The sequence below is a fragment of the Phyllobates terribilis genome, unplaced genomic scaffold (genome assembly GCF_046119375.1).
Source record: "Phyllobates terribilis strain yellow unplaced genomic scaffold, ASM4611937v1 Scaffold_11__3_contigs__length_659146591, whole genome shotgun sequence".
Classification (NCBI taxonomy): Eukaryota; Metazoa; Chordata; class Amphibia; order Anura; family Dendrobatidae; genus Phyllobates; species Phyllobates terribilis.
In genome coordinates, this window is record NW_027362771.1 from 349,459,069 (window position 1) to 349,531,157 (window position 72,089).

A 72,089-nucleotide genomic window follows, 5' to 3' on the forward strand; every position below is an offset into this window, starting at 1 on the left:
ATTAATGTATATTCATTCATGTATATTCAGTCTTAAAAAGATTAGATGTGGACAAGTACACATAACTGCATAATTTTTCAAACTAAGTACTTTAACTTGGCTTAGATTTAAAAGCACTTTTGTGTAACCTCGGTTCAAATCATTTATGGAAAAAACATAAATAAATATGAGCTTAAATAACATTTAACATGAAATCTAATGTTTCACAAATTAGATATCTCAAATGGGCTATTTTAAGGCTGAAAAATCGCGGCACAGAAAAGGTATAAGCTTAAAATATTTCCATATACTACATTTATGGCATTTCCACATGATATGCTGTAAATATACACTCCTAAACATTAAAATTACAACACCATGAAAGGAAGGCCGTTGAATTATAGAAATGACTGGATCGATAGACATGTTAATGATATGCAAATAAAAAAAGTGGAAACAAACTTTTCAAAACATCTTGATGTATTCAGTATTGAATATGAGCGCCACATGCAGAAATACACACTCTTGCACACTTTTCATGCTATCAATGAGGTTATTAATGGTTGTCAGAGAAATATTCTACCATTGTCAATGCATTTGGGCATGTAAATCATCAAGATCTGCTTCTGGCAGCTCCCTTTGTAATTGCTGACCAATGACATCGTTAGGCTACGTTCACACACTGCGTATTTGCTGCTTTTTTTTACGCGCGGGTATTTTCCTGCAGTTTTTACCTGCGTTTTTTTTCGCAGGTAAAAAAACCACCTCCATTCACACACTGCGTTTTTTGCTGCGTTTTTTTACGCATGCGTTTTTTTCTGCAGTGTACACTACAAAGACAGACAAAGTTTGTTGGAAAAAAAAAGAGAAAAAAAAAGTGGCATTGATGTCATTTCCTGTCTTCTCTACTGAGAAGAGATTATACACTGGAGTATACAGCATGGCTAATCTGGCAGCTGCAATGGCCTTGAGTCAAAGACGCCTCAGCAAGCGGAACAGACACCCAAAATAGTGGGATTTCCGGTTCCTGTTTTCCCTAGGGCTGCCCCCGTGTGACGTCACATCCTTCATTTCTCCTGCACCTCCGTAAAAAACGCTGGAATTACGCAGTGTGTGAACACCGCTGCTTAATTCCATCACTTATAATGGGCACAATATGTGAGAAAGCGCAGGCCGCGGTGCATAAAGAATTGACATGTCAATTCTTTACGCAGCTGCGCTTTCGCGCTGCGTAAAATTACACAGTGTCTGAATGGCAAAGGGAATTTCCCATTCACTTTGCCGGCAGACACAAGGCACATTGCGTATTTTGAAAAAGCGCGCGCAAAAAAGAGCGCAAAAATACGCTGTGTGTGCACGTAGCCTTACGGATCCGTGTGGTGGAACCTCTGTGCTGTGGTGCAAGGAAGGACCAGAGGGGCGTAACTAGGTATCAACTCGGACCGACCAAGGTCGTACGGCGGCTCAATCGACTCTGTGACCAGGGAGGGACGGAGCTGAGGGACCAGGTGCTACTCTGGGCACCGACCTTGTATGAGAGCAGGTGACTCCCACGGGTCAGAAGGCAGGGACTGACCGGTACAGCAGATGAGCATGGCAGGCAGGCTCTAGTGTCCTCCCAAATAGTGGAAAATTCACTGACTAGAGACTCCGCGGCCGGGTTGTCCACAGAAGCGGAAACGGGAAACGGAATCCAGGAATGTTGACCGTAGACCACAAATAACAGGGACTTGGAAGAAGATTCGCTCTCATGGTTGTTGTAGGAGAACTCGGCCCAAGGTAGGAGCTCCACCCAATCGGTATGGTGAGCGCTGACGAAGTGCTGGAGGTAGCTGGTAAGGATCTGGTTGATACGCCCCACTTGGCCATTGGACTGCGGATGGTAAGCGGAGGAGAAATCCAGGGTGACATCCAGCAGCTTACACGTAGCTCTCCAGAAGCGCGAAGTGAACTGGACCCCTCGATCAGACACAATGTGGATGGGCAGGCCGTGGAGACGAAAGATATGATGGATGAAGTCCTTAGCCAGCACAGATGCAGACGGGAGACCAGGCAGAGGAATGAAGTGGGCCATTTTAGAGAAGCGGTCAGCGACCACCCAAATGATCGTACAACTGGCAGAAACAGGGAGATCCGTAATAAAGTCCATAGCAATGTGTTGCCATGGGGCAGCAGGTACGGGAAGAGGCAGGAGACGGCCGGCAGGAAGATGTCTGGGAACCTTGTTGCGGGCACAGGACGAACAGGCCGTGACAAAGTCTACCACATCCTGGCGCAGGGTAGGCCACCAGTAATGCCGGGTAATGAGCAGGAAGGTCTTCTTCTGGCCAGCATGGCCAGCTAGTTTAGATGAATGACCCCAGTGAAGAACCTTCTTACAATCCGGAACCGCTACAAACGTCTTACCGGGTGGGAGACGAGACAGATCCAAGGGGGCCACATTCATCACTTTAGAGGAATCGATGATATGCATAGGCTCCTCCTCTTGATCGGAAGACAGGAAGGATCGGGACAAGGCGTTAGCTTTAACGTTTTTGTCCGCCGGGCGGTAATGTAGGGTAAAGTTAAAGCGGGCGAAGAACAAAGACCAACGGGCCTGAAGCGGATTGAGTCTTTGGGCTTTCTGAAGATAAGTCAAGTTTTTGTGGTCAGTATAGATGACCACCGGGTGCAGAGTCCCCTCGAGCAGGTAACGCCACTCCAGCGCCAATTTGATGGCTAGCAGTTCTCGGTCTCTTATGGAGTAGTTGCGCTTGGACGAGGAGACGAGCTTGGAGAAGAAGCCACAGGTTACCATTCTACCAGATGGAGATTTCTGGGTGAGCACCACTCCGGTTCCGGAAGAAGAAGCATCAACCTCCAGAATGAACTGTTTGTTGTTATCCGGACGGTGCAGCACAGGGGCAGAAGATAAGGCTTGTTTTAAAGAGAGGAAGGCCTTCTCCGCTTCGGACGGCCATTCCTTAGGATTTGCTCCCTTTCGGGTGAGCGCAGAGATGGGAGCAGTCCGGGAAGAGAAATGTGGGATGAAGAGATGGTAATAGTTGGCGAGAGCCCAGGAATCGCTGAATCGCCTTCAACCCCTCCGGACGGGGCCACTTTAAGACGGCAGAGACCTTCTCGGGGTCCATCCGTAGACCTGTCTTAGAGATAATATAGCCCAGGAACGGAAGGGAGGACTGCTCGAAGAGGCATTTCTCAAATTTAGCATATAGGTGATTCTGCCTGAGCCTTAGCAGGACCTGACGAACATCCCTCCGATGTGAGGGAAGATCCGGAGAGAAGACCAAGATGTCGTCCAGGTACACCACCACGCAAGAATATAAGAGGTCATGGAAGATGTCATTAACTAATTCTTGGAAGACGGCGGGAGCATTACAGAGACCGAAGGGCATCACACGGTATTCATAGTGACCGTCCTGGGTATTAAATGCCGTCTTCCACTCGTCTCCTTGGCGGATCCAGACCAGGTTATACGCCCCACGAAGATCGAACTTGGTGAAGATCTTCACGCCTTTAAGGCGGTCGAACAACTCAGAGATGAGCAGCAGGGGGTATTTGTTTTTGACAGTGATTTGGTTGAGTCCTCTATAATCGATACATGGACGTAGTGAACCGTCTTTCTTTTTAACAAACAAGAATCCGGCTCCAGCTGGGGAGGAAGATTTCCGGATGAATGCCCTAGCCAGATTTTCTTCTATGTACTCCGACATGGCCCGGGTTTCGGCCAACGACAACGGGTAGATACTCCTACGGGGTGGAATGGCACCGGGTATCAGGTCTATAGGGCAATCATATGGCCTATGGGGTGGCAGAGTCTCTGCCTCCTTCTTGAAGACATCAGCATAGGACTAGTAGGGTGCGGGTAGACAGGGTAAATTAGTCGGAGAAGATGGAGGTCAAGCCGGGCGAACCGGAACCAGGCAGGTCTCATGTCAATCCTGCCTCCAACGGAGCACCTCACCGGATTGCCAATTCAGAACGGAAATGTTTCTGTAGCCAGGGTAGACCTAGCGTCCGGAAAGCACATGGAAGGAAATCCTCTCAGAGTGCAGCATTCCCACTTGCAGGGTTACGGGCTCTGTGACGAGCAAGATGGTCACCGGAAGGAGTCTTCCATCCACGGAAGCGACTGCCAATGGATCGGCCAGAGGTTTGGTAGGAATCGGATACTTTTCTACAAGGGACTGGGATATGAGATTCCCAGCGGCTCCGGAATCCAGATGTGCGGTGTCAAAGAAGCGGTTCTCTCCACAGGAAATAGAGACGGATAAAGTCAAGAACAGAGAGGATTTACTTTAGCCTAGGACGACCTCTCTGAGTGGTCCTAGACACTGGAGTTTCCCGGCTTCACCGGGCAGGAACGAATCAGGTGATCCTTACTGCCACAGTAGAAACAGCTCCCCTCGGCTTGGCGTGACTCTTGGCGAGATTTGACCATCTTGGTCTGGTCGATCTGCATAGGTTCGGGCGAGTGTGCCCGGGGAGATGCAGGTTGGGAAGCGGGTCTCTGGAAAGCATGAGCAAGATGAGGAAATCTTCTCTCCCGGGTAGTCTCCTTAGCACGTTCTAGGAAACGGATGTCAATCCGGGTTGCAAGTGACACCAGGTCATCCTGGGTGGTAGGAACGTCCCGGCTGGCTAACTCGTCCTTTATCTGACCGGAAAGGCCCTCCCAGAAGGTGGACACCAGGGCCTCATTGTCCCAGGCAAGCTCAGAAGCGAGGGTACGGAACCGTATGGCATACTGGGCCACAGTGAGACTCCCTTGGCAGTAGAGGTCCTTTGTCCGGGTTCATTGAAGATCTTCCGGAAGGCAGTGAGGAATGCCGGAAGATTGGAGACCAGGGAATCCCCTCTTTCCCATAGAGGGTTAAGCCATGCCAATGCTTCCCCGGTGAGGTGAGACATGATGAACACCACCTTGGCCCGATCGGAGGGAAACTGATGTGGCAGAAGTTCAAAGTGCAGCGTGCACTGGTTCAGAAAGCCCCGACATAGGACGGGGTCACCTCCAAAATGAGGAGGCGCAGAAAGCCAGGGTCCTAGGCTGGATGCCGTGGTATGGGTAGATAGCGGCGCTGTCGGAGCGGGTGTCGCTCGACTTGGGGCGGACACAGGTTGTACAGACAGCGTGTCCAGGCGAGTGTTGACAGACCGCAGGTAGGTCAGGATGGTTTCCTGTTGGGATCTCTGACGATAAACCTACTGGTACAGGTCAGCAAGTGAAGGGGCCTGGGGGCCACCGGGTTCCATGGCCCGTGCAAACTATTACGGATCCCGGTGGTGGAACCTCTGTGCTGCGGTGCAAGGAGGGACCAGAGGGGTGTAACTAGGTATCAACTCGGACCGACCAAGGTCGTACGGCGGCTCAATCGACACCGTGACCAGGGAGGGACCGAGCAGAGGGACCAGGTGCTACTCTGGGGACCAACCTTGTATGAGAACAGGTGACTCCCACGGGTCAGAAGGCTGGGACTGACCGGTACAGCAGATGAGCACGGCAGGCAGGCTGATGGGTGATCCGGACAAACGGACTGGCAGGCACGGCAGGTAACAGGCAGGAGCCTCCAGGTAGGCTGGCTGGTAGGCACGGCAGGTAACAGGCAGGTGCTTCTAGGTAAGCGGGCTGGCAGGCACGGCAGGTAACAGGCAGGAGCCTCCATGTAGGCTGGCTGGCAGGCATGGCAGGTAACAGGCAGGAGCCTCCAGGTAGGCTGGCTGACAGGCACAGCAGGTAACGAGCAGGTGCTTCCAGGTAAGCAGGCGGGCAGAGCCCATAGACAGACTGGCGGACTGGCAGTAGGCAGACTGTCGGGCTGGAGAGTAGACAAGCAGACGGACTGGACTAGTAGTCCGGAAGGCGGACTGGATTTGTAGTCTGGCTGGCGGGCTGGACTTGTAGTCTGGCTGGCGGACTGGACTTGTAGTCTGACTAGCGGGCTGGACTTGTAGTCTGGCTGGCAGGCTGGACTGGTAGTCAGGCTAGCAGCGGAACCTGAGGGCTGAAGCAGAGTATCACACAAAAAGCTACAACCTTGCACGGGCACATCCATATTGGAGGAGGTGCCTTTTATAGGGAAAGTCCTCCGGCCATTGGCCGGGGACTTTTTAGGACAGCGCACGCAGCCCCTTTAAGAGGGCGGGAGGGCGCGCGCGCACCCTAAACACAGGGCCAGGGAAGCTGCATGCACCAGCAGCAGCTGCAGGGAGGCCAGAAGACGCCGGAGCAGGACCGCGGAGGTAAGGGGGGCGGCATCTCTGCCGGGCAGAAGACAGAGACGCCGATGCTACAGACATTCCAGATGTGCTTATTAAGAGACAAGTCTGGAGAAGCAGTAGGCAATGGCTGCATGAATAGGACCTGTAGGCTACTTATGACGCGCCCCCTGGGCCTTGGGGTACTCGGTGCGGGGCCAGTTTTTGCTAGGGGAGATGTCACAGTGGCGGTGACCCGGTCTGTGACCCAGGGAGGTCAACAAAAGGAGATATTTACAGGGGATTTATGTACAATGTTTGTGACGCCACCTGTGGTATGCGACTAAAGGGGGCCGCCGCTGCGGAGCGGGTCCTCTGGAGCTGATGTTAGTGCAGCAGAGTTGGTTTGGCTCTCCACAGGTAGAGCTTAGCTCCAGGGCAGTGTAGATATTGTAGAAGATATAGGTAATGCTGGGCATTGTAGTGCAGGGGTGATAGCGCAGATAATAATCACAGAGACAGTGGGGTGCAGTCTTCTGAGTTTACTCACAGTTGTTAAGCTCCTCAGGTTACAGGTTCCGGACTACAACCTCCCACGTCGTGCTGCGTTCACCAGGCAGGGGTTCAGCAATCCCTCAGGTAATTCAAGAGTGCCTGACAGGACCCCTTTCTATGTGCCTTCCTCAGTCGTCTTCCTGCGCTGGCTCTCGCTCTCCTGCCCTGCGCCTCGCAATCAGTGTCCCAATCCGGTAGCCTCGGGTCTTGTCGGGCGACCTGCAGTCCCCTGGACCCTCTGTAGCCACCTTTTCAGCGATATAATTGCGGATGTGGACACTGCATCTTACAAGTACAGCAGCCTCCGGTTCCTAGCTGAGCCTTGTAGTTCTCCACTAGTTTAGGGGCCGGTCCCCTCTGCGGCTCGATCCCTCCACCGCCTGGCAGATTCGGGTGTACGGGTGGCCTCCAGCACTTCCCGTATCCCTGGGATCCCTTCTGTTCCTGGAGCCCTTCTCCTGCTCCCTCTCCTCTCTTCTTTCCTTTTCCTGGGCCTCTCACTAGGCCCGCCTCCGGAGCAGAGCTCCTGCAGAGCCTCTGGTCCCCTCACTTTCCTCCTCCAACTGGCTTGTCTTTCTAAGATGGATCCCCTTTTTTATACAGCTTCCTTTCATGCTCCCCTAATCTACTTCCTCCACCCACACCCACTACATGGTTCCACCTACTTTGGTTCCCCTCCACTCCAGCCAGGGTCCAGGGACTGTGCTCTCCCTTAGGAGCAATCTCGCCCTGCCCTACTGAAGTGGATGTGTTGGATGCAGGTGTTAGGGTCCCAGGCAGCACTCTATCCTTACCTGAAAGTGCGATACCACACCTCTGGGTGAGATGCAGTACCTCTGTGGTGACTGAACCCTCAGGGGCGCCACACTTACAATAGCACAAATAACAGGCGTCAAACAGTGTCTACACAAACCCACAAATCAGTAGTTATTTGCATCACATTGGGCTACAAACCAAATGTCAAGCTACAGGTTTCCATTGATATTTATGCAATAGTGGGGAAGGACGTAGCCTTCCTTTGGCACTGAAGTAGTTAAAGAAGGTGTTCCCGTAGTTAGACTTCTCTGAACTGTTGGTAGGCCAAGCTAAGGGGTTAGCTTTAGTGGTCCAGTCAGTAGAGTAGAGGGGGAACTTAGTGCCCTGATCAAGCCTTGAGTGATACAGAGCTTGTTCCTGACATAATTCCTTGTGGGCTGCAGTACCTGTAAACAGCCACAAGATGCCACTGTCCTGGGTGCAAATGTCAGGTTGAGTCTGCTAGCAGTGTTACAGACAGTGATGGGTTAATGCTGTGTGATGACAGCTCACCGAGGGTGGGCACATTAAGAACATCTCTGTTTAGTTTCCAGGATCAGGAAGTGATTCTTCAGTAAGAGATAGGACAGTGAACCTTACAGGCGGCCTGAATATATATTGGCTGCTAGGGTAGACGGGAGCTCCATACCCTCAGACAGTGGGATCAACAGTGCAAAAGTCTCCCTGCGCAAGAGTCCTGTTAGCCGGTCGGAGAAACTCATCAGAGGTAGTGAGGACTAGAGATGAGCGTTGTTCTAGTCGAACTGTTCGCCAATCTCAAATTCGAGCTGTTTTGGGCGGTGTTCGAGCCGTTCGGCGAACACGAACAATTTGAGAAAAATTCGGCTGTTCGAGGTTATGTTCGATAACTGTTCGTGCACCAAAATCATAACTGGATTTTTTCTCAGTAATGATGAAAATTAATGTTAATACGCAGTTTGAGTGTACAGCGGGGTGGGGGGAGGGGCAGGGGATGGATCTCTGCAGGAACAATGAAGATCTCCATTTTTTTTTTCTCTTTCCCGCATTTACAGTGGGGAGGTGCAATCTGTCAGCCTATCAGCAGCGCACACACGGAGCGAAGTGCTTTTTTTCACACAAGCAAGGGCATGTGTCATTAGCAGTGTATGTCACATGTCCTTGCCCTATAAGACCAAGCCATTTTCCCCGTCGCCACCATTTTCTCACTGCTGCAGCTGCGTGTTAGACGCCAATTTTCGCACAAATCTACAGATAGCTTGGGAGTAGGGAATAGTTGTGATTGCAGTCCTTTTAAGGACTAGGTTACAGCATTTCCTACGACTTTTATCAGGCAGGTCTGTGCTCTTAAATAGATAGATTGTGGGAGTAAAGACTAATTGTAATTGGAGTCCTTTTCAGGACTAGGTTACATCAGTTCCTATCAGTTTTTGCCAGGCAGGTCTGTGCCAGTGCTGTGCAAGTTTTTTTCACAGCATTTGGCTGAATCTAGCAAAGCTAATCCTTTTTGGCCTATTGCAGAGTGTGTTAGTCAGTGGAGTAGCCTATCTGTGTTGCAAGATATACCACCTGTGTATAGAATACCAATTTTTTTACTGCACCTAGTGAAGTAAAATCTTTTGGGCATAGCATCATTCTGTTAGTCCATCTATACTGACCTCCATCAGGTTGCAAATTGAATATAATTTTTTTCTGCATCTAGCTCTGAAAAAATATTGGGCTTCTAGCTGTGTGTGGGACTTGTTCTATTAGTCCATCTATACTGACCTCCATCAGGTTGCAAACTGCATATATTTTTTTCTTCATTTACCTCTGAAAAAATATTGGGCTTCTAGCTGTGTGTGGGACTTGTTCTATTAATCCATCTATACAGACCTCCATCAGGTTGCAAACTGAATATATTTTTTTCTGCATCTACCTCTGAAAAAATATTGGGCTTCTAGCTGTGTGTGGGACTTGTTGTATTAGTCCATCTATACTGACCTCCATCAGGTTGCAAACTGAATATATTTTTTTCTGCATCTACCTCTGAAAAAATATTGGGCTTCTAGCTGTGTGTGGGACTTGTTGTATTAGTCCATCTATACTGACCTCCATCAGGTTGCAAACTGAATATATTTTTTTCTGCATCTACCTCTGAAAAAATATTGGGCTTCTAGCTGTGTGTGGGACTTGTTGTATCAGTCCATCTATACAGACCTCCATCAGGTTGCAAACTGAATATATTTTTTTCTGCATCTACCTCTGAAAAAATATTGGGCTTCTAGCTGTGTGTGGGACTTGTTGTATTAGTCCATCTATACTGACCTCCATCAGGTTGCAAACTGAATATATTCTTTTCTGCATCTACCTCTGAAAAAATATTGGGCTTCTAGCTGTGTGTGGGACTTGTTCTATTAATCCATCTATACAGACCTCCATCAGGTTGCAAACTGAATATATTTTTTTCTGCATCTACCTCTGAAAAAATATTGGGCTTCTAGCTGTGTGTGGGACTTGTTCTATTAATCCATCTATACAGACCTCCATCAGGTTGCAAACTGAATATATTTTTTTCTGCATCTACCTCTGAAAAAATATTGGGCTTCTAGCTGTGTGTGGGACTTGTTCTATTAATCCATCTATACAGACCTCCATCAGGTTGCAAACTGAAAATATTTTTTTCTGCATCTACCTCTGAAAAAATATTGGGCTTCTAGCTGTGTGTGGGACTTGTTCTATTAATCCATCTATACAGACCTCCATCAGGTTGCAAACTGAATATATTTTTTTCTGCATCTACCTCTGAAAAAATATTGGGCTTCTAGCTGTGTGTGGGACTTGTTGTATTAGTCCATCTATACTGACCTCCATCAGGTTGCAAACTGAATATATTTTTTTCTGCATCTACCTCTGAAAAAATATTGGGCTTCTAGCAGTGTGTGGGACTTGTTCTATTAATCCATCTATACAGACCTCCATCAGGTTGCAAACTGAATATATTTTTTTCTGCATCTACCTCTGAAAAAATATTTGGCCTTCTAGCAGTGTGTGGGACTTTCTCTATTAGTCCATCTATACTGACCTCCATCAGGTTGCAAATTAAAAATAATTTTTATCTGCATCTAGCTCTGAAAAAATATTTGTCCTTCTAGCAGTGTGTGGGACTTTCTCTATTAGTCCATCTATACTGACCTCCATCAGGTTGCAAATTGAATATAATTTTTTTCTGCATCTAACCCAGCCAATAGTTTTGGCCTAATACCATAGTTTGGCCACTCAGCTCTGCTCGGTTCCCATCCATTGTTTTTTTGTGCAAACAACTCCAGAGTTGTTAATTAGTTAACCACCAAAATGAGTGGAAAAAGGCCTGCTGCTGGTGGAAAGGGGAATAGGCGTGTTGGCAAGGGGAAAAAAGGTTGTGTCCGTGGGGTAGGTGTTAAAGCAACAGTAACATCTGCAGAAGAAAGACCATCTTCCAGCCAAACTAAAATGTCTACTTCTTTTAGCGGACAATGTGATAAGATCCCTTTCTTACGGCCACGCCAATCGCTACAAATTCCAGATGAGGCACAAAAACAGCAGGTGCTTCAACGGATATCAAGTGCTCCTTTAAGTGGGCTCTCCTCCACATCAACTTCAACATCACAAATACTCCAGTCCTCAAAGGTGTCACCCCAATCGCACTTGCTTCCTCACAGCTCCCAAATCTCCAGCTGCCCGTCTGAGTATGAGGTAGAACAGATGGTTGAGTCTGCAGAGCTGTTTACTCATACTATAGCCTGGGAATCAGAGGTCGACTCCAGCGCTTCTGTGAATCCAGACGAGGAAATGATCTGCACTGATGCCCAGAAACTTTATGAGTCGGATCCAGGACCAGACGCAGAAGGTTCTGACCATAATGTAGACCCTCATTCCCAAACTGTAACTCCTGTTGGTGGAGACAATGAGGAAGACGATGATAGGACTCAAATACCTGATTGGAGCGACAACTTTAGTTTTTTGTCAGGGCAGGAACAGGTTGGCTCTGAGGACGACGGGTGTGATAACGCACAGGGTGATGATGATGAGGTTGGAGATCCCACTTACTGTCAACCCACAGTCAGCCAAGAGATGAGGTCAGCAGAGGAGGTGGAGGAAGATGCTAGTGACGACGAGGTCAGGTTGCGCCTTCCTGGACAGAGACGTAGTACTGGAAGCACGTCAACAACTGCATCCTCAAACACAACTCTGCCTCTCACCACAAGTCGTGGTGGCTCTTCAGGTCGCATGGGTGCTAAGCCTTGCATAGCCTGGGCATTTTTTTCAGATCGATAAAGATGACCCAACTCGTGTTATCTGTAACATTTGTCAGCAAAAGCTAAGTAGAGGCCAAAAAATACATAGTTTGAGTACTTCATGCATGAACCGGCACATGGACATGAAGCATAAGTTGCAGTGGGAAGCTCAGTGTGCTACAATGCGGCCTAGCCGGCCGGGCCAACCACCGTCTGCCATATCTTGTGCATCCGCGGCCTCTTCATCCTCTGTGACTGGGGGGACAGCAGTCACACCTGTTTTGGGGCGCAGACCTGCCACCTCTTTACCCGCAACAGCCAGCGTGATTGGCAGGTCATCATTTTCTTTGGAGGTGGTAACACCAGCTGGTGTTGAGCGCTGTCCGACATCGATAGCACCACCTTTGGATCAAGGCAACCTAACATGTCCGCCTGCATCTTCCTCACAGACCGGCAGTTTGCCGGGGACACCCTTATCAACCCCGTCTAAGCACAATAGCCAGCCCTCGGTCCCTCAGATGTGGACAAGTAAAAGACCATTTCCTCCTAGCCATGAGAAAGCTAAGAGGTTGAATTTCACCATCTGCAAGCTCTTGGCTACAGAAATGCTGCCTTTCCGCCTGGTGGACACAGAGGATTTTCGAGACCTTATGTCCGTCGCAGTGCCCCAGTACCAGATGCCCAGTCGGCACTACTTCTCAAAGAAAGGTGTGCCTGCGCTCCACCAGCATGTCGCACACAACATCACCGCTTCTTTGAGAAACTCTGTGTGTGACAGGGTGCATTTCACCACAGACACTTGGACGAGTAGGCATGGACAGGGGCATTACATGTCGCTGACTGGGCACTGGGTAATTATGGTGACAGCAGGACAAGGGGCTGCTGTCCAAGTCTTGCCGTCCCCACGAGTTGTGCGTCAATCCTCTTTATGTCAAAGTTCCTCCACTGCTTCTGCCTCCTCAACCTCCTCTCGGTCTTCCACCTGCACCCAAAGCCTGTCTGGTCATGCCACAAGCTTTCTAACTGCGCAGAAGGGATCCTGCACACCTCCTTACTATGCTGGCAGTAGGGCTCAACGTCATCAGGCGGTTTTTACATTGAAATGTCTGGGAAATGTGAGTCACACAGCTGAGGAGTTGTGGTCAGCTCTGGAGAACCAATTTCATGAATGGTTGTCTCCACTGGACCTGAAACCAGGAAATGCCGTGTGCGACAATGCTGCAAACCTGGGTGCGGCCCTTCGCCGGGGCAATGTCACACACGTGCCTTGTATGGCTCACGTGTTGAACCTGGTTGTCCAGCAATTTTTAGCTCACTATCCCAGACTAGATGGCCTTCTGCAGAGGGCACGGTCGCTGTGTGCTCACTTCCGCCGTTCGCATCCCGCAGCTCAGCGACTTACATCTCTACAGAAGTCGTTGGGCCTGCCACTTCACCGGCTAAAATGCGATGTGCCTACCCGGTGGAATTCAACTCTGCACATGTTGCAGCGACTGTGGCAGCACCGACAAGCCCTGGTGCAATACGTTCTGACGTATAGCCTGGGCCAACGAGATCCAGAGGTGGGGCAAATCACGCTGGAGGAGTGGTCTCAGATCAGGGACCTATGCACCCTTCTGCACAGTTTTGAAATGGCGACGAAGATGTTTAGTGCTGACGATGCCATTATCAGCATGACTATTCCGGTGATTTACATGCTGGAGCACATGTTAAACAGAATTCGGAGTCAGGTGGTGGCACAAGAGGAGGTGGAGGAAGTAGAGGAGGAGGAGTTGTATGCGGAAGGGCTAACATCTGCAAGGTCCAGACGGTCGGCAGCACCAAGGCGGCAGGCATGTGAGGGTGGGGGAGATGGTTTTACCAGGGCGCATGGTAGCAGCCAAACTAGTGAGGAACGTGCAGGAGCCCAGGAAGAAGTGGAGGACGAACTGATGGAAGACTCATCAGATGAGGGAGACCTTGATCACATTTCTGTTGTGCGAGGTTGGGGGGAGAGGACAGAGGAAGGAAGCATGATTGTTACCTCGCCACCAACACAACAGGGACTTGGTGCTCCTGGATGCGCAACACACATGAGTGCCTTCTTGCTGCACTACCTGCAACATGACCCTCGAATTGTGAGAATTAGAAATAATCCTGACTACTGGGTTGCCACACTGTTAGATCCCCGGTACAAAAGTAAATTTGCAGAAATTATTCCTGCCATAGAAAGGGATGCACGCATGCAGGAGTATCAGCAGAGACTGTTGCAGAATCTTACATGTGCTTTTCCACAAAATACCAGTGGTGCACGTAGTGAATCTCACAGTTCCAACTTGCCAACCGTGGGACCGTCAAGTGTTCAGCACTCAAACCGTAACAGAACCACAGTATCTGCTGGTAACATCAATTTTGCGGAATCATTTCACCACTTTTTTAGCCCATCCTTTGCAAGGCCACAGGAGACAAGAAGTCTGACACATAGTCAACGCCTAGAGACGATGGTACAGGAGTATCTCCAAGTAAACATTGAAGCCACGACTGTGTCACTGGACCCTTGCTCTTTTTGGGCTTCCAATCTGGATAAATGGCCGGAGCTAGCCACTTACGCCTTGGAGATCTTGTCATGCCCCGCAGCCAGCGTTCTGTCTGAACGTGTGTTCAGCGCTGCTGGTGGTGTGCTGACAGATAAGCGCACGCGGCTCTCCACTGATAATGTAGACAGACTCACGTTCATAAAGATGAACAAATCATGGATCCGAAACGACTTTTCTACCCCTGTGTCATCCTGGGGAGAGTAAAAGCTTGATGATTGGTTAAAATCACCCTACCAACCGTTTTAAGCTTTCAAATTATTAATCATGTTTATCTGTATCTTGGCTGGAAAATAATTTGGGCTTTGTAGCAGTGTGCAGCACTGATTCTATTAGGCTATCTATAATAAGCTCCACCAGATTTAAAATTACTAATCATGTTTATCTGTATCTTGACTGGAAAATAATTTGCGCTTTGTAGCAGTGTGCAGCACTGATCCTATTAGGCCATCTATACTAAAGCTTCACCAGATTTAAAATTAATAATAATTTTTAGCTGCATCTAGCCCGGAAAATAATTTTGGGGCTCCGAGATGCGCAAGACACATAAGTGCCTTCTTGCTGCACTACCTGCAGCATGACCCTCATATTGTCAGAATTCGAAGTAATCATGACTACTGGGTTGCCACACTCTTAGATCCCCCAAACTTTTCGATCAACCTTTTTATTTTAATAAAGACCAAAAAAATGGTCATTTTTGAAATTATAAGCATTAGCAGGTTGTTAGAAACTGAAATCAAACAGTTTTCAACTCAAAACTTTATTCTAGGTGATGTTACATTTTCACATAGGACCCCTTGTTCGAAAGGAGCTTCTGAACTCTCTCGTCCATTGAATTTGTCAGGTTTTGGATGGTTTCTGCTTCAATTGTTTTGCATGAGGACAGAATACCCTCCCAGAGCTGTTGCTTAGATGTGAACTGCCTCCCGCCATCATAGACACTCCTTTTAATGATGCTCCAAAGGTTCTGAATGGGGTAGAGGTCAGGGGAGCATGGGGGTCACACCATAAGTTTGTCCCCTTTTATGCCCATATCAGCCAGAGATGCAGATGTTTTATGTGCAGCATGAGATGGTGCATTATCATGCAGAAAAATGATCTTGCTGTGAAATACACGGTTCTTCTTCTTGAACCATGGCAGGAAGTGCTGTTTGAGAAAATCCACATACATTATGGAGTTCATCTTTAGCGCCTTCAGGGATCCTAAAGGGGCCGACAATCTCTCTCCCCATGATTCCAGCCCAAAACATTACTCCACCTCCTCCTTGTTGGCGCTGTAGCCGTGTTTGCGTGGGGTGTCCATCAACCAGCCATCCTCCACTCCATCCATCTGGACCATCGAGCGCTGCACGGCACTCATCCGTGAACAAAACAGTTTTGAAATCAGTCTTCATGTAATGTTTGGCCCACTGGAGCCGTTTCTGCTTGTGTGAAGTGGATAGAGGAGGTCGACAGGATGGCGTATGCACAGCTGCAAACCTCTGAAGGACCCTGCATCTTGTTGTTCGGGGGACGTTGGAGGCACAAGCAGCTTCAAAAACTTGTCTGCTGCTATGACAAGGCTTTTTTGCCGCTGCTCTTTCAACCTGACGTAATTGCCTGTAGGAAAGAGTCCTCAATTTGCCCTTATCAGCACGCACACGTGTGTACTGTGAATCAGCTACATACTTCTTGATTGCCAAGGCACTTCATCCTGATCATCGCACAATGTTGATTGTAGTCATGCCTTGACCTAAACACTCCACAATTTGTTGCTTCTCAGCAGCCGACACATCCTTTTTCTTTCCCATTTTGGCAGAAAATGTAGGCTGCTTAATAATGTGAGACAGCCTTCTTAAGTAGTCTTGCCTTTCATTGGACACACCTGCCAAACTAATTAGCACAGGTGTCTGCAATTGCTTACAGTGATATAAAGAGCCCTGACACACATCACCATCAATGAGTTTAACTGACAAACAAACAAATTCTTCCCTTATCACTCCTAAACACTTTTTGCATAATAATTTGGAACACAGTGTACATGTGCTTTTCCACAAAACACCAGTGGTTCACGTAGTTAATCTTACAGTTCTAACTTGCCAACCGTGGTCTGTATGGAGTTGTTCAATAAAGGGCCCAAAATTAAGATAACATAGATGGGAGAGGTCTCTATGAATAGGAATTCCTAAGTATTTGATACCCTGTGAGGGCCAGGCAAAGGGAAAGTTGGACTGGATGGAATCCTATATGGATTTGGGGAGGGAGACATCGAGGGCCTCAGACTTCGCTGCATTGATTTTAAAATTTGACCATGTAGCAAAGTGATCTATTTCAGCCATAACAGCATGGATGGATATATGTGATTGAGTGATATATACTAGGACATCATCAGCAAATAGAGAGCACTTGTACTCGGTGCCTCCCACCTCAATCCACCTAATATTGGGGTTATGGCGAATTGATGAGAGCAGGTGCTCCGTCACTAGGATGTATAAGAGAGGGGACAGAGAACATCCCTGCCTTGTCCAATTGGTGATTGTGAAAGGTGATGAAAATGTTCTGACGCGCCCCCTGGGCCTTGGGACACCCGGAGCCGGACCCTTTTTGGTGGATGCTGGTGGTTGTAGTCTCCGTGGCGGCAACCCGGTTCCATGGCTCAGGGCGGTCAAACCAGTGGCGGAATTATTTATGTGGTTTTGATGTTTAAATGTCCGACTACGCCACCCGTGGATTGCGGTCAGAGTGAACCGCCGCTCCAGGGCAGACCGCTGAGGCTGGTGTTGTGGGTGCAGCAGAGCGTAGCATAACTCCCCACAGGAGGAGTATAGCCTCAGGGCAGTGTATGCGGAGGGTGGGGGAGATGGTGCAGGGCAGCAGCAGTAATGACACGGAGTCAGTGATGCAGTCCAGGGCCTTTACTCACAGTTCTTATTATCCAGACCACGTCTGCAGGTAACGGCTGCCCACGTCGTACTGTGCTCACCAGGTGAGGGGCTCAGACAACTCCCAGATAACTTTGGAGTGCTTCACAGGACCCCCTTTGTGTGTCCTTTGTCTGGCCTTTCTTACCAACCCTTCTGTCCGGCTGCCTCGGGCCTCCTCTTGGTAAACTTGGCGCCAGTTTCCCTGACCCTATGTGGTGCCTTCCTAGCGGGTGTAGCGAGGGGCTGCGCCACATAAAATGTCACAGCCTCCTGTTTCTAGCTGAGGGTCGTTTCCTGCCTCCACTAGTTTCGGGGACCGGTCTCCCCCTTTGGCCTGACCCCTCCACGCAGGTGGATTCGGGCGTGCGGTGGCGACTCGCCCGTCCGCACCCCTGAGATCCCTTCGTTCCTCGTTCCTGGAGCCTTCTCCGCTCCTCTTCCTTCCTTCTCCCTCTTCCAGGCCTGGGCCCTGTTACTAGGCCCGCCTCCGGAGCAGAGCTCATGCAGAGCCCCTGCTCCCTGCCACTTCTGCTCAGACTTCTCTGCACTGAACTAAGATGGTGCCCACCTTTTATACTCCCTTCTCAATGCACCCAGGAACTGCTTCCTCCCTGCTCCTGCACTTCAGGGTTCCCCTTCCTCAGTGTTCCCTCCCCCCACTCCAGCCAGGGAAAGGGACTGTCGTGCCCATCTCAGGGGCATATTGGTCGCCCTGCCCCACGGCAATGTGGTGTAATGCATGCAGGTGTCGGGTCCTGATCCACACTACATCCTTACCTGAGAGTGAGATATCACACCTCTGGGTGAGGTGCAATACCTCTGTAGCAACCGAGCCCTCAGGGTGCTACAGTTCCATTTATCTTCAGCCTAGGTGACGTATTGCGATACAGGGCCGTGATTTTGGCTATAAAAGGGTCCCCTAGACCCCTACCCCAAGCTTTTTAAGAGAATCATATATGGCGTGCCAGGAGACTCTATGGAATGCTTTCTCAGCATCCAACGAGAGTATCTAATTACAAATTTTTAACTGCATCTAGCCCAGGAAATACTTTGTGCCTAGTAGCAGGGTCTGCTAGTCAGCGGATTATCCCGGCTGTTAAGCAAGCTACACCACCTGTAGTTTGGACACTTCATTTTTTCAAAGGAAATGCTTCGGGACCACGGGATACTCAGTGAAGAGCATCAGGAGGCACCCCAAGGCTTAGGGGCTCGGACTGGCAGTAGGATGCCTTGCGGTGGACAGCCGAGCTCGATCCTTATAAAAGCTTTTTAACTGCAGCAGCTTTAGTGGACGCTACTGGAGCTGGAATTACGCGGCTGCTGGCATGAGACTTGCCCTCCAATAGATCCTTGTAAATGGATTTAAAGTGTATTTATTCAAATTAGAGAGACAATTTAAATTAAAAAGCTTAGAGCTGCCTCCACCACAGGGGGGCTCGCTCGACCCACCAGCGGACAGGCACCAGTATTGGGAGAGGGGGGCTGGCCGTCAGGGTTCACCGCGGCTCTGGCACAAACCCGGCGACACGGAGGTGGCACGGGCAGGAGCGCACTGAACGTGTCGGCTTCTCACTTTTTGGATTTTAGAAGGGCATGACATGCCTATATCTGTGTCTCCCGCTCCTTTTACTCCTCCACCTCTTTTCTTTTCGCATGACTATATGTACTTGTCACTTTTCCATGTGTTAGTTGTGTCTTCTGAGCAGTTTGTCAGCTTTTGGACACCTTTGAAGGTGTTTTCTATGTGTTTCTATGTGTTTTTGTTTGCCTGCCATTGGTTTTAACGGTGTTCGAAGGTGTTCGACGAACAGTTCGACGAACAGTTCGGCGAACACACGGGTGTTCGACGAACCGAACCGAACTCGAACACTACGGGGGTGGCTCAACACTAGTGAGGACCCGGGGCACTTCTAGTCTGCAGGAAGCAGAGAAAAATAAATAGGACTCCAAACTAAGACGTGGGGGAGAGATGGGATCCAAATCACTGTTGGTATTGCAGAAGAGTCTCTTGGGCTAGAGATTAGAGTCACAGAGATGCTTCACTCAAAGAGGGAACCAGGACTGAAGAAGTTGACAGTGACTGTGAGAGAGATAATAACCTGTCGGGCCTTATCCATTATATCTGCCTGTAAATATTGTACATATTCCTCTTCCCCAAGTAAAGTTCAAGTTCTGGTTAAGAACCTCGTGTCCTCTGAATTTATTGCTGCCCTGGTCCCAGAAGAGAAATGCCTGGAGACAACCGCGATCGGATGGTTTGAAGTAATTGGAGAGCACCACATACACAGCCACACATCAGAGGGAGGACATGTATTGTCTGTAGGGTGCCAGAGCGAGAGGGGGCTACAGCTCGCCCACGACTACCTCACTGGGGCACCTTACATTTGGCATAGTCGGCAGAATGCGAGCTCCTCGCATGAAGAAAACGGGGAAGAGCCGACGCAGAACACTGAAGAGAAAGTGTTGGAAGGCATGCGGCCCAAGATGGCGGCCCGAAGCATGGATTCCAAGATGGTGACAATGGCGATAAAGTCTGGGAGAAGAACCGCCTATCGTGGGAGTGGACGGCGCCGGAGAGCTCGAAAAGATGTCCAGCCCCTACGAGGATGGGCCCAGCAGTGAAAATGCGTCCCAGGATGGGACGTCCAGTGAGGAAGAGGGCGCGGCGTAAAGTGAAGTCCGGCCCCGTGAGTATCAGCGCGCACAGAGAAGGGGCGCGGCTGAAGGCGGAGCTGCCGAGAGTGACGAGTGATGTGGCGGTCATGTCAGAAAGCCGGCCCAGGAAGAGGAGGAGTTGGACGCGCAGGACGCGCGTCACTGGTAAGCGACCAGCGCCATTTTCTGTCCAGCGCACGAGAGGAAGGGGGTGCTGCGGTGTATGCTCTGAGAGAATGGCGACCGGAGGATCGGATGACCTGTCCAGAATGAACGCCGAGGAAGAGATCTTAGAGCTGAGTACCCAAGGGACTGCAACCGAGAGTCGCTCACCCGCGGGTGCTGCCCGTGAGTCCTTGCCCCCAGTGGCTGTCCAGTGGTCCACTAGGCCCGATCCGGAGCTGGGCCTGCTCGTCCATGAGTTCCGTATGTGGTGCTGGAGCCGGATGCCGGAAGGCACGTCCCCCTCGGTGGAGGGTAGAGAACATCCCGGTGGAGCCGGAGCAATAAGTGCAGCAGGGCTTGATGGAGGTGAGCAGCCTATACCCCAGTGGCCGGTTTCGCCTGCTGCAACAGCTTCCACTATGACAGGGGCCCCTAGGCCTGAAAGGGGTGGTGCGGAGGCGAGGCCTCCCGGGAAGAGGGCCCCGCAAGAGAACTTCTGGTAGGTGGCGCTAGAGGCCCTGAACAACCCGTCGGCAAAGCGCTACGCTGAGCTCGGGAGTCTGAAGTGGACTACCCGCACCCCCCCGATGGCGTCATGAGAGCGGCGGTGATGGACTGACACCTTCCTGAGAGGCTGGCTGGAAGGGTCCAATGCGGCGTGGAGAGAGTCGGTGGAGGCCTCCCAGACTTGGGGACGAGTCCTTGAGTTCCACATCCGTGAGGGGTACGGATTCCTGGAGGAAGAGTGGACCGGACACGAGGTGTTCGTTACTCGCGAGGTAATTAAGCGAGATTATCTGCCTGATCGTCTTCACAATCTGCGTGTGGGAGACATAGTGCACTTCGTTAAGTGCGAGTGTTCCAGAGGGTGGTACGCAGCTGCGCTCACCCGACCGTACGAATGGAAAGATGTCCTGGAAAAGGACGAAGAGGTCTTCAGGAGGAGGGCCAAGAAAGAGGCTATGCAGCGCTGGGCTAGAGAAGCCCCTAAAGGATTCTTGCCCCCTCCCAAGGCCGGCGCCCTGCAGGAGGATGAATCCAAGAAACAGCAGTGGGGAGACATTGTAAGTGAAGAGGAGGAAGACTTCACGAGCTGCAGTAGAGCCGACTCTCCCAGTGAGACGCCTGATGCTGATTCAGCAATTAAATACCCAGGAGGTGCTGAGGCAGTTGAACAGGGAGCTGCTGGAAGATTTAAGGCTGGCGCCAACAATATCGTCCACAATTTCACAGTTACCAGCTACGGGCCTACCCAGGTCCGCTGTGGCAGTGCCACATCCTCGGATGAGGACCCGGGGCCCAGCCGGTACCCTGGCCAGCCTTGGAGGTGGAAGAAGCCATCTTCGTCCACAGCATGGGCCGCCTTCATGAAGGAGCGGAGGGAAGCCCGGAAGAAGTGAGCTAGCTGGCTAAAAGGTCCATTGACCTTTCACCTTTTCTTCTACTAGAACCCACCAGCTGTGGTCCTGATTCTGGGACTGTTTCCCAATGGCGGCGGAGTGCCCCATGTTGAATTAAGTTGGAGAGAAAAAAAAAAATGGAGGACTGTTCCCCTACCTCCCAGGCCAGGAAGGCCTTAAGCAGCACTAAAGTTGTGTGCCCAGGAGAGCTGCTCTTTTTGTTTTTACTTTTTCTTTTTCTTTTTGTTGCGCTTGTTGCCCCTTTTTCTGCTGGAATTTAAAACGCTGAGGCACACCTTGAGGATGGATATCCTCCAAATCTAAGAGACTTGCAGCCTAGCGGGAAGAACCGGTGACCCCTGCTAGGGCCAAGAAGAAAGAGACTCACGGGGTGTTACCTGTGACTGTGTGCCTCAGAATGCAGCCCTTGAAGGAGATTGGGGGCTATTGAGGTGTGGTCTGTCTTAAAAATATGGACATGGACACTGTGTTTCCAGGGTCCTTACCAATAAGGACCGGTACCTCTGAGAAGTTTTGAAAAGTTGATAATGGACTGTCCTGAATTGCTGTTCAGGGGCCCTTAACCGAGAAGGGCGGGTCTCCCATCCAAGAAGATGACTTCAGGACCAGTCGTGTGCTAAAATGTTTTAGTAAATATAGTAATGTGATATGATGTCATAGCTGCTGATCTGTGTTGGTTGTTTAGTGTGGTCGGGGACGACCAACATAAAAGTGTCGGGGAATGTAATAGTGGGGAAGGATGTAGCCTTCCTTTGGCACTGAAGTAGTTAAAGAAAGTGTTCCCGTAGTTAGACTTCTCTAAACTGTTGGTAGACCAAGCTAAGGGGTTAGCTTTAGTGGTCCAGTCAGTAGAGTAGAGGGGGAACTTAGTGCCCTGATCAAGACTTGAGTGATACAGAGCTTGTTCCTGACATAATTCCTTGTGGGCTGCAGTACCTGTAAACAGCCACAAGATGCCACTGTCCTGGGTGCAGATGTCAGGTTGAGTCTGCTAGCAGTGTTACAGACAGTGATGGGTTAATGCTGTGTGATGACAGCTCACCGAGGGTGGGCACATTAAGAAAATCTCTGTTTAGTTCCCAGGATCAGGAAGTGATTCTTCAGTAAGAGATAGGACAGTGAACCTTACGGGCGGCCTGAATATATATTGGCTGCTAGGGTAGACGGGAGCTCCATACCCTCAGACAGTGGAATCAACAGTGCAAAAGTCTCCCTGCGCAAGAGTCCTGTTAGCCGGCCGGAGAAACTCATCAGAGGTAGTGAGGACCCGGGGCACTTCTAGTCTGCAGGAAGCAGAGGAAGATAAATAGGACTCCAGGCTAAGACATGGGGGAGAGATCGGATCCAAATCACTGTTGGTATTGCAGAAGAGTTTCTTGGGCTAGAGATTAGAGTCACAGAGATGCTTCACTCAAAGAGGGAACCAGGGCTGAAGAAGTTGACAGCGCCTGTGAGAGAGATAATAACCTGATCAAACCGCGATCGAATGGTTTGAAGTAAGTGGAGAGCACCACATACACAGCCACACATCAGAGGGAGGACACGTATTGTCTGTAGGGTGCCAGAGCGAGAGGGGGCTACAGCTCGCCCACGACTACCTCGCTGGGGCACCTTAAATTTACGTCATGCCACCACTCCCAAAGGCTATAATAGTGCAGAGCAAGTTGGCAATGGAGGCTGGGATGGAGCTCCATCTTCTTCAGCAATGAATCCCGCTTTTGTCTTGGGTGCACTGATAGCCACAGATTGGTGTAGAGACCAGGCAGGCACATTGTAAAGAGGCCTTCACAAGGGGACAGCACACTAGTCCTACTCCTAGTCTTCATTCAAGGTACACAAAAGGCCCGACATTTCATTGATTTGGTCATTTTACTAGGAGTACAGACATTTCTCCAAAGGGTCCCAGATGCTGTTTTTCAACACAACAATGCCAGGCTGCCTGTTGCTTCTGATACTGTGGCTAGCCTAAAGGGGGCATTTCATCTATATGGGCAGAGCTGCTGAGTTCACTGGCTGACATGATGTTAACAAAATATGAGGGTCGCAGTTAATACTGGACAACAGGAGCAGCACCAGAGAATCAGTGCTGGACTCAGGGAGTGAGAGTGGAGACTGGTTTATTTTATAACAAATTGCAGCTGGGGATGAAGATTTTGTGAAAGGGGACAACCCTTTTAAATGTGGAAATTGATAGGACCATGTTCTTTAGATGGTTGTGGTTATCAGCAGTAGAACCGTCATCTACCATACATCTATGCCGTAACCTGTGGCTAAATCATAAATCCAGATTAGGAGATGGGACAACCTCTTTAACATCATTGACCATCCAAAGAATCTTGCAAAATTACCAAAATGGGAGATCATAATATTTCACCTCTACCTTTATAAATGAGTGACTAAAAATGGGGTCTGAAAATAACAATCCTAGTTTTAAGTTTATTTAATATGTAGACTGACTATGCTGACAGGGAGGTTAGAAGATTGTCCATTACCAAATGTTTTCCTTCCCCATATGACATGGATTTTGCATTCTTATGGTTGGCAGAATGTCAGGAATTCAATCATTTTATATCCAAGACAAAAATCAAGTCATTTTGTGGCAATTCTAGATCTAGGCAAATTGGTGTATTTTGTTCAGATCTATAAAGATCAGAACTGCTCATCTACTAGTGGAGAGAACCTTTCATTTTCAGTATTTGAACATTTTTCATCCATTAATTTATTTGCCTGCTTTCTAAATGTGAAGAACCAGCAACAAAATAGTTAAAATAAATTATAAATTAATAAGATAGCTTTGGGACCATTTTGGAATCCTGTTGTTTTTTATTTTAAGCTTCATTCACAATATTGAATCAGTATTAATGATGAGCGAGCACGAAAATGCTTGGGTGCTCGTTGTTCGAGTCGAGCAAATTGGAATACTCGGGTGCTCGGATCGAGTAACAAGCCCAATGTAAGTCTATGGGAAACTCAAACATTTTTCTGGCGGCTCCCCCCGGCGGTCTGCAGAGGGCCTAAAAATTGCCCAAATCGATGGGAACAGTGCTCAGGTGACATGGGAACAGCATGAGGGAGACCCCTGGAAGCATTTCTGACCCCCAGGTCGCTGCTGTCAGCAACGTTGTCAGAGGTATTACGCCACTTTTACGGACTCACAATAAAACATACAAAAACTAAACCAAAATGGATTTTCCTGGGAAATATGTTAAGGAACATCATTTCCAGGGTAATGACTTGTACATAAGGCAGAATAAATATACAACAAAAAAAATGCTCCTCCACACCTTGGGTTATGTTCACACATAGCATTTTTTATGCGTTTTTTCACTTTTGCATTGCTTTCAAAGAAGAAAAATGCATTCACCAGCAAATGTCATTTTAACATTTTACAACCTTATCTGGCCATGTGGTGTGTGACACATCATCAGATACATTCTGTTTCATTTATGATGGAGGGACTCTGAAAGTCACAAAGACTATTTTTATAGGGCCATTAGCGGCCCTTACTATTCTTAAAGGGCGAGAAGTCGGCTATGCTTTGTTGTTCCCATTATTAACAAGTGGGTCTCCTATACTGTTATTGCGCATGCAGTGACTGACACGGCTGCATAGAGGTCAGTGGGCCTCCTGCAAAAAATGCTCCCATTATTAGGAAGTGTATCTTCCATACCGTTTGCCTATGCAGTGAAGCAACGGCTGCCAAAAATTTGGAGGAATTCCAATGCCCCTTGCAAGAGACGTAGAGGTTGGAGGGCCTCCTGAAAACAATGTTCTCATTATTAGGAAGTGGGTCTCCCCTACTGCTTACCTATGCAGTGAAGCAATGGCTGCCAAAAATTTGGAGGAACTCCAATGTCCCTTGCAAGAGACGTAGATATGTTGATATGGTACATATGATGGTGATATGGTGGTGGAGGATGCGGATGCAGAGAAGGAGGAAAAGAGCAAATAGACAAAATCAGGAAGCGTATACCCATGTCTGGGTGTGAAGACAGAGGTGCATGGGAATAGATTAAGACCTTCCAAAAAAAAGACACTGTATTTGAGTTTATGTTACGCTGCTATCATTCAGTGGTGTTGAGAAGTCTGGCCCAATCCAGCCCTTGTTCATTTTTATAAGAGTCAGCCTGTTAGAATTTTCAGTTGACAGGCGGATTCATCTATCGGTTATAATTCCACCGGCGGCACTAAAAACTCGCTGACAAAACGCTAGCGGCAGGGCAGGCCAGGACCTCCAAGGCATAGAGAGCCAGTTCATGCCATGTGTCTAGCTTGGATACCCAATAATTATAAGGCACAGAGGAATCACGGAGGACCTTGGTACGGTCGGCAAGGTACTCCCTCACCATCTTCAGAAACTTTTCATTCCTTGAGAGAGTACCCTGCGCATCAGGGCTTGTGCGATGGGAGGGTCTGAGAAAATTGTCCCAGAACTTTGACAGTGTCCCTCTGCTCAATTGCATTTGTGTCTCTCTCGCCTGTACTCCTTGGTTGTCCAACGAACTGTGACCTCTGCCACCAGCGTTTAAAGATGAGAATTTTTTTAATAATTCCGCAACAAGGGCCTTCTTGTACTGCACAATTTTATTAGGCCTGTCCTGCATGGGAATAAGAGACAGAAAGTTCACCGTTCTGCGAGGGCACACAGGAAAGGCAGCGTAACATAAACTCAGTCATGCGTGCCAGACTGCTAACAGGCAAGACTTCCATGTCCTCACCAAGAGGACGACAGACCATACTCTCCTCCTCCTCCTCTCTGTCCTCAGGCCATTCACACTGAACTGGCGGTATGACAGTTATGCAGGTAGTACCATCTATAGAGCAGGAAACTAGATCCTGTTTTTCCTCCTCCTCTTCCTCATTGTCACCCAATCCACATTGGGATGAGATGAGGCTGAGCTGTGTGGAATCACCCTGTATGGTTCCTTGCTCCATCTCATCGTGCTCCGCCTGCAATGCATCCTCTTTAATTGTAAGCAGAGAGCATTTCAGAAGACAGAGAAGCGGGATGGTGACGCTAATTATGGCGTCATCGCCGCTCACCATCTTGGTGGAGTCCTCAAAGTTTTGGAGGATGGTACATATGTCTGACATCCATGTCCACTCCTGAGGTCTTATGTGTGGAGTCTGACCTGAATACTGACGACCTTGTTGATGCTGGTAGTCAACAACTGCCCTTTTCTGCTCACAAATACTTCCCAACATCTGCAGTGTAGAGTTCCAATGAGTGGGGACATTCCAGATCAGTCGGCGAGCTGAAAGCCGCAAATGCTGCTGAAGCACAGTAAGGGCGGCGGAAGCTGTATCTGACTTTCTAAAATGTGCACACAGGCGGCGTACTTTGACAAGCAGATCTGAAAGATCCGAGTAGGTTTTGAGAAACTGCTGAACCAAAAGGTTAAACACATGGGTCAGGCATGGCACGTGTGTGAGCTTGCCTCGCCTCAGAGCCACCACCAGGTTCCAGCCATTGTCACACATGACCATGCCTGGCTGTAGGTTCAGCGGTGTCAGCCACAGATCTGCCTGCTGTTTCAGAGCTGTCTACAACTCTTCAGCAATGTGCGGTTTGTCACCTAATCATATTAGCTTCAGCACAGCCTGTGGCTGCTTGGCCGAGGCAATGCTGCAGTGCTTCCAGCTTGTGACTGATGTGGTCATTTCGGAGATGGAGGCTGAAGAGGAGGAGAAGGTGCAGGAGCTGTAAAATGTGGGGGAAACCCTGATTGACCCAAGGACCACAATCCTCGGCGTCGGGAGGACGTGTTCCGTCCCAAGGCCTGACTGGGTCCCAGATTCCACTATATTAACCCACTGTGCCGTCAGCGAAATGTACCGTCCCTGCCCACAAGTACTTGTCCATGTGTCCATGGTTAGGTGGACTTTCCAAGTAACTGCGTTGTTGAGGGCACGTCTAATGTTGTGGGGCACGTGCTTGTGTAATGCGGGGACGGCACACCGGGAGAAATAGTGGCGGCTGGGGACTGAGTATTGAGGGAAGGCTGCCACCATCAGGTTGCAGAAAGCTTCCGTCTCCACGAGCCTAAAAGGCAACATTTTGAGCGCAAGCATTCACGAAATGTGTGAATTTAGAAGTGTGGCCTGTGGGGCGTTGTCTGTGTATTTGCGCTTGTGTTCCAATGACTGGGGTAGGGACAACTGAACACTGTGCTGGGACAAGGACATGGATGTGCTTGCTGATGGTGCTAGTTGAGCGTGTGCAATGACAGGTGCAGTGCGGGAGGCATCTTGGCACGCACCATGGACAGGGGATTGGCGTGCACACACAACAGCGGAACAAGCAGTGGTGTTACCTGCAGACACTGTTGCTGGACCCTGGGGTTTGGCCCACTTAGTCGGGTGCTTTGCTGCCATGTGCCTGATCATACTGGTAGTGGTCAGGCTGTTTGTTTTGCTACCCCTGATGATGCTGGCCTAGAAGGTGGTGCAAATTGCTTTTTTTGGGGTTATCTGCAGAGTCTTTAAAAAATAACCAAACTCGGGAAGACCTAACAGTTGTACTGGCAACTTCCATCGTGTTGGCGTTACGAGGAACGCTTTCCCACCTTGTGTCTGCGGCCACCACGCTGCTTCTTCCTGCCTCTTGTGCAGCTACGCCTCCCTCCCCCTGTGTGCTTCTGTCCTCGCTCTGTATGTCCCCCTGCAAGGTTGGGTCAGTTACTATATCATCCACCACCTTATCTTCCACTTCCGCACCCTGGTCCACCTCCTGACTTTCTGGCAATTGTGTCTCATCATCATCATCATCCACGTCTTGCAACAGTAATTGGCCTTTCCCACCATCGTCTTTGTCTGACCGTGGCTGCTCCAATATTTGGGCATCGCTACACGCGTTCTCCTCTTAACTCATTTGAAGATGGCCGGGTGAGAGGCCCGAATCTAAATGGAAAAGTGAACAGCTATTCTGAGTGTCCAAGTGTGGGATTAGTTGTCTCCGGGCACTCAGCATGGTAGGAGGAAGGAGGATCAGGGTGAGGAATATGCAGTCCAGACTCATGGCTACTGAGACTTGACCATGTGGAGACAGGGTGGTGATGGTAGCTAAGTGACTGGAAGCATTATCTACTATCCAACCAATAACCTTTTGACACTGCTCTTTGTTCAATAATGGTGCTCTGCGGTCCCCTATTAATTAGGACAGGAAGGTCGAGTGACAAGATGTGGGTGTTTGTTGTGTCACAATTTCAGCTTGCCCATGGCCACATCCTCAGCCTTGGCCTCTGCATGCACCATCACCATCACGTCCACCTCCCAGTCCCTTGCCAAGCACCTTGAACATTTTTAACGGAAGACAATATTTTCCACGTTCACGAGAAATGGCTGATTTTGGAGCGCAGTTATATGTGATATGTCTGACAGAGAACCACAATTTTAAATAGCAGGCCTGTAATTTACGAATACTATTCTTCACAGACACCTAGTGTGACTAGCTTGACCGACACACTGCAACGAAATGAAAATGGAAGAAATGAATGATTTTTGAACAGTCTTATAGGTGGTATGTCTGACAGAGAACCACGGCTTTAAATAGTAGGCCTGAAATTTACTAATTTTATTCTACACAGAGATCTAGTGTGAATAGCTTGACTGACACACTGCAACGGAATGAAAATGGAAGAAATGTATGATTTTTGAACAGTCTTATAGGTGATATGTCTGACAGAGAACCATAGTTTTAAATAGTAGGCCTGTAATTTACTAATATTATTCTACACAGAGACCTTGTGTGAATAACCTGACGGACACACTACAACAGAATGAAAATGGAAGAAATGTATGATTTTTGAACAGTCTTATAGGTGATATGTCTGACAGAGAACCACGGTTTCAAATAGTAGGCTTGTAATTTACTAGTATTATTCTATACAGAGACCTAGTGTGAATAGCTCCACCGACACTCTGCAACGGAATGAAAATGGAAGAAACGTATGATTTTTGAACAGTCTTATAGGTGATATCTCTGACCAAGAACCACGGTTTTAAATAACAGGACTGTAATTTACTAATATTATTCTACACAGAGACCTAGTGTGAATAGCTTCACCGACACACTGCAACAAAATGGAAAAAGAGGCCAATATTCTCCATGTTCAGTTCAAATTTCTGGATTTTTAGCACTGAAATATGGAATAGATCTGGCTTTATTCTGAAGTGAGAACACGCAAATGGAGCAGAAAAATGGTGTACTCTGGATTGCTTTTTAAGCAAATAACCAGGATTAAGATAAAAAAAAATTGCCTTTCTGTGTCTTGAAATATCTGTAATTATTACTGCAGTAGACAGGACGTTCAATGGACCCTCTTGTGCTGTATCATACACTGCAGTCTGCCACATACACTGCCTGCCTGCTGATCACTGATTATATGCAGCTGGATTAGTCCGCAGAAGGACTGTTAGTTCAGATGGATATATATATATGTTATGGAATACCTATACTAACAGGACGTTCAATGGACCCTCTTGTGCTGTATCATGCACTGCAGTCTGCCACATACACTGCCTGCCTGCCTAACTCCTGCTATCACCACTGAATTTGTGCAGCTGGATTAGTCCTCAGAAGGACTGTTAGTTCAGATGGATATAGATGTATGTTGTGGAATACCTGTACAAACTATAACAAGCAAATCTCTCCCTGGCGCAGCAGCAGCTCTCCCTACTTTGCCTGATTCCGGGGAAGACTGTGACGAGCATGGCGGCCGCCTGGTCTTATATACACCTGATGGCTACGGCACCAACATGACTACGGCACTACATTGCATGGCAGGCAATCCCTGCATGTTCATTTGCTCTCTAAAGCGCGCCAAACATGCAGGGAGGGGACCCGAGTTCTGACCCGAGCAACCTGGCCAAGCTTGTCGAGCACAGTGATGCTTGGGCGAGTACCGAGCAATGGCGAGCACGTTTGCTCATCACTAATCAGTATTTTTAAGTCAATTTTAAATCAGAATCAGAAGTTGATTAATAAAAAAGAAGAAGCGTATAGGTGTATTCTACATATTATTTGTTAGTGTTCCACTTCCCTGAATTTAAAAAAAAGAAGAAATTCATATCTAATACTGAAGTGTAAGTATGAAAAACACTGATTTAATATTGTAAATGAAGCTTAAAATATAATCAAAAGGATCCCAAAGCTATCTGATTAATTAATCATTTCGTAGGAAAATAGGAAAGTTTTTTGCATATAATAACATGTGCTGTAAGTGTGAGTGAGATTCAAGCTTACAGTTATTTTTCATAGCATTTGAGTTGATTTTGTTTCATTGTATTAAATATTGCATTCCAGCACTCATCAGTAATTCCAGGAATATCAATCTTTTAGTATTTCATGATTATAAATTTGCTCATGAGCACATTAAAACATCTTTGTGTGGTTTGTAAAAATACAGTATAATGACCAATGTCTGGTAATTAGAGCATTAGGAAATCAAAAGAAAATCTTTAAAATTGGTCTGTACAAGTGAGAAAGCTTCTTAATGTTGTCCTAAAATGTGATCCTCAAATCTGTTACTGACCTCAGAAAACCTAATCTCAAGAAATCAGACAGACAAACAGAATATTGTTAGATTTGTCCATCTATAAAAATCTCCTTTACACATTTTATATGCAGTCATATCAACTTATCTTTGCAAATTACCATAATTATTAATATGTTGTCTGGTCTGGAATAAATTAAATGGTGATGTAGTGTCTCTTCTCTCATGCAAATTTATAGATAATTCTAATTGTCATGCTTGGCAACAATAAAATTAAAGGGATGGAAAGTTCAGCACAAATTAATCTGTCGCTAGAACAAACCTTTTCAACATGTACAAAATACCCTAATTATCAACTGATTGCATTTGCAGCCAAGAAATGACTTCACCAATTTGACAGCCAGCAGACCAAAATGTAGTGTGTGTGATATGCATTTCCCCTCTTATACCTAGCAAATGATTGTATATTTTTAAACTTTATGACCTTTAAGATCTTTATGATTATCAATTGTGAATTTATATATTTTTAACATATAACCATTAGTAATGAGCAAATCGACTCAATGTGAACCAAATTCAACTTGAATTGTAGGAAACTTGCTGGACCTGGTGAATTTGAACAATTTGTGATTGTGATTCGATTTGTGGAAATCACCCCAAAAAAAATTTCACTGTCATTTTACACAAAACAGAAGATTGCTGGAGCCAGAGATGCTCATATGATCTCAGGTGCTGCCACTAAAGATTCACATTAATGTCTTGCAGCCATTACATCACATGATAGTGAACAGCCAATCAGCGTGGACTATCGCATAGCTTGTATAAAAGCAGAGGCAGGAAATTCAGCAACTGTTTTGTTGTAAATTTGGATGGTGAGAGGATGTCACAGCTCACAGATTAGCAATACAGATAAGGAGAGAAAGCTTTAAAACAAGGAATAAACATTATGGCGTGTATGAGAGATCAGCAGTGAAATAGCCATGTATATGGAGGTCACTTGGAAATTACTAAGACTGTATTTGCATTAAAAAGCTTGAAAAGTATTAAACACAGTCCTAAGAGACCTCAGAATTTTAACTTGCATTTACACAGCATGATGCCAAGTGTTAAACGACAACTGGCCGGCAACATGCTTGCCTGTCAGCAGTCATTTATTAGCCTGTTTGCACAGTTCAGTGTGCATAGGCTGCCATTTTTCTTGGCAGCATAGGTCCTGTTTACATGGGACTATGCACTTCCAATGATGATGATCTTTCGTTCAGACCAAAAGATCATTTCACTCAACGAACAAGCATTTTCCTAATTTGTCATGGAGTCGACAGCCTGTTTCCCACACATTATTCCACCCCTCAACATAATCCCAGGAGTAGAACAAATGTGATATTCCATCAAGAAGGCCTCTTCATAGCATTGCCCATGTGGTCTTGTCAGATTCAAAGAATATTGAATAATGATCCATTCTATACTGCAAGTGAAATTAGATGTAACATACCAAGTTTTAGGCATTAAATTCTTTCTACACAAACAACCAGAAGGTGTTTGCACAACATTAGGCTGCGAGCAAGATGTCCAGTAACAAGTGTTCCATTGACCTCATGCCACCGGTCTCAAAGGCTCTCCTAGTGCAAGATGACAATGGAGGATGGAATGGAAATCTTTCCTCTTCAGTGAAGAGTCACATTTTTGTTTTGGTCACAATGTAAAATACAAAGTTATATTGTGGTACCGTGCTTGCATATACAGTATATATATTTTTTTCTGGTTAGCCAATAAAGGTATCACTCCGAGAATACTTTTGCCATTTTTGGCATAAAAGTGTTTACATTGTTTTGGTCACAATAATAGAGGGAAATTGGTCTGGAGATCACGTGAAATGAAGAAGACTTCACGAGAGAACGTGAAATTATCCAAGAAACCATTTTTCAACATGACAATGACTGGCTACATGTTGTTCGTGATAGGACAAGTTTACATGATTGTATCTTTTGTCTGTTAAAAAAAATGGACAGCACATGGGGCAGTATAGATGAGCACATTTTTTCTTGGACTGAAACTGCGTGTGAAAAAACTGCACCATGCACTATTTTCTTCCATGCATTGGATGAGACTTGCTCATTCAAGTTTAAGGGTGCTTAAAAAAAAATAATTCCATATGGCTCCACCATAAAGCAATCATTTTTTACAAATCCAGTGTAATTCTTTAGCATAAGAAAATGTATTTATCTTGAAAATTTTTAATAACTACTGATGTATAAAAACGGATTGCATATAGATGACAAGTGAGAAAAATATAGTCCTAGTTTTCTGGATGAAACTCAAATGATTTTTTTTAAAAGTGTGGTCAAGTAACAGTCCAGGGTCAAAAGCCAGGAGGGAACATCAAGATAAAGGGATAGTCAGAGGTCAAGTCTGGGGTCAAGTACCTGAGGTCAGAGAGCAAGAGGGATAACACAAATAGTCTCGACAAATCCAAAGTCCAGCACCAAGATGAGGGAATAAAGGCCCCGTCACACTTAGCGATGCTGCAACGATCCCGACAACGATACGACCTGTCAGGGATCGTTGCTGCGTCACTATGTGGTCGCTGGTGAGCTGTCAAACAGGCAGGCTCACCAACGATCAGGGGAGCTGCGACATCGTGGAAAGAATCTTTCCACGATGTCCTGCTCCTGGTTATGAGCCTGCTGAAGCAGGAGCAGTCTGGTAACTATGGTAAACATCGGGTTACTAGGGGCACACGCGCTCCTAGTAACCCGTTGTTTATCATGGTTACCACTCTGCTACAGTGAGCGGGAGGTTACCGCTCACTTTAGCAGGCTCGTAACCATGATAAACAACGGGTTACGAGGTGCGCGTGTGCCCCTAGTAACCCGATGTTTATCATGGTTACCAGTCTGATCACTGCTCCCGCTGGTCACACACAGCGATGTGTGCTGACCAGCGGGAGAGCAACGACCAAAAAATGGTCCAGGACACTTTGCAGCGATCAGCGACCTCACAGCAGGGGCCTGATCGTTGCAAAGTGTCACACATAGCGACATCGCTGGTGAGGTTGCTGTTGTGTCACCAAAACCATGACACAGCAGCTATCTCGCTAGCGATCTCGCTATGTGAGACGGGGGCTTAAGACATAGAGCTAAGCACACACATCACAGGGCAAAGCTACATCTGACAATGGTGTGCTCATAGCTAGTTAAGCTAAGCTAAATAGCTAGCAAATAATTAATAATGGGAAGCACCTGTAGGAACACCCGCAGGTTAGGGCAGATTGAGCAGCAGGGCAGTCAATCACAATACTGACAGTCCAGCACACGCCAGATCCTATAGGTCAGCTTAGCTGTCACTCACAGCACCCCTAGGCCACAGTAAATGATGACAGTAATATTATGCTTTAGGGCTGTTTTTTCGGCAGCTGGAACTGGGGCTTTAGTCAAGGTAGAGGGAATTATGATCAGTTCCAAGTATCATTTAATTTTTCAACAAAACTTTCTGGACTAAAAAAATGAAGATGAATTTCACCTTTCAGCAAAACAACAACACTTAAAAAGAAAAAGGTTTATGGACTCACCGTGTATGTTGCGATCTCTCCACTATTGGATGACAGGATGCCACTCCACCGCTAGCTAGCATAGGAAAGGAGGAAAAAAAAGAGCTGGCACTTCAAAGAACATAAAAAATTTGGTTTCCTTCGTTTGTGTATTTATTTAAAAAATTACATGCATGGCTCCATATTGCACCTCTAACATGTTTCTGGGGTAACAAGCGCCCTCAATCGTAGAGATATCCACCTTTGCTTCGTAACATTTTTAAAAAACCCTATGGGCCAATCATGTGAAATCTAAAAATAAACATCTAATTATACTATATAGAAAAACCTATTTATAATAGTGTTTCTATGGACAGACAATATATTTAATAGAAATACATGGTAACGTTTCTATAGTTTAATCCATTTGGCAGTTTTGTTTCCAGTATATCTCCTGTGTCAGCAGATTTTTATGCCTGTTCCCTCCCCTTTCAGGACAAATAACCCTTTCTATTCGATAGCAGCCATGACTGTTGATGCTGCTGTTATGTGCTTCAACAAATTGTTTTACCGCACCTGAGTATGTGCTGTTAGTACCTTCTTTAATGTCATGTATGTGTTCTGAAACACGTTTTAAACTTTCTTATAGCGCAACCAATGTAACACAGATTATATTAATTACATATTAGCTACAGAATATTAAAATAATTTTTATTAGAACATATTAAAAATTACAATATAAGTATAGCATCATGGTCTAGAAAGGAGGATAAAACATAATGGAAGAATATCAATCAGCAGTGACACCCACAGGAAAAGCATGGATTACATATTAATAATACATCCAAGAACACCAATTTGCATGAATATGCCAGAGAAAATGTAAAAATCAATGCAAAATGCACTGCTTACCTATGGTGTATGGAAATTATACCTTTGATACCTTCCGCCCTGCTCCAACGAATATTTCGCCTGATTGCTTTCTCAAGGGGAGGCACCTTATACATGTATCATAATTTTTAATATGTCCTAATAAAAATTGTTTTACTATTTTTTGGGTAGTTCGTGGCTACTCCAGTAGTGGTCTTTTGTTTAAATAATTCATAGGAGTATTCCATCCTCCTTTCATATTTCTCTTCACTAGTGTTGAGCGATACCTTCCGATATCAGGAAATATCAGATCGGATTGAATCGGGCCGATACCCAAAAAGTATCGGATATCGCCGATTCCGATACCGGAAACCAATGCAAGTCAATGGGACACAAATATCGGAATGAAAATAAACTCTTTCTTTCCTTGTAGGTTAATTCTACATGAAGGAAAACAACTAACAATAATGTAGAATGTATTGGGGGAGGTGGCTGCCCAAATCGATGGGAACAGTGCTCACAGTGAAACATGAAAAGCTGGCAATTCAGCAGCGGCATACACCGGTACCCGACAATTTAGAACAGAAAGAATAGAACATCACACATAGATTAGATAGATAGAACCATGTCAGTCACATATATATGAAGTACAATGACAGTGTTGCTTACTGTACTTGTCATTTAGTGTATAGGATTTATTTAAAAAAATAACAGTGTTTTCATGCACCGTCTCTTTAAAAAAGCCGGCCGGCAATTCAGCAGCGGTACCCGACAATTTAGAATAGAAAGAATAGAGAATCACACATAGATTAGATAAATAGAAACATGTCAGTCACATATATAATAAGTACAGTGACAGTGTTGCTTACTGTACTTGTCATTTAGTGTAAAAGATTTATTTAAAAAAATATTAGTGTTTTCATGCACCGTCTCTTTAAAAAAGCCGGCCGGCAAATCAGCATCTGTACCTGACAATTTATAACAGAAAGAATAGAGCATCACACATAGATTAGATAGATAGAAACATGTCAGTCACATATATAAGAAGTACAGTGATAGTGTTGATTACTGTACTTGTCATTTAGTGTTAAAATAAAGGATTTAATAAAAAAAAAATTGGCGTGGGGTTCCCCGCAATTTTAGTCTCTAGTGGAGGTTAAGCAGACGGCTGGGGCAGATGTTTGAAGCCTTGGAAGGGGGTAATACCCACGGAGCTCCCCAGGCTACTAATATCAGCACCTAGCTGAATACCTAGCCTTTACTAGCTATTAAAATGGGGGACCCACCCAAAAAAATTACGTGGGGTCCCCCCCTAATTTAATAGCTAGCAAAGGCTAGGCAGACAGCTGGGGGCTGATATTAATAGCCCAGGAAGGGTGCCATGAATATTGGCCCCCTCCCAGGCTAGAAACACCAGCCGTCAGCCGCCCCAGAAATGGCGCATCCATAGGAGGCGCCAATTCTGGCACTTAGCCTCACTCTTCCCACTGCCCTGTAGCGGTGGCAGGGGGTTAATAGGGTTGGGGTTGATGTCAGCTTATAATGCCAGCTGACATCAAGCCCAGGTTAGTAATGGAGAGGCGTCTATAAGACACCCCCATTACTAACCCCATAGTCAAAGTTAAAAAAAAGCACAAACACCCAGAATAAAGTTCTTTAATTGAAATAAACACGCAATTCTTTATTGCTCTAAATTAAACCATACTTACCATCACGCCCATTCCAGCTGTAGCCAATGATCTCCTGCAATAAAAGTAAAATAATAAAGCAACAACATCCTTACCTTTCCATGGTTCCCAGGACAGCTTCAGCTCTGCTACAGAACGCTGCCATCCAGCCTGTCATCCCGCAGACACTGAGAAGCGCAGGCATGCTTGCGCTCCTCAGTGTCTGGCTGTGACGGCATCCAGATGAGCCGACAATGAACTCAGCTCACCTCATGCATGTCACTGACAGCGTGGGAGAATTCTCCTGCGCATGCGGTGAGCGTGAGAGACTCGGCTCATCTGGATGCCTGCGCTTCTCAGTGTCTGTGGGATGACAGGCTGGATGGCAGCGTTCTGCTGCGGTCCAGCCTGTCATCTCGATGTAGCAGAGCTGAAGCTGTCCTGGGAACCATGGAAAGGTAAGGATGAGGTTGGTTTATTATTTTTCTTTTATTGCAGGAGATCGTTGGCTTCAGCTGGAATGGGCGTGGTGGTAAGTATGGTTTAATGTAGAACAATAAAGAATTGTGTGTTTATTTCAATTAAAGGACTTTATTCTGGGTGTTGTGTTTTTTTTTAAATACTTTACTAGAAATTCATGGCGGTCATGTCTGATATTGGCGTGACCCCATGAATTTCGGGCTTAGGGCCAGCTGATAATGCCAAGCTGGCCCTAACCCCTTTATTAGCCAGTGAGCCACCGCACCAGGGCCCTGGATGAGTTGGGTACAGCGCCAGAAGATGGCGCTTCTATGAACGCGCCAATTTCCGGGGTGGCTGTCGCTGCAATTTGCAGCGGGTGGGGCCCAGAAAGCTTGGGCCTCCCTGCGCTGCAGATTCCAGCCCCCAGCTGCCTAGTTGTACCTGACTGGACACAAAAATAGGGCGAAGCCCCACGTATTTTTTTTTTTTAATTATTTCATGAAATTCATGAAATAATTAAGAAAAAAAGGGCTTCCCTATATTGTTGGGTCCAACCAGGTACAAATAGGCAGCTGGTGGTTGGGGGCAGCCCGTTCCTGCCTGCTGTACCTGGCTGGACACAAATATAGAGCGAAGCCCCACGTCCAATCAGCAGAGCGTTGTTGAAATTGGCGCCAATCTCGCTGATTGGTCGCGGCTGGCGGCTGCAACCAATCAGCAGAGCGGTGTTTAAATTTGGCTCCAATCTCGCTGATTGATCGCGGTCGGCTGGCGGCCACGACTAATCAGCAGAGGGTTGTTTAAATTTGGCGCCAATCTTGCTGATTGGTCGCGGTTGGCGGCTGCGACCAATCAGCAGAGCGGTGTTTAAATTTGGCTCCAATCTCGCTGATTGGTCACGGTCGGCCGGCGGCCACGACTAATCAGCAGAGTGTTGTTTGAATTTGGCGCCAAAATCGCTGATTGGTCGCGGCCGGCGGTCGTGACCAATCAGCAGAGCGGGGTTTAAATTTGGCGCCAATCTCGCTGATTGGTCACGGTCGGCCGGTGGCCGCGACCGATCAGCAGAGTGTTGTTTTAATTTGGCGCCAATCTCACTGATCGGTCGCGGCCGCCGGCGGCCGCGACCAATCAGCAGAGCGGTGTTTAAATTTGGCGCCAAAATCGCTGATTGGTCGCGGCCGACGGTCGCGACCAATCAGCAGAGCGGGGTTTAAATTTGGCGCCAATACTGCTGATAGCTCGTGGCTGGCAACCGCGACCAATCAGCAGAGCAGTGTTTAAATTTGCCACCAAAATCGCTGATTGGTCGCGGCTGGCGGCCGGCGACCGCGACCAATCAGCAGAGCGGCGTTTAAATTTTCCGCCCATATCGTTGATTGGTCGCGGACGTCGACCGCGACCAATCAGCGTCGTATTAGGGAGGACCGGGGAGAGGCGCTGCCTGTGCGGCTACTTCCGCTGCGAGAAGCCGGGAGATGAGCGGCTGCTCGCAGCAGAAGCATCCTGACCGGTGGCGCCGCTCCCCGGTCCTCCGTTCACACTTGCCGTCCGGAGATCAGACGTTAGCCGCATGGAGGTCAGTGGCGCCGGTCGGGGTAGTTCTGCTGCTAGCGCCGGTCATCTCCCTGCTGCATCGCCGCTGACCTCCGTCCGGCAGATGAGCCGCTAACAGCCGCCATCTTTTTCTGAAATCCCTCCTCACTGATTGGCCGCAGCCGGACCAATCAGCGGCGTGGGATTTCCTGGACAGAAAGACAGACAGAAAGACAGACAGACAGGCAGACAGACGGGATAAGACGAATATATATATAGATATAATTATTTCAAAATCACAAACATATATTATTATTATTATTATTATTCATTTTATGACTACAGGTGAATAAAAACTAATCTAAAATATCACAAAATTGTGAGTATTGTGAAAAATGTGTTTGTTTTTTTAATGTGATGTAAATTATGACCCAAGAATTTATCTGTTGTGCATGGGAAAAATATTAATTATCAGTTGATCCGTCAAATTATATATAAAAAAAAAAATAATTTCCCAACATCATGACTTTGTGGGCGATGCTTAGCTTACAAAAAATCCCACCTGTGTTTACTATATCATGAGCCATAGTGTAAGTGTTTGACAGGTAGACTGGCAGCAGCATGCTCTACTTTTGTGAAATGGGGGAAGTTTGTGTATTACTAAAGAGTAAAGTATCTAGACAACATCGCTTTAGATAAAATCAGTTTGTAAGGGGAAAATACAGGGGCATGATGAAAGATCAAATGAAACGTGTCTTGTTGCATCTTGTTATATCACATTACCACTTCTTTTCCTTTATTTAGAGTCGAAACGTTAAAGAGTCCATAAGTCTGGGAAGGCCCTCTATTTGTGTGACTACAGCTGAATATCATTTTATAATATTTAATTCTTATTGTTTATCAAAGAGTTACAATTCATATGTCCAATATAAAAGAAAATTAGACAATCATCATATTTTCAAAGATTCTTTAGATTTTAAATCATTATTCTATGCCCTAAAAATACATACTCCCCATGGGGCAACCGGAGAAAGAATCGAAAAATAAAAAGAGAAAAAAAAGTTGGATTTAATTGTGCTGCCAATCAATAATTCTATTTGGAGGAAACATGTTATATTCAGCGCTTATGTTGTTGACATAGTCAGTTTAGCAATGGAAATCATGTTGCATGAATGGATAGATGAATAAGTCATGTAGACTCAGGTGCTCTTCGTGGTATAACAATATAACAATGTGCACATTGTGGAGATGAGAGGGATAGGAATATGTGAAAATAAAAGCTTAGGATGGGAAGATGCCAAAAATAAAATAAACAATGAATTATGAAGAATAACATAGTTTACAAATGAAGTATCAAGTAGCTGTAAAAACGTAGAGGTCTATTAGTCTGTTGCTAAAATTATCAAATGCAATCAATATTCAGCTTTCTTTATGAAAACTGCTCTAAAAAAAGTGAATTATAGAACTGATTTTTTTGGCAGCAAAGTACCAGGAGAAACTAGGCACCTGGTGTTGGTATCACAGCTGAGAGCATATCTATGTATGAGTAAAGAGATTGTCAAAAGTGAGGAAATAAAATGAAGAGTGCCAACAGTGACTGAAAGAGAAGAGACTGTTAGATACGCTGTAAGTAAACGATTACAACGGTTACAGTGGAATACCGCTTCTGCACGTTTGATAAGAGCAGGCGAGTGGCTTGTTATTGAAGTGGAAGAAAGTGATGAAATTGTTCTTCAAGAAGATTCAAGATTTAAAATAATAAAAATAAAATGGAAGTATTCCGGAGTGAAGAGGTCTTAACATCAAAAAAGTAGATAAGGTTTGTTTACTATTTACAAATACTAGAGATTTATCCCCTAGCGACCAAGAAAAAACACTTTTGTCCCTCGAGACTTCACTAAGGGACCAATTCATCAAATCTTATTTGCCAGAATTCTGGTGTAAAAAGCTTTAAAAGTCATATAATTTTGGCACAATTCAAGGCTGTGCTAAAATTTTGTGACTTTTCACATTCTCACTCCATTTTTGCCCAGCGGTGAGGAGTCCGTTGTTCTTCAAATTCATAATGAACATTCACTATGCCAAAAATCTTACTCCAACACGGCCTGGAGTAGGATTTGTGGTGAGGTGCACACCATTCTTCTGATGCTCCTGATTCATGAAAAGGCTTATGCCTCTTCATGAATCAGGAGTGTCTGACTCCAGCACATCACCTCAAGACCTCCGTGAACAACCTTGATGATTTGAGTTTTTTATGTTTCCAATATTAATCTTAGTTTTCTGGAATAAATACATTTTTTTTTATTTTTGCATTAACAAAACAATACAAGGTCTTTTTGTAGGACCGATTTTTTTTGCAGGATAAACAGTAGTTCCTACAAGTACCATTTTGGAGTATATGCAGTTGTACAAGTACAGGCATAATTTCTACACTTTTGAGAATTTACAGTGGCTTGAGAAAGTATTTACTCCCTTGGCTTTTTATCTATTTTGTGACATTACAACCTGTGTTTAAACATGTTTGTAATCTGATTTGTGTGTGATAAATCATCAGCACTAAATAGTCTAAGTTTGTGAAGAGAAGTGAGAAAAATATAGGCATAAATTAAATTTATGGGATCAAATAATTAAAAATTGGCATGTGCATATGAAGCCCCTAAACATTTCTGGTGCAAAAAATTACCTTCATAAGTCACATTTTAGTGAAAGGAAGTCCACCTGTGGGGAATCTAAGTATCACATGTCTGTCAATACATAAACACCTTTTCTGAAAGGCAAGAGGCACAGCTAACCAAACAACACCATCAAGACCAAGAAGATCTCCAAACAAGTCAGGGACAACATTGTTGAGAAGTACAAATCAGGGTTGGGTATAAAAAAATATCCCAATCTCTGATGATCCCCCAGAGCACCATCAAATCCATTATCATAAAATGGAAAGAACATGGTACCAGTGCTAAAACTCTTAGGCCTGGCAAGGGGTGCCTTAATCAGAGAGGCAGCAAAGAGACCAAAGATAACCCTGAAGGAGCTGCACAGTTCCCAAGCAAAGACAGGAGCATCTGTCCATACGACCATAAAAAGCCATACACTCAATAGAGGGGGACCTTTATAGAATAATAGGCAGAAAAAGCTTTTACTTACACACAAAAATTGTAAGACTGTTTGCCAAAAGACATGTGAGAGACACTCCAAACGTATGGAGGAAGGTGCTGTGGTCAGATGAGACCAACATGGAACTTTTTGGCCACCAAGGTAAACACTATGTCTGGTGCCAAACCAACACAGCTCAACACTAGAGATGAGCGGTGTTCGACTCGAACTGTTCGCCAATCTCAAATTCGAGCTGTTTTGGACGGTGTTCGAGCCGTTCGACGAACCCGAACGATTTGAAAAAAATTCGGCTGTTCGAGGTTATGTTCGATAACTGTTCGTGCACCAAAATCATAACTGGATTTTTTCTCAGTAATGCTGAAAATTAAAGTTAATACGCAGTTTGAGTGTACAGTGGGGCGGGGGTAGGGGCAGGGGATGGATCTCTGCATCAATAATGAAGATCTCCATTTTTTTTTCTCTTTCCTGCATTTACAGTGGGGAGGTGCAATCTGTCAGCCTATCAGCAGCGCACACACGGAGCGAACTGCTTTTTTTCACACAAGCAAGGGCATGTGTCATTGGCAGTGTATGTCACATGTCCTTGCCCTATAAGACCCAGCCATTTTCCACAAAGCCACCATTTTCTCACTGCGGCAGCTGCGTGTTAGACGGCACCGCTGTTGCTGTGTGCGCTATACCTTGTTAATTTCAAGCCAATTTTCGCACAAATCTACAGATAGCTTGGGAGTAGGGAATAGTTGTGATTGCAGTCCTTTTGAGGACTAGGTTACATCATTTCCTATGACTTTTATCAGGCAGGTCTGTGCTCTTAAATAGATAGGTTGGGAGTAGGGGCTGATTGTAATTGCAGTCCTTTTGAGGGCTAGGTTACATCAGTTCCTATCACTTTTTGCCAGGCAGGTCTGTGCCAGTGATGTGCAAGTTTTTTTTCACAGCATTTGGCTAAATCTAGCTAAGCAAATCCTTCTTGGCCTCTTGCAGTGTGTGTTAGTCAGTGGAGTAGCCTATCTGTGTTGCAAGCTACACCACCTGTGTATAGAATACAAATTTTTTACTGCACCTAGCCAAGTAAAACCTTTTGGGCATAGCATCATTCTATTAGTCCATCGACACTAACCTCCACCAGGTTGCAAACTCAAAATAATTTTTATCTGCATCTAACTCTGAAAAAATATTTGGGCTTGTAGCAGTGTGTGGGACTTGTTCTGTTAGTCCATCTATACTAACCTCCACCAGGTTGCAAATTCAAAATAATTTTTATCTGCATATAGCTCTGAAAAAATATTTGGGCTTGTAGCAGTATGTGGGACTTGTTCTATTAGTCCATCTATACTAACCTCCACCAGGTTGCAAATTCAAAATAATTTTTATCTGCATTTAGCTCTGAAAAAATATTTGGGCTTGTAGCAGTATGTGGGACTTGTTCTATTAGTCCATCTATACTAACCTCCACCAGGTTGCAAATTCAAAATAATTTTTATCTGCATCTAGCTCTGAAAAATATTTGGGCTTGTAGCAGTGTGTGGGACTTGTTCTACTAGTCCATCTATACTAACCTCCACCAGGTTGCAAATTCAAAATAATTTTTATCTGCATCTAGCTCTGAAAAAATATTTGGGCTTGTAGCAGTGTGTGGGACTTGTTCTATTAGTCCATCTATACTAACCTCGACCAGGTTGCAAATTCAAAATAATTTTTATCTGCATCTAGCTCTGAAAAAATATTTGGGCTTGTAGCAGTGTGTGGGACTTGTTTTATTAGTCCATCTATACTAACCTCCACCTCCTGTGTATGTAATAAAATTGTTTTACTGCATCTAACCCAGCCAATACTTTTGGGCTAATACCACCGTTTGGCCACTCCAGAGTTGTCAATTAGTTAACCACCAAAATGAGTGCAAAAAGGCCTGCTGCTGGTGGAAAGGGGAATAGGCGTGTTGGGAAGGGAAAAAAAGGTCGTGTCCGTGGGGTAGGTGTTAAAGTAACAGTATCATCTGCAGAAGAAAGACCATCTTACAGCAAAACTAAGATGTCTACTTCTTTTAGCGGACAATGTGATAAGATCCCTTTCTTACGGCCACGCCAAACGCTACAAATTCCAGATGAAGCCCAAAAACAGCAAGTTCTTCAACGGATATGAAGTGCTCCTTTAAGTGGGCTCTCCTCAACCTCAACTTCAACATCACAAATACTCCAGTCCTCAGAGGTGTCACCCCAATAGCACTTGCTTCCTCACAGCTCCCAAGTCTCCAGCTGCCCATCTGAGTATGGGGTAGAACAGATGGTTGAGTCTGCCGAGCTGTTTACTCATACTATAGCCTGGGAATCAGAGGTCGGCTCCAGAGCTTCTGTGAATCCAGACGAGGAAATGATCTGCATTGATGCCCAGAATCTTTATGAGTCGGATCCAGGACCAGACTCAGAAGGTTCTGACCATAATGTAGACCCTCGTTCCCAAACTGTAACTCCTGTTGGTGGAGACAATGAGGAAGACGATGATGAGACTCAAATACCTGATTGGAGCGACAACTTGAGTTTTTTGTCAGGGCAGGAAGAGGTTGGCTCTGAGGACGACGGGTGTGATAACACACAGGGTGATGATGACGAGGTTGGAGATCCCACTTACTGTCAACCCACAGTCAGCCAAGAGATGAGGTCAGCAGAGGAGGTGGAGGAGGATGCTAGTGACAACGAGGTCAGGTTGCGCCTTCCTGGACAGAGACGTAGTACTGGAAGCACGTCAACAACTGCATCCTCAAACACAACTCTGCCTCTGACCACAAGTCGTGGTGGCTCTTCAGGTCGCATGGGTGCTAAGCCTTGCATAGCCTGGGCATTTTTTCAGATCGATAAGGATGACCCAACTCGTGTTATCTGTAACATTTGTCAGCAAAAGCTAAGTAGAGGCCAAAAAATACATAGTTTGAGTACTTCATGCATGAACCGGCACATGGATATGAAGCATAAGTTGCAGTGGGAAGCTCACTGTGCTACAATGCGGCCTAGCCGGCCGGGCCATCCACTGTCTGCCACATCTTGTGCATCCGCGGCCTCTTCATCCTCTGTGACTGGGGGGACAGCAGTCACACCTGTTTTGGGACGCAGACCTGCCACCTCTTTACCCACAACAGCCAGCGTGATTGGCAGGTCTTCATTTTCTTTGGAGGTGGAAACACCAGCTGGTGTTCAGCGCTGTCAGACATCGATAGCACCACCTTTGGATCAAGGCAACCTAACATGTCCGCCTGCGTCTTCTTCACAGACCGGCAGTTTGCCGGGGACACCCTACTCAACCCCGTCTAAGCACAACAGCCAGCCCTCGGTCCCTCAGATGTGGACAAGTATAAGACCATTTCCTCCTAGCCATAAGAAAGCTAAGAGGTTGAATTTCACCATCTGCAAGCTCTTGGCTACAGAAATGCTGCCTTTCCGCCTGGTGGATACAGAGGATTTTCGAGACCTTATGTCCGTCGCAGTGCCCCAGTACCAGATGCCCAGTCGGCACTACTTCTCAAAGAAAGGTGTGCCTGCGCTCCACCAGCATGTCGCACACAACATCACCGCTTCTTTGAGAAACTCTGTGTGTGACAGGGTGCATTTCACCACAGACACTTGGACGAGTAGGCATGGACAGGGGCGTTACATGTCGCTGACTGGGCACTGGGTAACAATAGTGACAGCAGGACAAGGGGCTGCTGTCCAAGTCTTGCCGTCCCCACGAGTTGTGCGTCAATCCTCTTTATCTCGAAGTTCTTCCACTGCTTCTGCCTCCTCAACCTCCTCTCGGTCCTGCAGCTGCACCCAAAGCCTGTCTGGTCATGCCACAAGCTTTCTAACTGCGCAGAAGGGATCCTGCACACCTCCTTACTATGATGGCAGCAGGGCTCAACGTCATCAGGCGGTTTTTACTTTGAAATGTCTGGGAAATGTGAGTCACACAGCTGAGGAGTTGTGGTCAGCTCTGGAGAACCAGTTTCATGGATGGTTGTCTCCACTGGACCTGAAACCAGGGAAGGCCGTGTGCGACAATGCTGCAAACCTGGGTGCGGCCCTTCGCCGGGGCAATGTCACACACGTGCCTTGTATGGCTCACGTGTTGAACCTGGTTGTCCAGCAATTTTTAGCTCACTATCCCAGACTAGATGGCCTTCTGCAGAGGGCACGGTCGCTGTGTGCTCACTTCCGCCGTTCGCATCCCGCAGCTCAGCGACTTACATCTCTACAGAAGTCGTTGGGCCTGCCACTTCACCGGCTAAATTGCGATGTGCCTACCCGGTGGAATTCAACTCTGCACATGTTGCAGCGACTGTGGCAGCACCGACAAGCCCTGGTGCAATATGTTCTGACGTATAGCCTGGGCCAATGAGATCCAGAGGTGGGGCAAATGACGCTGGAGGAGTGGTCTCAGATCAGGGACCTATGCACCCTTCTGCACAGTTTTGAAATGGCGACGAAGATGTTTAGTGCTGACGATGCCATTATCAGCATGACTATTCCGGTGATTTACATGCTGGAGCACATGTTAAACAGAATTCGGAGTCAGGTGGTGGCACAAGAGGAGGTGGAGGAGGTAGAGGAGAAGGAGTTGTATGCGGAAGGGCTAACATCTGCAAGGTCCAGACGGTCGGCAGCACCAAGGTGGCAGGCATGTGAGGGTGGGGGAGATGGTTTTACCAGGGCACATGGTTGCAGCCAAACTAGTGAGGAAGGTGCAGGAGCCCAGGAAGAAGTGGAGGACGAACTGATGGAAGACTCATCAGATGAGGGAGACCTTGATCACATTTCTGTTGTGCGAAGTTGGGGGGAGAGGGCAGAGGAAGGAAGCATGATTGTTACCTCGCCACTAAGACAACAGAGACTTGGTGCTCCAGTATGCGCAAGATACATGAGTGCCTTCTTACTGCACTACCTGCAACATGACCCTCGAATTGTGAGAATTAGAAATAATCCTGACTACTGGGTTGCCACACTGTTAGATCCCCGGTACAAAAGTAAATTTGCAGAAATTATTCCTGCCATAGAAAGGGATGCACGCATGCAGGAGTATCAGCAGAGACTGTTGCAGAATCTTACATGTCCTATTCCACAAAACACCAGTGGTGCACGTAGTGAATCTCACAGTTCCAACTTGCCAACCGTGGGACTGTCGAGTGTTCAGCACTCAAACCGTAACAGAAACACAGTATCTGCTGGTAACAGCAATTTTGCGGAATCATTTCATCACTTTTTTAGCCCATCCTTTGCAAGGCCACAGGAGACAAGAAGTCTGACACATAGTCAACGCCTAGAGACGATGGTACAGGAGTATCTCCAAGTAAACATTGAAGCCATGACTGTGTCACTGGACCCTTGCTCTTTTTGGGCTTCCAATCTGGATAAATGGCCGGAGCTCGCCTCTTACGCCTTGGAGATCTTGTCATGCCCCGCAGCCAGCGTTCTGTCTGAACGTGTGTTCAGCGCTGCTGGTGGTGTGCTGACAGATAAACGCACGCGGCTCTCCACTGATAATGTAGACAGACTCACGTTCATAAAGATGAACAAATCATGGATCCGAAACGACTTTTCTACCCCTGTGTCATCCTGGGGAGAGTAAAAGCTTGATGATTTGTTAAAATCACCTCACTAACCGTTTTAAGCTTTCAAATTACTAATCATGTTTATCTGTATCTTGGCTGGAAAATAATTTGGGCCTTGTAGCAGTGTGCAGTACTGATTCTATTAGGCCATCTATACTTAACGCCACCAGATATAAAATTACTAATCATGTTTATCTGTATCTTGGCTGGAAAATAATTTGGGCCTTATAGCAGTTTGCAGTACTGATTCTATTAGGCCATCTATACTAAACTCCACCAGATTTAAAATTACTAATCATGTTTATCTGTATCTTGGCTGGAAAATAATATGAGCTTTGTAGCAGTTTGCAGTACTGATTCTATTAGGCCATCTATACTAAACTCCACCAGATTTAAAATTACTAATCATGTTTATCTGTATCTTGGCTGGAAAATAATTTGGGCCTTGTAGCAGTTTGCAGTACTGATTCTATTAGGCCATCTATACTAAGCTCCACCAGCTTTCAAATTAATAATAATTTTTAGCTACACCTAGCCCGGAAAATAATTTTGGGGCTCCTAGATGCGCAAGACACATGAGTGCCTTCTTGCTGCACTATCTGCAACATGACCCTCAGATTGTCAGAATTCGAAATAATCCTGACTACTGGGTTGCCACACTCTTAGCTCCCCCACACTCTTCGATCAACCTTTTCATTTCAATAAAGAACAAAAAAATGGTCATTTTTGAAATTATAAGCATTAGCAGGTTATTAGAAACTGAAATCAAACAGTTTTCAACTCAAAACTTTATTCTAGGTGATGTTACATTTGCATATAGGACCCCTTGTTCGAAAGGAGCTTCTGAACTCTCTCGTCCATTGAATTTGGCAGGTTTTGGATGGTTTCTGCTTCAATTGTTTTGCATGAGGACAGAATACCCTCCCAGAGCTGTTGCTTAAATGTGAACTGCCTCCCGCCATCATAGACACTCCTTTTGATGATGCTGCAGAGGTTCTCAATGGGGTTGTGGTCAGGGGAGCATGGGGGTCACACCATAAGTTTATCCCCTTTTATGCCCATATCAGCCAGAGATGCAGATGTGTTATGTGCAGCATGAGACGGTGCATTATCATGCATGAAAATGATGTTGCTGTGGAATACACGGTTCTTCTTCTTGAACCATGGCAGGAAGTGCTGTTTGAGAAACTCCACATACATTATGGAGTTCATCTTTACCCCTTCAGGGATCCTAAAGGGGCCGACAATCTCTCTCCCCATGATTCCAGCCCAAAACATTACTCCACCTCCTCCTTGTTGGCGCCGTAGCCGTGTTTGCATGTGGTGTCCATCAACCAGCCATCCTCCACTCCATCTATCTGGACCATCGAGCGTTGCACGGCACTCATCGGTGAACAAAACAGTTTTGAAGTCAGTCTTCATGTATTGTTTGGCCCACTGGAGCCGTTTCTGCTTGTGTACAGTGGATAGAGGAGGTCGACAGGATGGCTTACGCACAGCTGCAAACCTCTGAAGGACCATGCATCTTGTTGTTCGGGGGATGTTGGAGGCACCAGCAGCTTCAAAAACTTGTCTGCTGCTATGACAAGGCTTTTTTACCGCTGCTGTTTTAACCTGACGTAATTGCCTGTAGGAAAGAGTCCTCAATTTTCCCTTATCAGCACGCACACGTGTGTACTGTGAATCAGCTACATACTTCTTGATTGTGCGATGATCAGGATGAAGTGTCTTGGCAATGTTGATTGTAGTCATGCCTTGACCTAAACACTCCACAATTTGTTTCTTCTCAGCAGCCGACACATCCTTTTTCTTTCCCATTTTGGCAGAAAATGTAGGCTGATTAATAATGTGGGACAGCCTTCTTAAGTAGTCTTGCCTTTCATTGGACACACCTGCCAAACTAATTAGCACAGGTGTCTGCAATTGCTTGCAGTGATATAAAGAGCCCTGACACACATCACCATCAATGAGTTTAACTGACAAACAAAAAAAATCTTACCTTATTACTCCTAAACACTTTTTGCATAATAATTTGGAACACAGTGTACATGTGCTTTTCCACAAAACACCAGTGGTTCACGTAGTGAATCTTACAGTTCTAACTTGCCAACCGTGGTCTGTATGGAGTTGTTCAATAAAGGGCCCAAAATTAAGATAACATAGACGGGAGAGGTCTCTATGAATACGAATTCCTAAGTATTTGATACCCTGTGAGGGCCAGGCAAAGGGAAATTTGGACTGGATGGAATCCTGTATGGATTTGGGGAGGGAGACATCGAGGGCCTCAGACTTCGCTGCATTGATTTTAAAATTTGACCATGTAACAAAGTGATCTATTTCAGCCATAACAGCAGGGATGGATATATGTGATTGAGTGATATATACTAGGACATCATCAGCTAATGCAGAGCACTTGTACTCGGTGCCTCCCACCTCAATCCACGTAATATTGGGGTTATGGCGAATTGATGAGAGTAGGTGCTCCATCACTAGGATGTATAAGAGAGGGGACAGAGGACATCCCTGCCTTGTCCCATTGGTGATTATGAAAGGTGATGAAAATGTTCCATTTATCTTCAGCCTAGGTGACGTATTGCGATACAGGGCCGTGACTTTGCCTATAAAAGGGTCCCCTAGACCCCTACCCCAAGCTTTTTAAGAGAATAATATATGGCTTGCCAGGAGACTCTATGGAATGCTTTCTCAGCATCCAACGAGAGTATCTAATTACAAATTTTTAACTGCATCTAGCCCAGGAAATACTTTGTGCCTAGTAGCCGTATCTGCTAGTCAGCGGATTATCCCAGCTGTTAAGCAAGCCACACCACCTGTAGTTTGGACACTTAATTTTTTCAAAGGAAATGGTTCGGGCCCCTGGGACACTCAGTGAAGAGCATCGGGGAGGCATCCCAAGGCACAGGGGCTGGGACTGGCGGTAGGACGTCTTGCGGTGGACCGCCAAGCTCGATCCTTATAAAAGCTTTTTAACTGCAGCAGCTTTAGTGGACGCTACTGGAGCTGGAATTACCGTGGCTGCTGGCATGAGACTTACCCTCCAATAGATCCTTGTAAAAGGATTTAAAGTGTACTCAATCAAATTAGACAATTTAAATTAAAAAGATTAGACCTGCCTCCACCGCAGGGGGGCTCGCTCGACCCACCAGCGGACAGGCACCAGTATTGGGAGAGGGGGGCTGGCCGTCAGGGTCCACCGCGGCTCTGGCACAAACCCGGCGACACGAAGGTCGCACGGGCAGGAACGAACTGGACGTGTCGGCTTCGCACTTTTTTGGTTTTAGAAGGGCATGACATGCCTATATCTGTGTCTCCCGCTCCTTTTACTCCTCCACCTCTTTTCTTTTCGCATTACTATATGTACTTGTCACTTTTCCATGTGTTAGTTGCGTCTTCTGAGCAGTTTGTCAGCTTTTGGACACCTTTGAAGTGTTTTCTATGTGTTTTCTATGTGTTTCTATGTGTTTTTGTTTGCCTGCCATTGGTTTTAACGGTGTTCAAAGGTGTTCGACGAACAGTTCGACGAACAGTTCGGCGAACATACGGGTGTTCGACGAACCGAACCGAACTCGAACACTACGGGGGTGGCTCAACACTACTCAACACCCCAAGAACACCATCCCCACAGTGAAATATGGTGTTCTTGTGGTAGCAGCATCATGCTTTGGGGATGTTTTTCTGCAGCAGGGACAGGGAAAATGGTCAGAGTTGAGGGGAAGATGGATAGTGCAAAATACAGGGATATTCTTGAGCAAACCCTGTTTTTGTTTTCAGTCTGTCACTGATTTGAGACTGGGACGGAGCTTCACCTTCCAACAAGACAATGACCCAAAGCATACTGCTAAAGCAACACTCGAGTGGTTTAAGGGGAAACGGGTAAATGTTTTGGAGTGGCGTAGTCAAAGCCAGACCTTAATCCAATTGAGAATCTGTGGTCAGACTTGAAGATTGCTGTTCACCAGAGGAAGCCATCTAACTTGAAGGAGCTGGAGCAGTTTTGCCTTGAGGAATGGGCAAAAATCCTAGTGGCAGGATGTGGAAAGCTCATAGAGCTCCTGATTTTTTAGAATTAATACAAGTTGGGATTTCTGAATGATTTTAAAAAGTGGTGGCTTATTTTGTCCTTCATAGAGAGACATGGAAATGATCTAATATCTTGTGGAAATCTATTAAGTTCTCGATTACACTATACAAAAACAGCTTTATTGCAAAGTCTACATGTAGACCTAACCTCAGGCCTATTTCACAACAGCTTCATAGGTCTCTACTAACTACTAGTTTGGGCCGTTAGACTAGTGTTGGGTCTGGAACATGCAAAAAAAATGTGCCTGCATTAAACCATGTGTGCGACTGGGCCTTCATTTAGCAACATCTGAAGAATACGGACGGTTCTTTCCGAATCTTCCAAACCAGTAATTACAATCCTGGTTTGGAAGAAACAAGGAAAGGAGTAATTATGAACTAGTGCACCCTGGTTTCAGGGGGTTTGACGAACCAATGAGAGAATGGATTGTGAACTGGTTTCTCCTGGTTTCAACTGAAATATACAGCTAAAAAAATCACAAACTGTTGGTCAGAGGCGGACACAGACAGAAGAGTGGGGTAGCACGGTTAGAACATACATCTGCAAGGAGTTTGTATGTTCTCCCCATGTTTATATGGGTTTCCTCCGGGTACATGGGTTTCCTCCCACATTACAAAGACATGATGATAGGAAATTTAAATTGTGATCCGCAATGGGGTCAGTGATGATAAGGTCTGCAAATGCTGTGGAATTAGTGGAGCGATATAAGCAATTAGATACAAAAAAAATAAGAGGGCCCCTGTGCAAGAACCATTTCTGCACCTATTAAGTAAATTAGGTTACTTGCGTTTCTTTTCATTACGTTTTGAGTGCATTTTTTTGCATGATTTTTTGGCGCTGCATTTTTTGTCTAAGGTTGCATTCCCATAATGAGGTTTTGGTGAGTTTTTGATGCCGCATGTTTTTGCAGCATCAAAAACACAGCATCTTCTTATATTTCTAGCAAAATGGATGGGATTTATAGAAATCTCATGCCCACTGTGCTTCTTTTTTACTCAGCGTAAACTGACCTGCGGTGCATGTTTCCAATTCGTAACATGTTAATTTCTCTTGCGGGAATGCTGAGTTTTCTGTGCGGAATTTTCCCATAGACTTGTATTGAATGCGGAAAATCCGCAGGTTGAAAAACGCACATGCATTCTTAGTGTTAGCGTTTCAGAAATGCCTCAAAAAATGCATGTAATCCGCACAGGACTATATCAATATGGTTTTGTCAAAGCCAAATATCAGGAAGTATCAGGCGGTGTGCCCACTATGCATTTTTCAAGAGTTTTTGATGCGGAATTTCCCCAGCGTAAACGCTTGAAAAATGCTTGGTAATCCGTGCCCCATGATCCCCAATGGAAATCCGCATGTTCTGCGCATTTGTGCATCTCCGCATGCGGATTTGAGGTCACAATGCATTTGAAAAACGCAAGTCAAATCCGCATATAAAAACGCTGCAAAAACGCTTGAAAAACGCGTGTAAAATCCACAAGCGTTTTTACTGCCAAGAACATGCAGAAACGCTGCGGAAATTTTCTGCTTCAATTCTGCATCGTGGGCACAAAGCCTCAAAAACAAAGCAGCTTTCTTTACAACATAACATACCAACAAAAGACAAAAAGGCAGCTTCAAAAACATGATAAAAACATATGTAAAAAACGGGAACTCAAAACAAAATGAAAAAAACATAAGTAACCTAATTTACATAATAGGTGTAAAATGGTACTTAAAATCTGCAACATCATAAACTCACCAAAAGCTCATCGTGGGAACGTAACCTTAGTGTGACACGTACAATTGTAGGTTGCTAGTAAATAATAGTACATTTCTAAAAACACTTTATTGTAACAATATAACAGATGGCCATGTGTATGTTCCAGTAGGGTCTTGTCAACCTATTGCCAGAATTTTATTATTTATTGATGCATTTATTTCTAAAAGAAGCCTAAAAACAGTAATCAAAATAATACAAGGAAGCTGGAAATAACAGAATAATAGGAATGATTAGAAGGGCGGTTCGGCATATAAGTGTAGGAATTGGAGCCTTGGAGTCTGAAGCCAACAGTGTAAAACAATAGCTACAATGTTACAATAAAGCAAAAGGTAACATTTAATGGGTAGCACTTTCAACTAGAAAAAGAAACATGGAAGTAAAGGTATATTATTAACACTAACACACGGCACATTTATTGCAGAAATTTCTGCGCTTATGCCAATTATCTGAATAGTGCTTGCAAAAATCCATGCATGTGCTGCATAAAAAACACTAAGGCTATGTTCCCACACATTGTGTTTTTTTTCAGTCAGAAATCTGCAGCAAAACTGATCTCTGGCAGGAAATCAGCGGTGTCAAATCAGCAGGCTTTGATGCGTTTTTGATGCGTTTTTTCAGTGTTTTGTTCACTGTCCTTTTGTCTCTATTTATGCATGTACATAAAGTTCTGTGAAAAAAAAAGAACCCCATTTTATTTTGCCATCAAAAACGCTGAAAAAACACTGAAAAAATTTGCCTGCGTTTTTTGGTGCGTTTCTTCAGCGTTTTTTTCACCACCCATTACTTCCTATGGGTGAAAAAATGCTGAAAGAAGTGACATGCTCTATTTTCCAAGAACATAACCAAGGCACAAAATATGCAGCAAAAAAAAACAAGATGTGTGAACAGAGAATTCTGGTTTCTCATAGACTTTGCTGGTACTGCAAAACTCCGCTGAAAATTTGCATAAAAATCTGCTGCAAATACTCTGCAAAAAACGTGTGGGAACATAGCCTTAGAATAGAAATAGATTTTTCTTTTAGACGATAGCTATTTATCAGTTGCATATATTTTTCCAGATAATGGGAATAATAAATTAAAAAATAACCTAAATGAAAAAAAGAAAATGTTATTCTATACACAGTCTTGTAGTGTTGACCATACCTTGCTGGGCGCAGTTTATAAGAGGTTACTAGGAATCTGGCTATATCCTATGTAAGGAAATAGTGGAAATGGTACTGCATTTTAAAGCACTTTATAGTCCCCTTGTGCTTTTTGGCTGCCATTTATTTGAACATCATGGTGCCTATCAGGTAATAAGTTACATCCTGCAGACGTGGAAGGCAGATAACACAAGGAAGCAGAATAAACATTATATTTTGTTGGAGAAACACAATTTGTTCACTTTTTTTGTTATAAATGCATCACATATGTTGCAAGTCTGGGATGAATAAATGCATTTCAAAATAACAGAATTATTATTTATTATTAATATTCATGTTTTATATGCAAACTATGTGGGCTTCAGGACATTATTCTTTTATTCACAAAATGCCTCTGTTCACACTAGCTTCAAAGTCTCATTCATATTTCCATTACTGCTGACAGGTACAATACATAATTAGTTGCTTTGTTCTGTAAAGTAAAAAAGGGGGTTAGAAGTCTTTTATAAGGCACTGAGTTTTATGAGGATTCTTTCAATTTGGATTACATATAAACAGAACCCACGTTACCAATCAATAGTAATGCGGGCCGTATGTCAGTGTACTTTCCACTGTTTACATTGAGCGCAGTAGAGCAGCACTGTGGGGTAGACCGGAATGAGGTCATTGTACTTAGAGGAGATTACGATAAAAATACAATATCTGTAATCTGGCTCGGACTGGCCCACAGGGGAACAGGTGAATCCCTTGGTGGGCCCCGGTGTATGTGCAGACCACCCAACCCCTATATGAGCAATGTGTGGCACAGGACTCTTCCTGAAACATGCACACACAAAGGAAGCATCTCATCATTCATTTAGCAAACTATTATTATTACATAGAATCATAGAATGGTAGAGTTGGAAGGGACCTCCTGGGTCATCTGGTCCAACCCCCTGCTCAAAGCAGGATTCACTAAATCATCTCAGACAGATGTCTGTCCAGCCTCTGTTTGAAGACGTCCATTGAAGGGGAACTCACCACCTCTCGTGGCAGCCTGTTCCACTCATCAATCACCCTAACTGTCAAAAAGTTTTTTCTAATATCTAATCTGTGTCTCCTCCCATTTAGTTTCATCCCATTGCTTCTAGTCTTTCCTTGTGCAAATGAGAATAAAGATGATCCTTCTACAATGTGACAGCCCTTGACATATTTGTAGACAGCTATTAAGTCTCCTCTCAGTCTTCTTTTTTGCAAGCTAAACATTCCCAAATCCTGCAACCGTTCCTCATAGGACATGGTTTGCAGACCAGTCACCATTCTGGTCGCTCTTCTCTGAACTTGCTCCAGTTTGTCTATGTCTTTTTTAAAATGTGGTGCCCAAAACTGTACACAGTATTCCAGATGAGGTCTGACCAAAGAGGAGTAAAGACCGATAATGACTTCACGTGATCTAGACTGTATGCTTCTGTTAATACATCCCAGAATTGTATTTGCCTTTTTTGCTGCTGCATCACACTGTTGACTCATGTTCAGTCTATGATCTATTAGTATACCTAAGTCTTTTTCACATGTACTGTTGCTTAGCTCTATTCCTCCCATTCTGTATATGCTTTTTTCATTTTTATTGTCCAGATGTAGTACTTTGCATTTTTCCCTGTTAAAAACCATTCTGTTGGTTGCTGCCCACTGCTCCAGTTTATTTAGGTCTTTTTGAATCCTCTCTCTCTCTTCTCTAGTATTAGCTATCCCTCCTAGCTTTGTGTCATCAGCAAATTTAATCAGTTTACCCTCAATTCCTTCATCTAAATCATTGATAAAGATGTTGAACAATACAGGTCCCAGGACGGAGCCCTGTGGTACCGCACTTGAGACATTCATCCAGCTGGATGTGAAGCCATTTACAACCACCCTTTGAGTCCGATCACTAAGCCAGTTATGAATCCACCTAACAGTTGCTTGGTCCATTGCATACTTGGTCATTTTTTCAATAAGGATGGTGTGAGATACTTTGTCAAATGCTTTGCTGAAGTCAAGATATACTATATCTACAGCATTTCCCTGATCCACCCAGTCAGTGATTCTGTCATAGAAGGAAATTAAGTTAGTCTGACATGACTTGTTAGTTACAAACCCATGCTGACTCTGGTTAATCACTTCATTCTTATCCATGTACTTACATACATGTTGTTTAATAATTTGTTCAAAGATCTTTCCTGGTATAGAAGTCAGACTCACCGGCCTATAGTTCCCTGGGTCCACCTTCTCCCCCTTTTTGAAGATAGGAACAACATTTGCTCTTCTCCAGTCTTCTGGGACTTCTCCTGCTCTCCAAGAATTTTCAAAGATTATGGAGAGTGGTTCTAAAATTTCTTCTACGATCTCCTTCAGTACTCTGGGGTGTAATTCATCTGGACCTGGAGACTCGAACTCAATTATGTTAGCTAAATATTCCCTCACAATCTTTCTGTTTACAGATAACTTGGATTCCTCTATTCCTTTAAAAGGACAGTGAAGATCAGTTGATGTTACATTTTCTTTCTGAGAGAAAACAGATGCAAAATAGGAATTAAAAAGTTCGGCCTTCTCAACATCCTCTCTTACCATTTCTCCATTTTCATCCTGTAAAAATCCTATAGCATCTTTGACTTTTCTTTTACTTTTGACATACCCCCAAAATCCTTTTTTATTGCTTTTGACATCTCTTGCAAGCCTTAATTCATTGTCAGCTTTAGCTAACCTGATACGTGCCCTGCAGGATCTGCAGACTGCATTATAATCTTCTTTAGATATGCCTCCCTCTTTCCATTTAATAAACATTTCTTTCTTTCTTTTTAGCATGTGTTTAAGTTCTGTGTTCATCCATCGTGGTTTCCTTAAATGTTTCCCATTCTTCCTACTTTTTGGGATTGTTAATGATTGTGCTTTGAAAATCTCATTTTTAAAAATTTCCCATCCTTCCTGGACATTTTTGTCCTTAAGGACATCCAGCCATTGGATCCCTCCTATTCTCTTTCTGAGTCTCTTAAAATCTGCCTTTCTAAAATCTAACCTTGAAGTTTGAGTCTTCACATGTCTTCCTCCTCTAGTTATCCAAAATTCTATAATAGCATGATCGCTGCCTCCTAGGGTCCCAGCCACCTTTACCTCCTCAACCATTTCCTCCCTGTTTATAAGGATTAGATCCAAAGTAGCAGATCCCCTTGTTTTCTCCCCTACCTTTTGGAAGATAAAGTTGTCAGCAAGAGAGGATAAGAATTTGCTTGACCTGTTAGTTTTACTTGAGAGAGATTCCCAACAAATGTCTGGATAGTTGAAATCTCCCATGACCACTACATCATATTTTTTGGAGAACTTGGTCATTTGATACATAAAGAGTTCATCCATATCTTCAGCTTGCCCAGGTGGCCTGTAGTAAATGCCTACAATGGTGTCCTTTCCGTTGTTCTCTCCTTGTATTCTTACCCAAACAGTTTCCACAGAACTCCCAGTCTCTGAAGCTTCAATCTCTGTGCAGATATACGCTTTTCTAACATACAATGCGACACCTCCTCCTCGCTTATCAAGTCTGTTTCTTGCAAATAAGTTGTATCCTTTTAGCCTTTTATTCCAATCATGTGTATCGTCCCACCAAGTTTCAGTGATTCCAATGACATCATATTTCTCCTTGTTTGTTGCCCATGCTTTGTGCATTTGTATAAAAACATTTTAGTTTGTGATTGGTTTCTCTTCCTCCCATATTTTTATTATTTAAATTGTTTTGTCTTTGTTCTTCCTTTCCACTTCCAGTAGCAGAGATCTCAATAGTATTTGGCAGCTGTATGGCTTTTTCTGGCCTTTTGCTTCCCTTCCCACATTGTTCTAGTTTAAAGCTCTCCTGATGAGTGTAGCAAGGTGACTTCCAAATACATGTTTTCCAGTCTTCGTAAGGTGCACCCCATCTCTAGCAAGTAGTCCATTGTATAGGTAATTCATTCCGTGATCCAGAAATCCAAATCCTTGTTGACGGCACCATCGACGTAGCCAGTTGCTCACCTGTAGAATCTTATTCCACCTCATTGTTCCATGGCCATCCACTGGGAGGATGGATGAGAAGACCACCTGCGCTCCCAATTCTTTCACTTTCTTGCCTAAGTCTTCAAAGTCACTGCAGATGGTTTCCAGGTCCTTTCTTGCGGTGTCATTTGTCCCCACATGTATTAGCAGGAATGGGTAGTGATCTGTAGGTCTGAAGAGTCTTGATATCCTGTCAGACACATCTTTAATTTTTGCTCTTGGAAGACAGCACATTTCTCTAGCGGCCTCTGTTCCTCTTAACAGGGAATCCCCCATGACCACCACTCTCTGTTTTTTCTTCACAACATTCTTCTTTCTCCATCCAGGAGGATTCTGAGGGCTTACAAGGTTATTCATCGCTGGCAAAGTCTTATTTTGCTGTATTTCTTCATGGTTCTCCTGCGTGAGAGCCTGGTACTGGTTCCTGAGCAGTATGGGTGCTGACTGCCTCTCGATCCTCCTGCTTCTGTGGGTCACATGCTTCCATTCCTCTGTTTCGTCAGGTGCAGTTCGAATTTCTTCTCTTTCTGAATCATGAAGAGATAATTCTGCTCTGTCTAAGAACTCTTCACCTTCCTTAAAGATTTTCAAGGTAGTTAACCTCTCTTCTAGATTTCGCAACTTTTCCTCCAACAGGGACACAAGCTTGCATTTCTGGCATGTGAAGTTTGGCTTTTCCACTGGCAAGTCTGTGAACATGTAGCAGGATATGCAGCTCACCAAATGGCTCCTGGACTCTTCCACGTTCTTACTGTTAATGTTCTGAAAACAGTGAAAAAAGCTTAAAAAAAAAGCTTCAAAATGCGCGCACCGGAAGGCGCGCAGCTTACCGATGTCCTCTTTTCAGCTCCAACAGCCAAAATCCAGTGTTCTTTGAGCTCGCGGAGACTCTTCACTTACCCCAAAATGCAGTGGGAATATGCAAATTATCTCCTCAGGACTCCTCCCCTGGTTTACCGATGTCCTCTTTTCAGCTCCAACAGCCAAAATCCAGTGTTCTTTGAGCTCGCGGAGACTCTTCACTTACCCCAAAATGCAGTGGAAATATGCAAATTATCTCCTCAGGACTCCTCCCCTGGTTTACCGATGTCCTCTTTTCAGCTCCAACAGCCAAAATCCAGTGTTCTTTGAGCTCGCGGAGACTCTTCACTTACCCCAAAATGCAGTGGGAATATGCAAATTATCTCCTCAGGACTCCTCCCCTGGTTTACCGATGTCCTCTTTTCAGCTCCAACAGCCAAAATCCAGTGTTCTTTGAGCTCGCGGAGACTCTTCACTTACCCCAAAATGCAGTGAGAATATGCAAATTATCTCCTCAGGACTCCTCCCCTGGTTTACCGATGTCCTCTTTTCAGCTCCAACAGCCAAAATCCAGTGTTCTTTGAGCTCGCGGAGACTCTTCACTTACCCCAAAATGCAGTGGGAATATGCAAATTATCTCCTCAGGACTCCTCCCCTGGTTTACCGATGTCCTCTTTTCAGCTCCAACAGCCAAAATCCAGTGTTCTTTGAGCTCGCGGAGACTCTTCACTTACCCCAAAATGCAGTGGGAATATGCAAATTATCTCCTCAGGACTCCTCCCCTGGTTTACCGATGTCCTCTTTTCAGCTCCAACAGCCAAAATCCAGTGTTCTTTGAGCTCGCGGAGACTCTTCACTTACCCCAAAATGCAGTGGGAATATGCAAATTATCTCCTCAGGACTCCTCCCCTGGTTTACCGATGTCCTCTTTTCAGCTCCAACAGCCAAAATCCAGTGTTCTTTGAGCTCGCGGAGACTCTTCACTTACCCCAAAATGCAGTGGGAATATGCAAATTATCTCCTCAGGACTCCTCCCCTGGTTTACCGATGTCCTCTTTTCAGCTCCAACAGCCAAAATCCAGTGTTCTTTGAGCTCGCGGAGACTCTTCACTTACCCCAAAATGCAGTGGGAATATGCAAATGATCTCCTCAGGACTCCTCCCCTGGTTTACCGATGTCCTCTTTTCAGCTCCAACAGCCAAAATCCAGTGTTCTTTGAGCTCGCGGAGACTCTTCACTTACCCCAAAATGCAGTGGGAATATGCAAATTATCTCCTCAGGACTCCTCCCCTGGTTTACCGATGTCCTCTTTTCAGCTCCAACAGCCAAAATCCAGTGTTCTTTGAGCTCGCGGAGACTCTTCACTTACCCCAAAATGCAGTGGGAATATGCAAATTATCTCCTCAGGACTCCTCCCCTGGTTTACCGATGTCCTCTTTTCAGCTCCAACAGCCAAAATCCAGTGTTCTTTGAGCTCGCGGAGACTCTTCACTTACCCCAAAATGCAGTGGGAATATGCAAATTATCTCCTCAGGACTCCTCCCCTGGTTTACCGATGTCCTCTTTTCAGCTCCAACAGCCAAAATCCAGTGTTCTTTGAGCTCGCGGAGACTCTTCACTTACCCCAAAATGCAGTGGGAATATGCAAATTATCTCCTCAGGACTCCTCCCCTGGTTTACCGATGTCCTCTTTTCAGCTCCAACAGCCAAAATCCAGTGTTCTTTGAGCTCGCGGAGACTCTTCACTTACCCCAAAATGCAGTGGGAATATGCAAATTATCTCCTCAGGACTCCTCCCCTGGTTTACCGATGTCCTCTTTTCAGCTCCAACAGCCAAAATCCAGTGTTCTTTGAGCTCGCGGAGACTCTTCACTTACCCCAAAATGCAGTGGGAATATGCAAATTATCTCTTCAGGACTCCTCCCCTGGTTTACCGATGTCCTCTTTTCAGCTCCAACAGCCAAAATCCAGTGTTCTTTGAGCTCGCGGAGACTCTTCACTTACCCCAAAATGCAGTGGGAATATGCAAATTATCTCCTCAGGACTCCTTCCCTGGTTTACCGATGTCCTCTTTTCAGCTCCAACAGCCAAAATCCAGTGTTCTTTGAGCTCGCGGAGACTCTTCACTTACCCCAAAATGCAGTGGGAATATGCAAATTATCTCCTCAGGACTCCTCCCCTGGTTTACCGATGTCCTCTTTTCAGCTCCAACAGCCAAAATCCAGTGTTCTTTGAGCTCGCGGAGACTCTTCACTTACCCCAAAATGCAGTGGGAATATGCAAATTATCTCCTCAGGACTCCTGTAAATAAGATTTAGAAAATATTGCTGAACAATGCCCCCAGAATCAATGTCACTAATAAGCCCTTGGCACCCCAGTCGGACATTATTTGTATTGTTGTTATTAAAGGGAGTCTGTCATCAGGTTTTTGCCACCTAATCTGAGAGCAGAATAATGTAGAGACAGAGACCCTGATTCCAATGATCTGTCACTAACTGGGCTGCTTGCTGTCATTTTGATAAAACACAATTTTATCAGCAGGAGATTATCACTAGAAGATTAATAAACCTGCTGCCATGTAGTCCTCCACATGCATGAACTTTGTGTCACCCTGCCCCTAACATTGATTGACAGCTGTCTACCTATGCACAGTGTACACAGTAAGCTGCCAATCAGTGGTGTTGGCGGGGTTATACAGTGCTCAGCATTCAGAGAACTGCTAGATCTGCAGGGATGTTATCAAAACAGCAACAAGCAGCCCAGTAAGTGACACATTGCTGAAATCAGGCTCTCTGTCCCTAGATTATGCTGCTCTCAGATGGGGTAGCAAAAGCCTGCTGACAGATTTCCTTTAACTGCAACACTAATGCAATGTACAAAACACGATAATTGCAACATGTACATTTTTGCCCTCGATTTCTTACCGTATATCATTGATCGATGTCTCTTATGGCAATTTATCTGTCCATGTAAAAGTGGCAGCTTTACCGCTGCTGTCCTGAAACAGATTATGAGCAATTACAAAAATCAGACATGTACTCATTAAGGATGGCAATTGAATAGAGGTGGCATGCAGTGCCTAAGGACATATGACACGGTGGCACCTTTCCAAAAGTTTTATGTCAATAAGTAAGACAGTTACTACTGTTATCATAATGTATTCATTTATTGTACTCGTAGCCGCTGTCTCTTATTAGAACCGTTTCATTTGTTGGTTGAGTGTGCACTGAGTTTGTATTGTAGGTGTGTATCTGTTTAACATCCATAACAAATGTACAGTCTGAAACACAAATAGCAGATAAAAGACTTAAGAAAACTTTATTCTTGGTTTAAAAGATGTAGTTTCTAGATCATAGTGTAGACGCATCCCAGGATGGTATTACTGCAGCCCAGCCATGATTCAGATCAGACTAGATTTTAGTGGAATTGACTGCCCCTCCTTAGATGACAGAGGCAGACAGTATTTCTCTTGGGAAATTATGTGACATTGTCTTTTAATGTTATTGATTTGCTAAGGAAGTGTTTAGTCACCCGTGCCATAGTCAACAGTCTTGTGTTTGTTGTTGGATTTGGCAAGGCATCTTACCTGCGTATCCATCTATCAATCAGAGAAATACTGCATAAAACTGATCTAAGGTCCATTGTGTAGGGACAGTTTGCACCACAAGAGACTTGGAGAAATAATATATCATTACGACTGTTCATATGGTGAAGTGGACGTGGTCAACACATTACTTAATGTATTTATATATATGACCTTATCTGACTTTATGTTGTGTCAAATCTAGTTTCTGAGACAAGTTCTCCTGCTATCCGTTCCAGAGGTTGAAAAGTGGGCATCCACTCCTGGGGTCTACACAGTTCTGCATAACTTTTGGATGGACAATCATTGGAGTTGGATTAGAGGCGTAGAGGACTGGTGATCGGCTGTAGAGGACTGGTGATCAGCTGGACACTGTGAGGTGTAACGCAAACCTGAAGAAGACCACTCTGCTTACTTTTACATTGAGTGTTGGAAAGGAAAGCAGTTCACCTGCTTCAATGAGCAGGGCCTGCATGTCACATAGCTGATGGTGAGCTAAGTACTTGTTGAAACCATTTGTCATTTTTGCCTCTTATAGTGACTGTTACCAGAAAGCTTCTTGTGTCACTGTATTTGTAGTGTTGTTCAATAAAGTTGAACTGTTTCAACTTCATAGGTCTGTGACTTTTTTCTTTTCTTGAGAGGGATTAACCAATCGGAGCATCGGTGGGTTGGATGAGAGCCGGAAGCCTACTGAAAACCCTCATGCAGAGTTGCCAACTTGACTTTTCATTTTTTCTGGACAGCTTATCAAAAAATCATAAACAGACAATATTTTTTTAAGGACACATTGGAAAACCATAATAAATCATTATGATTATAAGTGACACATTTCTATAGCCCATAATTCTGACATGAAGACATCACCTGCATTCACTGTAAACTGTAAAATGATAATAATTACAGTCATAATAATCCATATAAGTTTCTTCAGCTTCAAAAAAACCACGGATGCCTTAAAAATATTTACGGACGGCAAAAAAGTTCCCTATTTTTACGGACTGTCCTGGAATTTCGGGACGGTTGGCAATACTGCTCCTATGCCTGTAATGATGGTACTTTTGTGAAAACCAGCCTGTAACTGGCATTCATGGGAAACCGTGATTACTATATACAACAATACTGTGGTAGTAACGTATATAGCACTTGTAATCAATGAAAGAAAATCAAAGGCAATCAGATTAAAAAATATATATATTTAAAAATATGAAAAAAGAAAAAATATTTAAAATTAAGTCATCCCCATCATTAAACATTAGGAAATAAAAAAAATACACACGTGGTATTTCAAGATTCATAAAAGTCAGATCAATCAAAATATAAAATGAATTAACCCGATTGGTAAACGGCATGACAAGAAAAAAAATCAAAATGCCAAAATAACATAAAAAAAGCAATAAGAGGCATATATAACATCCACACTAAAATGGTATCAATAAAATTTCAGTTCAGGATGCAAAAAACAGGCCCTGACAGAGAACCTGTCATGTAAAATAATGCTATTAACTTGTGAATATGGGGTTAATCTGCAGGTTAATAGAGTTCTGACAATGTGCGGCACGCACTTGCACTGAGAGCCCCGCTGCCTGGAGGAAATTAACTTATTCCTCCCTGCAGCCTTGTTCTTTCAGTTACATGGCTGGCCCCGACATAGCTTCAGTCACCGCTCTGTGCACAGAGCTTCAGTCACCGCTCTGTGCACAGAGCTTCAGTCACCGCTCTGTGTTATTTTACATTACAGATGCCCTTTAAAGGAGGATAACCTCTTGTGCAGCAGGCTGCCCTTAGCATTCACTTATTGATGCATTAGGCTCAGAATGGGTTCAAAAACAATCAACAGGGCCACCCTGCCTAATCTAGAAGAATCACTGATGGATGAAGATGATAAAATGAATTCCTTTTATTGGATCATACAAAAACTATCATCAGTTTTAATCCCCTTAATGATTTATGGCGTACATTTTTGACGTGGATCACTAAAGGGCTATATAAAACCAGCTAGGGTGCTTAGCCTGCTTACACCAGGCAGATGCTGGCTCTCTTACATAGTCAGTATCTACCTATTACCAGAGCTAGATTTGATCATAGAATCATAGAATCATAGAATGGTAGAGTTGGAAGGGACCTCCTGGGTCATCTGGTCCAACCCCCTGCTCAAAGCAGGATTCACTAAATCATCTCAGGCAGATGTCTGTCCAGCCTCTGTTTGAAGACGTCCATTGAAGGGGAACTCACCACCTCTCGTGGCAGCCTGTTCCACTCATTAATCACCCTAACTGTCAAAAAGTTTTTTCTAATATCTAATCTGTGTCTCCTCCCATTTAGTTTCATCCCATTGCTTCTAGTCTTTCCTTGTGCAAATGAGAATAAAGATGATCCTTCTACAATGTGACAGCCCTTGACATATTTGTAGACAGCTATTAAGTCTCCTCTCAGTCTTCTTTTTTGCAAGCTAAACATTCCCAAATCCTGCAACCGTTCCTCATAGGACATGGTTTGCAGACCGGTCACCATTCTGGTCGCTCTTCTCTGAACTTGCTCCAGTTTGTCTATGTCTTTTTTAAAATGTGGTGCCCAAAACTGTACACAGTATTCCAGATGAGGTCTGACCAAAGAGGAGTAAAGACCGATAATGACTTCACGTGATCTAGACTGTATGCTTCTGTTAATACATCCCAGAATTGTATTTGCCTTTTTTGCTGCTGCATCACACTGTTGACTCATGTTCAGTCTATGATCTATTAGTATGCCTAAGTCTTTTTCGCATGTACTGTTGCTTAGCTCTATTCCTCCCATTCTGTATATGCTTTTTTCATTTTTATTGCCCAGATGTAGTACTTTGCATTTTTCCCTGTTAAAAACCATTCTGTTGGTTGCTGCCCACTGCTCCAGTTTATTTAGGTCTTTTTGAATCCTCTCTCTCTCTTCTCTAGTATTAGCTATCCCTCCTAGCTTTGTGTCATCAGCAAATTTAATCAGTTTACCCTCAATTCCTTCATCTAAATCATTGATAAAGATGTTGAACAATACAGGTGCCAGGACGGAGCCCTGTGGTACCCCACTTGAGACATTCATCCAGCTGGATGTGAAGCCATTTACAACCACCCTTTGAGTCCGATCACTAAGTCAGTTATGAATCCACCTAACAGTTGCCTGGTCCATTGCATACTTGGTCATTTTTTCAATAAGGATGGTGTGAGATACTTTGTCAAATGCTTTGCTGAAGTCAAGATATACTATATCTACAGCATTTCCCTGATCCACCCAGTCAGTGATTCTGTCATAGAAGGAAATTAAGTTAGTCTGACATGACTTGTTAGTTACAAACCCATGCTGACTCTGGTTAATCACTTCATTCTTATCCATGTACTTACATACATGTTGTTTAATAATTTGTTCAAAGATCTTTCCTGGTATAGAAGTCAGACTCACCGGCCTATAGTTCCCTGGGTCCACCTTCTTCCCCTTTTTGAAGATAGGAACAACATTTGCTCTTCTCCAGTCTTCTGGGACTTCTCCTGTTCTCCAAGAATTTTCAAAGATTATGGAGAGTGGTTCTAAAATTTCTTCTACGTTCTCCTTCAGTACTCTGGGGTGTAATTCATCTGGACCTGGAGACTTGAACTCATTTATGTTAGCTAAATATTCCCTCACAATCTTTCTGTTTACAGATAACTTGGATTCCTCTATTCCTTTAAAAGGACAGTGAAGATCAGTTGATGTTACATTTTCTTTCTGAGAGAAAACAGATGCAAAATAGGAATTAAAAAGTTCGGCCTTCTCAACATCCTCTCTTACCATTTCTCCATTTTCATCCTGTAAAAATCCTATAGCATCTTTGACTTTTCTTTTACTTTTGACATACCCCCAAAATCCTTTTTTATTGCTTTTGACATCTCTTGCAAGCCTTAATTCATTGTCAGCTTTAGCTAACTTGATACGTGCCCTACAGGATCTGCAGACTGCATTATAATCTTCTTTAGATATGCCTCCCTCTTTCCATTTAATAAACATTTCTTTCTTTCGTTTAACCATTTAAATGCTGCTGTCAATCACTGTTCTCCCACCACCATCCCACGCAGCAATAACATGGGAAGCCAATGGGTTATATTAGCAATAACTGCCATCTTAGTCCACCTGTGAAGCTCAGGTACAGGCTGAGCTTCACAGGAGAACAGTAGTTTCAGTGTGGTCTTACAGACGCAGGTTCTAGTTCCCTAGTAGTACTAAGAAAAAATAAAGGAAAAACTAAAAAATGTTTTAAAAAAAAAGGTTTAAATGACCCCATCTTTCTCACTTAAAAAATAATATATTTTTTTAAATAAACACATTTAATATTGTTGTGTCCAAAAAAGTCTGATCTATTAAGCTGTGTGTATACTCCTAAAAAAAAAATCAAACAAACCAAAACGCTACAGTTGTCATTCTTTGGTAGCCGCACTTCTCTAAAAAAAAATCCAATAAAAAGAAATCAAAATGTGATTTGTTCCCCAAAATGGTATTAAACATAATGTCAGTGTATAAAAAAAAGTCCTCGCACAACTCCATGGATAGAAAAATAAAAAAGTTAAAGGTCTCAGGAAATGGCGACACAAATGATTTTTTTTAAAAGGTTATGATTTTCTTTAACCATTAAAATAATAAAAAAGTATAAGTTTGGTATCGCCCTAATTTTACTGGCCTAGAAAGTCATATTTACATGTCATTTTTTACGACAGAATGAACACCTTAAAAATAAAACCCCCAAATAATTGCACCTTTTTCACCATTTCAACCCACTTGGAATTTTCTGCTCATTTTCAGTACATTATATGGTAAAATTAATGTTGCCATTCAGGAGAAAGCAGAGACAGAAGGTGGCCCTGGTGCAACAATATTATTTTGCTCGTTTGCAGTAATTCATCATAATACACCTCTGTGTTTCTGTGACGGAAACTGCTTACTTCTTGGGCTCCTGTGTAGCAGCACAGATTGTACTAATGATATGTCCGCCCCTTATGTCATTCAAAACTATACCTTATCCTGCAAAATAAACCCTCCTATGGCTATGCCAAGGGAAAAATATAACATTTATGGCTCAAGGAACAAGGAGAGAAAAAAATGAAAGCATAAAAATTAAAATTTCTGGGTCCTTAACGGTTACTAGTAGTGATCTGTTCATATCAATCAAAGGGACCTTTTAGGCTCTTTTATGTGCAAGAGCCTATGTGCAAGAGCTTAGGTGCGATTGCAACCCCTGCTTCACAATAGTTACGCGCCTGGTATAATTATATGATCAGACTATATGATCAATTAGGTAGAAGACAAAATCCAGCACTCCGATTTCAGACTCAAACTTGCATTTTTCTATTTACCCTTCATTTGTCTGCAATTGTCATAGTCTCTTTTTAATTTTTAATTTAATTTTACCATTTTGGATGAAAATTAAAGGAAATATGTGTCTGTTTACATATTTTTTATTACATCAAATGACCACTAAATACATTTTGGAATTTGTTCCTTTTTCTGTAAAAGTAATATATCGGACACGTTTGTTTCATTGGGGGCAGGGATAGTATTGATAGTAGGGATACGTCACAGGTGTGTCAGAGGTGACAGACAGTCGCCCTGCAGTTGGTTGCAGTAGATCTCTACATTTGGCATTACAGACATCTTCTTAGAGGCTGGCTGTCACTAGGACCCAGCAGCTACCTCCCTCCGGCTAATTAGCTCCCTGGCCTGAGTGTGTAAATACCTGGTGTGTCTGAGAGGGAGGTGCCGGCGATATTCATTACTACTTGTGAGGCTTTAGCAAGAGCAGTACTTCGTCCTCTCTAGAGCTTGAGGCCGTGTGCACATTTGTCTGGAGTCGTCTAAAGCTAAGCAATCCCCCCCCTGTTTGTCTACCCTTATGGCCTATAGAGTTTAGTGGAGATCGACTAGTGCTCATCTCCTCCATTCCCTAGCCTTTCCTTTCTCCCTTGGTATGGGTTCAGTTGCAGAGCTCGCAGAGCAGTTCCGCCATCTGTCTCTGGAGGTGAATGACCTCAGCTGTGAGGTTCAGCAGCATCATCAGTGGTTACAGGTCGCTAATGTGGGGGTCTCTGCAGGTAGGCCTGTCCAGCCTGAACCCAAGGTTGCCCTCCCGGACAGGTTTTCAGGAGGTAGGGACAAATTTTTTTGTATTTAAGGAGGCATGCAATTTGTATTTCAAACTTCGTCCTTACTACTCCGGTAATGAGGAGCAACGGGTTGGTATTGTGATCTCTCTATTGCAGGGAGATCCTCAGTCATGGGCATTTTCGTTACCGCAGGACTCGGTTTGTCTCCACTCTGTGGAGGGGTTTTTCTGGGCTCTGGCCGTCACCTATGATGACCCTGACCGAGTCGCCTTGCCTGAGTCTAGGCTACTTCGCCTTCAGCAGGAAAATTGATCAGTGGAAATGTACAGTTCAGAATTCCGTAGATGGGCAGTGGATTCCAAATGGAATGACTCAGCCCTTAGAAGTCAACTTTATGAGGGGCTTACTGAAAGGTTGAAAGATGCCTTGGCAGTATATGAAACCCCTCAGTCCTTGAAGGCTGCCATGTCATTGGCCATACGTCTTGATAGTCGCCTTTGGGATAGACGGGTGAGACCACCTTCTCCGAGGCCTTCTTGTCGGGGTTTTGTACCTCTGCTGGGGCAGTGGTCTGAGGTTGAGCCAGTACTAGGGGAGGTGGAGGAACCCATGCAGTTAGGGAGTGTCTCTACATCATACATCTCCCCAGAGATTCGCAAGAAAAAAGGTGTATGTTTTTTTTGTGGGAAAAAGGGACATTTTGTTGGGATCTGTCCTTCAATTTCTAAACAAAAGGAGACTCGATTAACTCTTGGTAGTCTAGAGTTGGATAAACAAGGGGTGTATTTGTGGCCAAACTGCAGTTCCCGCTTTGTCCTGAAAATTTCTGTGTTTGTTGACAGTTGAGTCGGAGTCAGCATGGTTGATGCTGAGTTTGTGAAAACTCATGGTCTTGCTTGCTGTGCTTTAGCTGAACCTATTTCCATCTTTGCCATTGACTCTGCACCACTTGCACAGAAAGCATTTACTCAGATTGTACATAATGTAAAACTGAGGGTGGGGTCAGTTCATTGTGAAATAATCCCTTACAATAATCCCTGGACATTCTTCCCACACCGATTGTCTTGGGTATTCCTTGGCTTGTTAAATATAATCCGTTGGTGGATTGGCAAGCCAGGGAGATTATTGAATGGGGAGATTACTGCCATGAGAACTGTTTAGATATTTCCCTTGCTACTGTCTCTACGGAAATATTACCTGCTTTTTTGTCTGCTTTTGAGGACATTTTTTCTGAGAGGTGGTGTCAGGATTTGCCTCCTCATCCTGGCAAATCAAATTACCATCCGTGATCCATACCTTCTTCCTCTGATTCCTGATTTGTTCAGCCAGGTTATGGGAGCTAAAGTATTCTCCAAGTTGGATTTAAGGGGAGCCTACAACCTGGTTAGAATCAGAGAAGTGGACAAATGGAAATTCAAGACGCCAGAAGGACATTTCGAGAGTCTGGTTATGCCTTTTGGTTTGACCAATGCACCTCCTGTATTCCAGCTTTTCACAAATGATATTTTCCATAATTTGGTGGGGAGGTTTGTGGTGGTCTATCTGGACGATATTTTGGTTTACTCACCTGACTTTGAAACTCATCAGGGGCATGTTAAACATGTGCTCCAGATATTAAGGGATAACAAACTTTATTCCAAACTGGAAAAATGTGTTTTCGCTGTTCTGGAGGTGCAGTTTTTGGGGTACTTGTTGTCATCTTCTGGTTTTCGTATGGATCCTGAAAAGATCCGTGCAGTGCATGACTGGGAATGTCCCGAGAACCTGAAGGCTCTACAACGTTTTCTGGGCTTTACTAATTTTTACCAGAAATTCATCCAAAATTACTTTGTTATAGTGAAACCCTTTACTGACATAACTAAGAAGGGGTTTGATTTTTCCAAATGGTCGGATGCTTCCCTCCAGGCTTTTTATTCCTTAAAGAATCATTTTGCCACTGCACCAATACTCAGTCAATCCAATGATTCTCAATAGTGATGAGCGAGCATGCTCGCCACTGCTCGGTACTCGCCCGAGCATCTCAGTACTCGAGATGCTCGGAGCTCGCCGAGTACTTGCGAGATGCTCGGGCGGATGCTCGGGTCCCTGTCCTGCGTGTTCGGCGCTATTTAGAGTGCCAATCAACATGCAGGTATTGCCTGCCACTTACTATAATGCCGCAGCCGTGGTGGTCCATAGGATGTGCCAATTCTGGCACTTAGCCTCGCTGTTCCCACTGCCCTACCGGCAAATGACATCACCGCGTGAGCAGGAGAATTCTCCCACGCTATTAGTGACGTGCATGAGGTGAGCCGAGTTCATGAGGTGAGCCGAGTTCATTGGACATGAACTCGGCTCATCTGGATGCCGTCGCAGCAAGACACTGAGCAGCGCAAGCATACCTGCGCTCTGCAGTGTCTCTGAAGGATGACAAGCTGGATGGCAGCATTCTGCTACCATCCAGCCTGCCATCTCAATGCCATCCCAGCGTGGGAGAATTCTCCTGCTCACGCAGTGACGTCATTTGCCGACACCGCATGCGCAGGAGAATTCTCCCATGCTGTAAGTGACCTGCATGAGGTGAGCCGAGTTCATCTGGATGCCGGTCACAGCGAGACACTGAGGAGCGCAAGGCTTCTCAGTGTCTCTGCGGCATAGCAAGCTGGATGGCAGCGTTCTGCTACGATCCAGCCTGCCATCTCAATGTGGCAGAGCTGGAGCCATCGTGGGAACCATGGAAAGGTAAGGATGAGGTTGGTTAGTTATTTTACTTTTATTGCAGGAGACATTGGCTTCAGTTGGAATCGGCGTAATGGTAAGTAGAGTTTAATTTAGAATATTAAAGTATTGTGTGTTTATTTCAA